General features: G+C 43.6%; 1 protein-coding gene across 2 annotated transcripts; it reads left to right on the top strand.

Annotated features, from left to right (window-relative positions):
- Window positions 1-11,221: 11,221 nt before the first annotated feature.
- Window positions 11,222-51,851, top strand: MLLT1 (MLLT1 super elongation complex subunit). Of its 2 annotated transcripts, none has more exons than XM_083179185.1 (12): window positions 11,222-11,586; window positions 21,041-21,221; window positions 35,578-35,660; window positions 35,751-35,894; window positions 36,387-36,515; window positions 36,625-37,176; window positions 37,496-37,583; window positions 37,770-37,878; window positions 40,949-41,048; window positions 46,884-46,955; window positions 47,204-47,275; window positions 49,391-51,851. In XM_083179185.1, the coding sequence occupies exons 2-12, from the start codon at window positions 21,125-21,127 to the stop codon at window positions 49,517-49,519; spliced, it is 1,575 nt and encodes a 524-aa protein (XP_083035311.1). In that variant the 5' UTR covers window positions 11,222-11,586; window positions 21,041-21,124; the 3' UTR covers window positions 49,520-51,851. The 2 variants fall into 2 exon arrangements, with proteins under 2 accessions (XP_083035311.1, XP_083035310.1); XM_083179184.1 differs by having other exon boundaries at window positions 11,223-11,570.
- The last annotated feature ends 9,097 nt before the right edge of the window (window positions 51,852-60,948 follow it).

Below are 60,948 nucleotides of genomic sequence, written 5' to 3'. Positions count from 1 at the left end.
TGTTACACAGCAATCCTAATTTAATTCCTTGTATACGCAAGTATACCTGGCCAATAAAGCTGATTCTGAGTCTGATTCAATTTCAATCTGCCAGTCCCTCCATTGGTTGCCTGTATTTTACCGTATTCAATATAAAATACTTCTACTCACTCACATATAAAGCTATTAACCATACTGCACCAGCTTATATCTCTTTACTTATCACAATATATCTCCCATCTCGACCACTCCGCTCTGCACAAGATCTGCGTCTCTCTTCTGCACGGACCACGAGCTCCATTCACTATTACAGGACTTTCATTGGGCTGCTCCCATCATATGGAATACCCTTCCACGCACAATAAGACTCTCCGCTAGCCTCCAAACTTTCAAGTGTTCCCTGAAAACTCACCTCTTCAGGCAAGCCTATCATATTTAAGTTCTACAGACATAACACTCTGAGGCACTTATGTATTATATAGCTTCCCTTCTGGACTTGTAACTTGTTGGGACAGCTATGCTATTACTGATGCCTGTCCTTGTGTTTCCCTCCTCTATCCCTATAGATTGTAAGCTTGCAGCAGGGCCCTCCTACCTCCAACTACGTCTGTTACCCAGTTTGCTTTATCACTGTCTACAATTGTAAAGCGCAACGGAATCTGCTGCGCTATATGAGAAACTGTTAATAAATAAATAAATAAATAAATAATAAATGTGTACAGATTTAAATGGATTTCCACATAGAATAAATAGCAGTTAAATATTTAAAGCACAGGATGGCTTGAGGTACTTTAACTCAATTAAATTTTTACTTTTGTATTGTAGCTGAAGGAGCACAGATGCGCTGGATACAAATGATCTAGACAACTTCTCTTTTTAGCTCGAGGCCCTTTCTGCTCATAAGCAATTCACTATACTTGCACAACAACTGGTCACAAGTCAGCTAGAAATAATATCTTATTATCATATTATGAACCCCAGTGGCAAAAAGTAGAAATTACAATGTGTAAGCAATAAGAGCAAGATGTATTGCTCACCTGTTCCAGACTCTGTATAAAACGCAATTAAAGTTTAATTGCGTTTAATACAGAGTCCTCTCAGAACCCAAATTCAAGCCAGGTCAGTGCATCTTATGCTGCTTTCAGACCGCATATCTGGCTTTGACCCTGTATTTGGAAACGTTTCCAAAAACGGGTCTGCCAGATAAAACCCCTTTCACACCGCAGCACTTAAACGGTATATTACCGTTTAAGTGCCGATTTTTTGACACTGGCAGACCCGTTTTTGGAAACTTTCCAAATACAGGGTCAAAGCCAGTGCAGCCTTCAGCCCTCCCCTCCGTGCAGCTCCCCCCCCCTCGCGCGTGTCGACCGAGAGCGTGTCGACGCCCCCCGCGCATGTCGACGCCCCCGTGCATGTCGACGCCCCCGCGTGTCGGCGCCCCCCCCCCCGTGTCGACTTACACCGTGCCGGTACCTCCGTTGTGGATCCCGGCACTGCAGCTCAGTATGCTCGGAAAGCACTTATGAAAAAAGTGTCTTCCAGAAAATGGCTGCCCCATAGGAAACCCAGTTTAAAAAAACTGTCTTTCGTATGGGGGCAGCCATTTTTTGAAAGACACTTTTTTCATAAGTGCTTTCCGAGCATACTGAGCTGCAGTGCCGGGAACCACAACGGAGATACCGGCACGGGGTAAGTCGACACGGGGGGGCCGACACGCGGGGGGGCGTCGACACGCGCGGGGGGCGTCGACACGCGCGCGGGGGGGGCTAAAGTGCTGTGAATACTTAATGAGCGCTCATTAAGTATTCACTGTGCTGAATTTAGGACCCAGCTCATTGGCTGGGTCCTAAATACCGTTTCAGAACCGATTTTGAGCCTAAAATACCGGTTCTGAAACGGGTAGGACCCTGCATTTTAACCGGTTAGAAAAAACGTTTTTTTCTAACCGGTTAAGTGGTCCTGCACCTTTCAGACCGCACACATTACCGTTTAAAAACGGTAAAAAAACGGCAATATACCGTTTTAACAGTGCGGTCTGAAAGGGGCATAAGTAATCAATCTTCTTAGAATTAAAATCTAACGTCGTATACTTTTTGCATAACCAATTTCTTAAGATGGGAACACACTGGAATGATGTCGGGCTGATGATTGTTTCATTCTTCATTAACATCGCTCCAGTGTGTATACACAATCCTCTAAAGCAGGCTTTCCCAACCACGGTCCTCAAGGCACACCAACAGTGCAGGTTTTAATGATATCCAGGCTTGAGCACAGGTGACTTAATTAGTACCTGAGTGATTCAAACCATCTGTGCTGAAGCCTGGATATCACTAAAACCTGCACTGTTGGTGTGCCTTGAGGACCGTGGTTGGGAATGCCTGCTCTAAAGTGTCAGTGCGTTTTTCGATGTCATCTATGGAGCCCTGACATGATTGAAGCGAAGTGTGGATTTCAGCAGCTACTTCATCTTTAAATTGTGTTAGCAGAATTTTCAGTGTACCGATTGTTAAAGCTTCATTATCTGCAATCCCTGTCGTGTTAGAGGACCTGAGCGAGGGAGGCATGGGGAGGTGGAGGGGGGTCTGAACCCGAGGTGGATTTAGTGGCCCCATGAGTATTGGTACACTGGGGTAATGGTTTGAAGAAAGCTACCTGTAAGAGATTTTGTGGACTTTATTCTTCATCTTAGACATAGCGAAATGAGAGCAAAGCAAATAAAATACTATAAGAAACTGAAAATAGTTTGTGAGGGTTCCAATCGAGCTATCACAAAAATACTTCTATGTAAATAAATAGGCCTATGCACAGTCAGGATATTAATTTCGGTTGCAGGGTGGTGATAAGGGGACCATCACGTTAAACAGCTGCACATGCTGACTGGCAAAAAAATTTCCTGAGATTTATGGGGTCCAAGCAGCCTCCCGAATGTATGGGTGCAGAGATTGTGCAACAGCAAGAGTTTAATGCAGACTGCACACTGTAATGAAGCAGCTCCACTAAGGAGAATGCTGGCTGGGAGGATCCAATATGGCTGCCTCAGGCCTTCCAGGGAGAAGGGGAGACAAGGCTGCCAGTGAAAGATGCCCCCTTTGTAAACCCTGAGAAGAGGGTAGGTGACCACTGAGAGCCTGGATGAGGGGTCCGCTTACCTCCACCCACTTTTCAGTGTCTCTGAGCAGCTCAGACGTGCCGCAATTAGCCACGAACTGAGTCCTGAAGCTCAGGAGTTGGCCGCAGTGAGTAACTGAGGCCCAAGGCTTGACACAAGGGGAAGACTGCACCATCCCCCAGCTCCGCAGCTCACTCCTCAACAATCCGAACAGTGAAGGGAGTCTGGTAAGGGCAGCCGCTGGTCCCTATCCAGCGTAAAACTGCCTTTAAAGATTATAGATATAGGAGCTCACTAGAAGCACTGCCTCTCTCCTTCCCAGCTAAGTCATGTTCCCCCATTTACACATGATCTTGACTGACGTGCATTTGATCCGATGTCAGAATGAATGCACGTTAGAAGTGGCATAACTTTAGAGGGTGCAGGGGATGCAGCTGCTATGCGGACCAGTGGGTTGAGGGGCCACAAGGCAATCCCTTGCACCCTCTACATTTTTTTATTTTAATTATATTTTAATTGTATAATTGCTCCTGTAGGCTGAGTTGGAGGACAGCAGTTTACTTACTGTGGTGGATTGGGGGTTGAGAAGGAAGTGGTGCTGGTGGTCCACGTCTGATCAACGCGCACTGATTGCACTGCTGGCACCCCTACTGCAGGCACCTGACAGAGTGCTTCGGCAGGTCAGTTTGCAGGGAACTTGGCACGAGATGAGAGCCGGTCCTGGGGTGTTGGAAGCTGCAGTGGGAGCAAGTTGGGCAAGATACCATACTCCCTGGCTTACCTCTGCAACCACTGCCCCAGTTCTTTTGAATGGACTCTGTCATCTCAATTTTGAGCTCACCTTCCACATCAAGCCAATTTCATTTTACATTTTTTTTCCAGGGCCACTATTAATTCCTAATTAATTCCCAGTCATTGTTGGGTCCGGCCTGTCCATCTCTCTCTCTATATACCCCCTCCCGTCAGTCCATTAATGTCCTCTCCCATCCACTGTTTATCCATGCCCTACCATCCAACAATCTATGACCTCATGTGTGTCAATCTGATCGTCAATGCCGCAAATATCTGTCTATGCCCCATATTGTGCTCTGTCCATCCATCTATCTGCCCATGCCTCCATCCATTCATGCCCCCCCATCTGTTCGTCTATGCCTCCATCCCCATCCTGTGCTGTAATCAAGTAATGACGCTCCTTCTCCCTCTCTCTCTTTTTCCTCTATTTCTATCAACGTGACTCTTTCTCTCATTTCCTCTTTTTCCCTCTCTTTTTCTTTCGAAATCACTCCTCTCTTTCTGTCTCCTGCCCCTAAGGGGCATTATAGTGACATAGGTGGGGGCCATTTCAAAAATATGTTTATGGGGCCCACAAAGTTCTAGTCACACCCCTGCTTATCGCTCAAGTGTGTACAAAGCTTAAAAGAACACACTTTTTTATTCCAAAGGTATCTCATGATGGACTGAAGATATGAATCAATGTTTTCAGAACAGGTGATTGATACGCAGACTACTGCTACTCTCAGGGTTGTCTGGGTCCTTTTGTTGTACAAACTGCTACTGAGCGGGTAAATTTACTTAGATGCCAGTTCTATTGAAGATGAGATATTGTTCATAGCAACATCTATGGGCAACTATTAGGTAGAATCTGATTGTCTGCTATGGGCATCATCCCATCTAAAATAGAACTTCTATCTTATCTATTTATCTATCTGCCCTCCCTTCCCCCCTGACATGTTCATAGGCGTAACTTTAATAAAGGTTCTAAAAATGAAAAGATGTGATGTTGTCCATAGCAACTAATCAGATTATGTCTGTCATTTTCTAGGATGCAATAGAAAAATGATAGAATCTGATTGGTCTAGCTGCTCTTCCGGCAATAAAAACTCTGTCTCATATTGTAGCCCTTTTTTTTAAGTCACACCGCATGAAGGGCCTAATACAGCATGGATTGCTAATTAGATAATTAGGAAAAAGAGCTATTATTGAATGACTGTGCCTGTATAACATTCGCTTTGCCTGTTATAGGTTCCTGTCAAGGTATACCCATCTCTAGTCTAGGTGAAAAACATTTGCACAGACTGTCACTATATCATTCTTAAATACTGACACTAATAGTTGCCTGGATGTCACATTAGCAATGGCTATACCACACACAGCCTGGCAGCCATTGATGATTATGATGATGATGATTACCATGTATGGCTGTGTGTGGTACAAATTTTGTACCACATATAGCCATACATGGTAATCATCATCAATGGCTGCCAGGCTGTGTACTGTACTAGCAGGATGTACAGCATATAAACCATTTCTGGGGGTACAGTGTGTATAACAATTATATGATTTCCTTCCTTTCAAATCAGAGGGGTAACGCTGGCATATCTAAATATATTTTGGTGTAAAAGGTAAAAAAGTTCCCTGACCCCTGGTGCAGGTGTATGGGCTCCTTAACTCTCCCAATCCTCCCTTGAACTACATCTGACATTCACGGCCTCATTGCCACAAGGATCTGTAAAGCTGGATACAAACTTTAGGTAGTGGTTTTGGGTTCCTGCGCACTGTCCCCGGTCTGTCGGGGCTAGCTGCTGCACTTTCCGTATGACCGATCCGGTTTGGGTTATGCAGTATGGTAGATTTTAGTGTAGTGCTCTGCCCCTTTGTGCAATGTGGAGTAATGCAAAAGATAGACAGATGTGGGTGTATAGATAGCTTTTACTATAACAGTGCAATCTTACAAAGGTTTTTAAATAACAGTGATGGGTACAAAACAGGTAGTTACACATACATTAATGGCAAAAGACAGGATTAAACAAATAATAGATTACGCTGGGTCTGTTTTGGGGGGTATAGTTTTGGGGTGCACTACCTGCACCCCTGGTAGTGGTGGGTGTGGGGTTCATGGTACCGTAATATTTGTCCTTACAGGCTAACTACCGGCCCCAGCTGGCCATCCCTGGTATTCAGGAAGTTATGATTTTTCATCTGGAGGCTCTTTTGCATGGCCGCTGTCCTCCATGACTTCCTCCAGTGCCTTTGGTCTTCAGCAGCTCCTCATTGTTTCTCCACCATAGTTGAGCTGACAGTCACTGGCTCGCACTGACTAATATTGGCTGACACAAAGTGGCAGTGTAATGATGCATTGAGCTACAATTGGCTTACTGTGGCAATCCTGAATTTTTACACTACACAGCTGCTTAATCAGAGGCTGTGTCAGTGCATAGGATGCTAGTTTCAATTTCCCAACCCACACAGAAGCCAAAATGGTGGAAATAATGAAAATGCTAGTGAGCGAGAGGCCGCAGCCACATTAGCAATTTCTGCAGAAACAGATACAGATGCAACAGCAGCAAGAATTGTGGCATGAACCTATACTGCTACAATGTCAGCAATGACAAACAGATCATATTTTCATTTTCTGAAGCTTAAACTTCAGAAAATGGCAGATGAAAAAGCCTACTTTGCCACATCCAAGAAAACAGAAAAAAGGGTGAAATGACACAGGAAGTCTGGGTGGAGAAGCTGATGTCATACTTGTCCAGTGAGGCCCAGCGGGTATATATGGACTTTAAGGAGAAGTAGGTCTTGTGTACTCAACTTTAAAGACAGAGATACTGGCTTGTGTATCCACTCCGACCTCAACTGGTTGCCCTTAACAAAATTCTTAGGAAGTCGTTAAAACTGAACCAAGACTTGCCCTATTGGATGGGAGAGCTGCTGGCAATTGGCCACTGCATCAGGGTCTTCAAAAGTGGTTGATGCAGGCAGACTCAAAAACCAAGAGGAAATTGAAAGAGTTGTGAAACATCTAATAGTGCCCCAAGTACATTCCTCACTGATTCTAAAAACAGCACATACCCAGGTTTTATTTATTTATTATTATGTATTTATTAAGTTTCTCATTTAGCGCATACATATTCCGCAGAGCTTTACAGAGAATATTTAAACATTCACATCAGTCCCTACCCCAGTGGAGCTTACAAGCTACCACATGTACATGCACACACATTCATTCTAGGGATAATTTGTTGGGAGCCAATTAGCCTACCAGTATTTTTTTTTCTGGGAGGAAACTGGAGTACCCGGAGGAAACCCACGCAAGTACGGGGAGAATATACAAACTCTGCACAGTTAGAGCCATGGTGGGAATCTAACCCATGAACTCAGTGCTATGAGGCAGTAATGCTAACCATTACACCTTCCGTACTGCCCAATTGGCCATGGGTACACATAGCTGCGAAAAAGTATTTCCAAGCTTGCCAGAGATCCTGCCCTAACTTGACCACATGCTAGCCGGAGGTTGGTTCACTTGAATGCTTACCAATAAAGTTACGCCATTCATGCACAGGCTAATGAGGAATATGTGTCAACTACTAGGGGTAAAATAGATAGACTAGTGGAGGGACAAGCCATTTTGAATTACTGTATAGGAGCCAATCCCAGGGCATGCTGAATATGCTTAAAGAGGGATGGGAACAACAGAGGCCCTAGAGAACCAAACATGTTATAAATTGATTCTGAAATTTATGAGATGTTGAAGAAGATAAGCCTTTTGGTACTCCAACATGTAGAAGAAGCATAAGATCGTCAGAAGAAAAATTATTCAACAATTGCAATAACTCTGTCTTGGGGATAAGGTCTTGGTTCTAGTACTGATCCAAGAGAGTAAACTGTTCACTCATTGGCAGGAGTTTTATACAGTGGTGGAGGCAGTTGACCCTGTGAACTATAAGGTCTGGCAGGCTGGCAGGAGGAAGGAAGAACAGATATATCATGTTAATCTCTTGAAGCCTTTTCATGATGAGGAATCAGTGCCAGGGTTATTGAGTACAGTAGTCCTTGGTTATCGTAGAACCTACCTTGTCCACAGAGTAAAAGCTGCAGGTGGAAGAGATGGTACAACAAAACAATAAATGTGTTCCTTTACCTACCAGGGTGCACAGCTTTGACTGAACATGATATAATCATGCTTCCTAGTGTAGTGTTTAAAAAAAAAGCCCTACCGGATCCCCGATGCCAGATTAAGTGTCGGCAGCAAATATTTAACCCAAAGGGCTACATGCAGATTCCTCCTATGTCTGCAGTCAATGAAAAGACAGCTTTTGAATGATTTTTTCATTACAAGGTCCTACCCTTTGGTTTCCATTGAGCACCAGACACTTTCCAAAGGGTGATGAACAAGGTACAGAAATCCCATGAATGCTATTGACCTGATCGCACGGCAGTGAATTAGCAGTGCTGTGCAATCACCGTGCAAATAGTCCTTCAACCCATATGCTTTATTAGCATGTGATTCTGTAGAGTCAATTTCTATTGAATATAGGATGTTGCCCATAGCATGTCAGGGAGATTGTTAAGGCGACACCTAGAAGCGCGGACATGTACTGCAACATCAGGTGTTTCATAAAATGACTTACATCCAAATGCAGATGAGCCCCAAAAAATTAGTGACATCTATTGTACTTGTTGAAAAAAAAGACACTGAAATGTGTCAGGGCCTGTTCATGTGTTGTGTTTTGCACGTGGTTCCATGCAAGGGGCCACGAGAAACCTTATACTGTATAAAATGCATGTAGTCATAGGGATCATTGGGGCAGATGTATTAAGCCTGGTGAAGAGATAAAGTGGAGAAAAAGTGGAGATAAATGAAAGGAGATAACACACCAGCCAATCAACTGCATTTGAAAATGACAGTTGGGCGTTGATTGGCTGGTGCACTATCTCCCTTAATTTTATCTCCACTTTTTCTCTTCACCAGGCTTAATACATCTGCCCCATTGTGCTTTATAACCAATGCAGGGAAATGCCATGGATGATCCCATGTGAATGTATATACCGTCTTTCCCCGATAATTAGACCTACCCCGATAATAAGCCCTACCCCAGATTTTGGACGCTGGTCCAAAATAAGCCCTCCCCCGAAATTAAGCCCTATCAAATTTCCCATTTATTTTTTGGTACCGGTATTTTGTACCGTAGGTGTACGGTAGGCCCCGCTCAGCCCCGCTGACCCCCGCTGCCCTCCGCTCACCTCCTCTCACGCCTGCAACACCGCAGCTCCCGTTCCCAGGGATGCATTGCGGTAGGCGCGGCGTGACGTCACGCCGCGCACATCACGCTGCGCACATCACCTCTCAGCTCAACGCCGCTCAGCACACACAGCGCCGGCAGGTCCTTTATCCATTACACAAACAGGTACAATGGATGACTGTAATTGTGGACTGGGGCATTTTTATAAAGGCGCAGTGGGGCATTTTTTTAAAGGCACAGTGGGGCATGTTTTAATGGACCTGTCAAGGTCTATTAAAATAAGCCCTCCCCCGAAAATAAGACCTATGGTCTTTTTTGGGTGAAAAAAAAAATAAGACAGTGTCTTATTATCGGGGAAACACGGTAGCTCTGTGGGTTACGTGAAATCAGGGATATTTCTAGACTCTTCGGGGATACAGGGAAATCCCTACTATTTCAGGGAGTCTCCTGCAAAATGCAGGAGCGTAGGCAAATATGTAGTTACTGCAAAACGTTGCACATTTGCAGGAGCACTTTCAAGTGTGCATATAATGTATGGCTCTGCAAGAGTTGGGAGGGTTCTATGATGTGTGAAAACGCAGATCAGTACGCAGATACAAATAGGGTTTTAGCTTTGTGAGTGCACATTTTAAGGTTTGCGAATGTAAACCACGTGTGCATGTTCACAGGTGAGATAATTACTAAATTAAGCCCTTAGTTCGTAGACCCCCTTATCTTCAACTGTGCTCAATCCACAACTGGAACATGCGGCAAAGCTTTCTGCAGCTGCAATCCTGTGCCACAATAGACTTTAAATAGGTGGTAACCAGGGCTGGAGTGGACCAGAGGGGAAACCCCTCTATTAGGGATGGCCATCATTGTGGTTGCCACCGATGGCAATATTACAAACAGTCATCGATGGCAGCATAATACCTAATGAATGACTATCAATGGACTAGGAATCATATAGAACTGGGGGATGATTTGTTCACTAACAGGCCTATACTTAGGACACGCAGGCATGTACTGAGGCTCGAGGAAAATAAATTCCGTACTGAATTAAGAAGAGGATTCTTCACCATTAGAGCAGTAAAATTCTGGAACAACAGTTAATGAATTTAAATCAAAACTGGATGCATTTTTGGCCACTAAGGGAATCCTATAGATATGACTTACTCAAGTCAGTAGTTTCAAGTCAGATAGGTTGAACTCGATGGACTAACGTCTTTTTTTAGCCTTATTTACTATGTTAATGTTTTTGAATATTGATCATCACCTCTTTTCTTTGATTGACTGGCCCATGGACCAATCAGAACGTGGATGCGTGGCTTCACGAGTGTCAAGAGTGGAGCTAAGCTCCGTGTCCCTGCACCTTCGGGAGAAAGAAAAAAAACGACTTGGTTATGCTTTGCCATCGATTGAGAGAGAACATCTGGTTCTTCTCCATTGATGTAAAATAACTATAAAATATTATAATTTATCGATGGTCGATGGCCATCCCAAGACTTTATGCTAGTCCACTTGAATCAGAGGTGGAACTACCATTGATGTAGCACGTGTATTGCATCGGGGTCCCTAGTGTCTAAGGGGCCCACTGCTACTCAGACCAGCAATGAATTTCCCCACGATCAGCGGAGGGGGCCCAAAGTATATTTTTGCACCTTGGACCTGATTCAGACCTGTAGGCTGCAAATATGTAAATGTCAACTACCCTTAATGGCTCAGTTTGACACTGGTGATAACATTGGCACTTTTTTTATCAGATGAATTCTGCTACGACTTTTGCGTTTGACATTGAAAGGGACCACTTCCCAACTGTATGTGTGTACATGTATGTATGTATTTATCTATCTATGTAAAATCATCAAGCCAACAAGATTATTCAGTCATCACTGCTTCTACATACATGAGCTATTAGAATGACTCTGTGAGGAGTATGTCACGACTGCAGAACTACACACAATGAGGACGCCGTCTCCTAGCTGTAACACAATACCCTCGCGTAAGTAATGACTTTATATACGAGAAAAAGCAGGCGGAGCACTGAAGCTGGGAATGCTGGGCCGGAACCTGCCATAACTATGGCAACGACAGGACAGCTGACGATTAGCGAGCCACCATGTCAGTCACACCGGCCCCGCCTATCCTGCAGCTCTGTCCTCCCCACTCTTTCTCTCTCGTCCCTTCCTGACAGGAAGCCCCGCCCCCTGAAACCCTCGGATTGGTCAGATTCGAGGTGGTACATTCCGGTATCCCGGCACTGGGATCTGCAAGCGGAGTGATCCATTAAGGATAGAAGGGGGTTTGGGCCTAAGCTGGGGCTGTGGGGCCTTGCTGGATCTGTGCTTTCCTTCTCTTGTTGTACAGAACAGGGTGCTAGAACGAGAGGACGTAGTAGCGGAGGATGTGGCCGTAGGCGCCGGGAAGACGTCAGGAGGAAAGAAAGACGATCTGAGCACAGAGACATGGACAGTCAGGTACTGAAAGAGAAAGGCAGGTACCGAGTGGTGATAATAGAGACTGGGCGCAAGTAATTGAATATACACAGCACTGATATCCGTATTGAAATTGAGATTTAGACAGTTGCCACGTTAAAAGAAAAGGAAATAACGCCATTCAGTATAGACACTGAGAAACCGATATTGGTGCTGGAAATAATAGCTTACTGACAATGCCCTGTGACCCAGCCTAAACACAGGAATGCAAAGACATTGAGAGAGCTTGAGTTATGCTGTAAAGACAGACAGGAGAGCGTGGGTTATGCAGTGAGGCTGTCAGGCAGAGAATGTGTGGGTATTGTAATGCAGAAATAGTGAATGGAGTATGAGTTGGTCAGGTAAAGGGGGAGGGAGAAAGGCACATAGTTGGTCAGGTAAAGGAAAATAGAGAGTTGGTCAGGCAGAGAAGTGAGAGGAAGAGAGTGGGTCAGGCTGAGGGGGAGAGAGAGAGTGGGTCAGGCTGCGGGGGGGGAGAGAGAGTGTGGGTCAGGCTGCGGGGAGGAGAGAGAGTGGGTCAGGCTGCGGGGGGGAGAGAGAGTGGGTCAGGCTGAGGGGGAGAGAGAGAGAGTGGGTCAGGCTGAGGGGGAGAGAGAGTGAGTGGGTCAGGCTGAGGGGGAGAGAGAGTGAGTGGGTCAGGCTGAGGGGGAGAGAGAGTGAGTGGGTCAGGCTGAGGGGGAGAGAGAGTGAGTGGGTCAGGCTGAGGGGGAGAGAGAGTGAGTGGGTCAGGCTGAGGGGGAGAGAGAGTGAGTGGGTCAGGCTGAGGGGGAGAGAGAGTGAGTGGGTCAGGCTGAGGGGGAGAGAGAGTGAGTGGGTCAGGCTGAGGGGGGGAGAGAGTGAGTGGGTCAGGCTGAGGGGGGGAGAGAGAGAGTGGGTCAGGCTGAGGGGGGGAGAGAGAGAGTGGGTCAGGCTGAGGGACGGAGAGAGAGAGTGGGTCAGGCTGAGGGGGGGAGAGAGAGTGAGTGGGTCAGGCTGAGGGGGAGAGAGAGTGAGTGGGTCAGGCTGAGGGGGAGAGAGAGAGAGAGGGTCAGGCTGAGGGGGAGAGAGAGAGGGTCAGGCTGAGGGGGAGAGAGAGGGTCAGGCTGAGGGGGAGAGAGAGAGAGTGGGTCAGGCTGAGGGGGAGAGAGAGAGAGTGGGTCAGGCTGAGGGGGAGAGAGAGAGAGTGGGTCAGGCTGAGGGGGAGAGAGAGAGAGTGGGTCAGGCTGAGGGGGGGGAGAGAGAGAGTGGGTCAGGCTGAGGGGGGGAGAGAGAGAGAGTGGGTCAGGCTGAGGGGGAGAGAGAGAGAGTGGGTCAGGCTGAGGGGGAGAGAGAGAGAGTGGGTCAGGCTGAGGGGGAGAGAGAGAGAGTGGGTCAGGCTGAGGGGGAGAGAGAGAGTGGGTCAGGCTGAGGGGGAGAGAGAGTGAGTGGTTCAGGCTGAGGGGGAGAGAGAGAGTGGTTCAGGCTGATGGGGAGAGAGAGAGTGGTTCAGGCTGATGGGGAGAGAGAGAGTGGTTCAGGCTGATGGGGAGAGAGAGAGTGGGTCAGGCTGAGGGGGAGGGAGAGAGAGAGAGTGTGGGTCAGGCTGAGGGGGAGAGAGAGAGAGAGTGTGGGTCAGGCTGAGGGGGAGAGAGAGAGAGGGTCAGGCTGAGGGGGAGAGAGAGAGAGAGGGTCAGGCTGAGGGGGGGGGAGAGAGAGAGGGTCAGGCTGAGGGGGAGAGAGAGAGAGAGGGTCAGGCTGAGGGGGAGAGAGAGAGAGAGAGGGTCAGGCTGAGGGGGAGAGAGAGAGAGGGTCAGGCTGAGGGGGGAGAGAGAGTGGGTCAGGCTGAGGGGGGAGAGAGTGGGTCAGGCAGGGGAGGGTTGAGGGGGAGAGAGAGTGGGTCAGGCAGGGGAGGGTTGAGGGGGAGTGGGTCAGGCAGGGGAGGGTTGAGGGGGAGTGGGTCAGGCAGGGGAGGGTTGAGGGGGAGAGGGAGTGGGTCAGGCAGGGGAGGGTTGAGAGGGAGTGGGTCAGGCAGGGGAGGGTTGAGGGAGTGGGTCAGGCAGGGGAGGGTTGAGGGGGAGAGAGAGTGGGTCAGGCAGGGGAGGGTTGAGAGGGAGTGGGTCAGGCAGTGGAGGGTTGAGGGGGAGAGAGAGTGGGTCAGGCAGGGGAGGGTTGAGGGGGAGAGAGAGTGGGGCAGGCAGGGGAGGAGTGAGGGGGAAAGAAAGAGCGGGTCAGGCAGAGGAGGGTTAGAGGGAGTGGGTCAGGCAGATGAGGGCTAGAGAAAGAGCGGGTCAGGCAGGGAAGGGTTGAGGGGGAGAGAGAGAGAGTGGGTCAGGCAGAGGAGTGTTGAGGGGTAGAGAGGGAGAGAGAGTGGGTCAGGCAGAGGAGGGTTGAGGGGTAGAGGGAGAGAGAGTGGGTCAGGCAGAGGAGGGTTGAGGGGTAGAGAGAGAGAGAGTGGGTCAGGCAGAGGAGGGTTGAGGGGGGAGAGAGAGTGGGTCAGGCAGAGGAGGGTTGAGGGGGGAGAGAGTGGGTCAGGCAGAGGAGGGTTGAGGGGGGGAGAGAGTGGGTCAGGCAGGGGAGGGTTGAGGAGGAGAGAGTGAGTGGGTCAGGCAGAGGAGGACTGAGGGGGAGAGAGAGAGAGAGTGGGTTGGCAGGGATGTGAGTTGGTCAGGTAGAGGTGTGACACAGAGAAAGAGTTGATCGGGTAAGAGGAAGAATGAGATGGAGTTGGTTAGGAGGGGCAGGGATAGAGTTGGTCAGGATAGAAATAGAAGGGGTAAGTAAAGCAGGTGAGAAAGGAGTGGGTCATACAAAATAGGGAGAGATAAAAAGTGAAATTTACTAAATTGGGGTTCTATTTCACATGTTGCCATGGGTTCTATTTAGCATCTTCTAGAAGATCATAGATAGTGTCTGGTTACCCATAGCAACATCCCAATCTTAGTAATTTCCCCCAATCAGGTAGTAGAGGGTGGGAGAGTGAATTGGTTAGATTGAATAAACTATTTTAAGTCTGGCAGAAAAAAAGAGTAGATATTGAGTAGATTAGGCAGTAGAGTTTCAGAGGCAATGGGTTAAGGCCCCCATACATTAGGCCGACTTGTCTGAAAGACAAGTCGGACCTAATGTCCTCTGAGCTCTTCCGGCAGCTCCCCGGGAGAGCTCACTACGATTTGGCATTTTTCACATGGGATAAATTGCATGCGATTTATCCCATGTAAATTACCGGGGAGCTGCGGGGAGTCCGAGCTGGATGGGGTCCAGGGCGGGCAGGAGTCTCCACAGTTTCCGGCTGGATGGTCACTGCGGAGACCGTGCGGTCAGCGGCGGCAGTGTTTTGAAAACAATTCAAACTATAGGCTGGCCGCTGAGAGAGGATGCGCTCTCAACCAATCAGCGACCTCGTTGATGATTGGCTGGGAGCGCTCTCTCCCTCAGCCAATCAGCGGCAGGCCTATCGTTTGAATTGTTTTCAAAACACTGCCGCCGCTGACCAGCGCAGTGTTTCTGCAGAGCCGCCCCGGACCCTGCCGCCCACCCCGCCGCCCCACTACAGACTAGGTCCCAAGTCGGGTGGTTGGACGTGCAGCAGGTCCGACCACCCGACGCAGATCCAATGCGCACGGGACCGCGCATCGGATCTGAGGGGGCATCAAAACTAGACGATTTTGGTCCGATTTCGGCCAGATCCGACTGATCTGGCCGAAATCGGACCAAAATCGGCTAGTGTATGGGCAGCTTTAGGCAGGAGAGAGATAATTAAACATAATGAACATGTGAATGGGTCAGGCAGAGGGATAGATTGAATATGTCAGAAGAATAAGTTGGTAAGAAAAGGGAGAGTTTGATTTGGGTAAAAAAATTAGTGAGGGGGTCAGATAGACTAAATTTATTTCTTGGACAAGTAGAGTAAAGAGGCAGTTTGCCATAAAAATGTAGTTGGTCATATAGAAGAGAGAGAGAGTTTGTCAGTTAGGAGCAAGAGTTGGTCATGAGAGAGATATGAAGGAGAGTATGCGTTAATCAAGTGGTAGGAGAGAATGGTTTGGGGCAAGAGGGGATTAATTAGGCAGAAGAGAAAAGGAGTCAGCAGGTCAGGCAGGTAGAGAGGGAGATATTGGATAAAGGCAGTAGAGAAAATAAGTGGAGCTGGTATGTGTGTTATTAGTGGGCGGGCAAATGGACCTTGAATACTGGGATTGCAGGAGAAACAGCGCCTGTGCATCAGGCAGGAGAGAGTGGATTTGGGAAAGAGATTGTTCTGTATACATGTGCAGTCAGGTTAGATGTGCATGTGCTGCATCCACAGCTGAAATAAACTAATGCAGATCATTGGATGGCCACCTAAAGAAGGCTTGCAATGGTTAACAACCATTGAAAACTTGGAATCAAATGTAAAAACAATTTTCATTGAGTAAAGAACATTGATGGTTCCTAACCATTGGCTTCAGATGTTAATCCCTAGTAGTGATTTGGTTATTGTGATAAAAAAAACAACAACAATTGGTAAAGGGTAAACAAGATGGTAAGGCTCACAGCAGGGAGTAAGGTTAGAGAATCATTACCAAGAGCGGTATTAAGAATGAATGAAGTTGCAGAGATTGTACAGAGACACATTACCTGAGGTCAGATGGCAGTTTGAATTAAAAGTATAAAATATTTTTATTTTGAATAAAATAGCATGCAAAGGAGTAATTTGGTCTGTCAAGTGGCCCCTAGTGGTCAGAGGAGGTACTTCACCTCATAGAGGTGACAGTGGCGTAACTACAAATTTTGCGCCCCCCCTGCCAAAAAAATTCTAGCACCCCCCCCCCATACATGATGCTGACACATAGACATATAGCCACTGGCGCACACATGAAAGCTGACACAAATGCTGGCACTAGCACATGGACGTTGATAAGCAAACAGATGTTGACACAGACACAGATGCTGACACTTGGACATTGCTACATGGACAGAGGCTGATGACACACGTATAGACAGATACTAACACACTGCCTGACACGCAGACAGACAGACACACACACACTGGCAGACGCTGGTGCACAGAGTGAAACACGGTTTCTGACACACAGAATGACACAGACACATGGAAGCTGACACACAAATGCTGACGCAGATAGATACTGATGTAGACAGATGGGCGCTGACACAAATGCGGACACAGACACAAAGACAGATGCTGACCCATAGACACTGACAGATGCTGATACATACAAACACACAGACAGGTGATGACACATGGAAAGATGATGACACACAGACACATGCTGACACATGAGACAAACTCTGACACTTACCATTTTGCATGTACACAGGCTGGCCAAAGCTGCCAGAAATATCATTGACAGATGAGAAGAATGCAGGGGGGTCCCTGCGCTTGTGGGAAGACAGTCACCGGGTGCCTCAGCAAAGGGGGGGGGGGGATGTGCAGTGGGCGAGTAACACAGCCGCCAGGGAGGATCACCACCGTCAGGTGCCAGAGCGACGGGTGTTGGGCAGGGAGCGCAGGCACTGGATGTATGTGCGCGTGGGGGGCTGCAGCTTGTATAAACACAGCAGCTGCAAAAACGGAGCAGGAGTCGGACGGACTCAGGGGAGGGTAATGACAGGCGGCAGCCTGAGTGAGGCTGGAGGAGCACAGCTACGGGATGGGGTGGGAGTCAGGAGTTGAGGGAGTGGCATCTCAGGACTGCAGGTACACGGGGGCCCAGCTAAGTGTAAAACTGCAGTACCTAGTAGCTACTAGCACGTGGCGGGTCACAGTGGGAAGCAGTAGCAGCAGAGGTCCAGGACAGCACTAGGGACAGGCAAGTGGCCGGGCCCCTCCCACACTCCCAGTAATGCACTGCAGGCGGGCATCGGCAGTGTCATCAGGGGGTATGTGCAGGGGAGCAATGCGGCAGCATAGTAAGAGGGCCGGAGAGCAGGCACAGCCCCCACAGGGGATATTAAATAATGAGTTTGTTCAGCAAAGTCTTTGGTATTTTTTCACACATGCTCTATTTAACTTTAAAACCTTGTTTTCCAGTAGCTCTGGTTATTTCTAAGCAGAGATAGCTCTTGTCTCTTCCAAACTGTACCATAAAGTTTAAACTTCTTACCCCATTTTTATGTCATGAATGTTGGTGCCAGCTACAGTTATTAATTTACTCCTTGCTTTCTTCTTTTATTATTGTCAGAGATTTTTACACAGCATTTTAACCCTATGCTATGGTAACATTTTTTTACCATAAAGAAGGAAACGTGCGTCAGCTACAGAAGATTTTTGCATTTTGTTTACATTTTTATATAATTCTGCAGAATTATATCACAGTGCAGGGTTTCCTGGCAATCAGCTAGCATATACAGTATGTGAAGGGCTGTTGCCCCTAGTTAAGTCTAAAAGGCAGCTTAAACACAGCACTCAACTTCTTCCTCTTGTGATGAATTGCGCTCACAGCACTCCTGTTCTGCCTCTCACTATGGATGTGCCTATCAGCACTCCTCTTCTGCCTCTTGCGTTGAATTGAGCCTAGCAGCACTCCCCTTCTGCTTCTCACTGTGGATGCACCCAGCAGCAAACCTTTTCTGCCTCTCACTATGGATGCATCCAGCAGCACTCCTCTTCTGTCTCTGCTATGAATGCATCTAGCAGCACTCCTCTTCTGTCTCTGGATATGGATGCATCCAGCAGCACTCTGCTTCGGCCTCTGGGTATGAATGCACCCAGCAACACTCCTCTTCTTCCTCTAGCTATGGATGCATCCAGCAGCACTCCTCCCCTGCCTCTCTCTATGGATGTGCCCATCAGCACTCCTCTTCTGCCTTTCACTATGAATGCGTCCAGCAGCGCTCCTCTTCTGACTGGCTATGGATGCGTCCAGCAGCGCTTATCTTCTTCCTCTAGCTATGAATGCATCCAGCAGCACTCCTCTTATTCCTCTCGCTCTGGATGCACCCAACAGCACTCCTCTTCTGCTTCTGGCTATGAATACGCGCAGCAGCACATATCTTCTGCCTCTGGCTATAGATGCATCCAGCAGCACTCCTCTTCTTCCTCTAGCTATGGATGCATCCAGCAGCAACCCTCTTGTTCCTCTAGCTATGGATTCATCCAGCAGCACTCCTCTTATTCCTCTTGCTATGGATGCACCCAGCAGCACTCCTCTTCTGCTTCTGGCTATGAATGCGCCCAGCAGCACTACTCTTCTTCCTCTAGCTATGGATGCGTCCAGCATCACTCCTTTTTTTCCTCTGGCTATGGATGAATCCAGCAGTACTCCTCTTCTGCTTCTCACTATGGATGCACCCAGCAGCACTCCTTTTCTGCTTCTCACTATGGATGCACCCAGCAGAACTCCTTTTCTGCTTCTCATGATGAATGGCACACAGCAGCTCTCCATTTCTTCCGCTTACAATGAATTGCAACCAGCAGCACTCCTCTTGTGCCTCTCGCTATGGATGTGTCCAGCAGCACTCCTCTTTTGCCTCTCCCAAAGGATGCGTCCAGCATCACTCCACTTCTTCCTCTCACAATGAATTGCAACCAGCAGCACTCCTTTTCTTCCTCTAACAATGAATTGTGCCCAGCAGCATTTCACTTTTGCCTTTTTAAAATATTGTTTAATGGGCAGAAAAAAAGGAAGGCCATCGGTAAAACTTATTTCAGTATTTAAATACACATTGGCAGACTGTCCATGCATTAGAGATGTTAAACATAATCACAAGGACCGTTATTCAGTTGTAGTTGGCAAAATTTGAGCAATGCTGGCATCTTTAGAGGATCTCTTGCACATCTCTCAGAGAGATGTTAGCATTTTCAGCAGATATATAGATTGTAAGCTTGCAAACAGGGCCCTCATACCTTTTGACTGTCTGTAAATACCCAGGTTGTTTTATAATTTTCTACTATTGTAAAGAGCAACAGAATATGGGCCTTATTCTGATTCACTCTGAGGCAAATTCCTTCTCAAATGGACAAAACCATGTGCACTGCAGGTGGGGCAGATATAACATGTGCAGATAGAATTAGATTTGGGTGGGGTTTTTCTTCAAAGTGAGATCTATATTGCAGTGTATAAATAAAGCAGTCAGTATTTTCCCTGCACAGAAACAAAATAACTCAACCAAGTCTAATTCTCTATGCACATGTTACATCTGCCCCACCTGCAGTGCACATGGTTTTGTCCATTTGAGAAGGAATTTGCCTCTGAGAGTGAATCAGAGTAAAGGTGCCCGTACACGGTCCGTTCATTGGATCCGTTCGGCACTTATATAGTACACATCACATCGCATTGCATGCAATGAACAGCTAGTACAAAAAGTAAATGCAGCACATACTTTTTGTACCGTACGATGAGATGCGCGGGAGCGCGCATCTCATAGTACAGAACGGATGGTCCGGGAACGGACCACTTATGGGCACCTTAAGGCTGTATGTGTGCGCTATATAAGAAACTGTTAATTGATAAATATAACTTTTTAACATCAGTCCCTTATGTTATTAACATTTATAATATGAGAAGGTCTGCTGAGGCCACAGAAGAGACAATCCCTTGTTTTTCTTTGGGAACTATGCAGGTCATACTGGGTTGTTGCCCCGCCATGTCAGAAGTGTTTATTAAATTTCCCATTTCCATATGAAAGAAAAGATGTACTGTCTGTAACCTGAATCCAAATCATTTTTGAGAAGTACACCTTCAGATACAGTATGTATGTGAAGCATGTGTTTGTGGCTTCATTGAAGCATGTGTTTGTGGCTTCATTGTTCCCATGTCAGTACTGTATTGTATGGGTCAGTAAGGGCAAGATGTTTGGAGACCATTGCTTTTGCTTATATCGATTGCTTTCTATTAGCTGTCATACCTCAAGGATAGGGCAAGCTGTATGTTCATGTATGTGCTGTTGTTGGTTTTGGGAAAGGGAATTGGCAAGAAATTAAAGTGTATATTAATTTTGTTTAAGCATTTCTAAGGTGACTAGTTACCAGCCCATCAAAATGAGCATACCCGAATGGAGTGCAAAACACTTGAATTCTCCCTATAGAGGAGAGGAGTTAATAGGGTTAGCTAACAAATTCAATATTTAACCAGGTCTGCTCTGACAAATCTTTGTCGGAGCAAATTGAGAGTTACTTGCACATGTCTGATCAGTGCCTCTAGTCAGGTAATTGTGATGGGTGTTCATGTATACACCTACAGTGCTGGCAAGACAAGTACATTCATACTTTATCCTGAAGCATTGATTCTTCTAAAATAACGTTTATTAGGAAACCTGTTTAATGCCAAAAATTCTTATTGGCTTTAAAATGCTGAATAGTATGATTTCAATATGGTCAGACGTGATGGAATATGTATCATTTACTTTGCTTGCATTGATGGTGAATGATGGTTGGTGTTTGGGGCACCTTTCAATCTGGATGTTTCTGTCATACGTGCCAGACCTGTGACTCCAGTTAGCAGACCTGTTGCCCTGCCTTTTCTATTGACCTTTCAATCCATGTGTTTCTGCAGTGTACTGTTCAGGTGAAGCTGGAGCTGGGACATCGCGCCCAGCTGAGGAAGAAACCCACTACTGACGGATTCACTCACGATTGGATGGTGTTTGTTCGTGGTCCTGAGCAGTGTGATATACAACATTTTGTAGAGAAAGTTGTGTTCAGGTTGCATGACAGCTTCCCTAGACCCAAGCGTGGTGAGTGACTGCAAACCCTTTCTTTTTTGCAAATATTGATATTCTTTATATATGTACTACACATACACACTGGGCGACTTTGAGCTGAAAATCGCTCAAAACAGCACGTTTGAGCGGCTTTTGGCTCAAAGCCGCCCAGTGTGTATGCCCCGGTGATGAGCGGTGAGCACTGCAGCGTGCTCCTGCATCATCGCCAGGAAAGCCGCTCATCTGCTGTCCATACACGCTGGGCATAGTCGCCCAGTGTGTTTGGATCTTTAGCTTATTAAAAACCGTTCCTAAAGCTAACTAATATTACCCAATTTCTACACACACATTGAGAAGATACACATGCCTTTTTCCATATTTCATTACATTTACCTGATTTAAAGGACCTTATTCAGGTCCATTCGCAGTGCAGCATGCGTTCGCACGGGGCCAATGTTTTTTTATTAGCGCATGCACATTTTTGCTTGCGGCCACACCAAACAGAATGTAGACGGGGTGTGGGGGGGTGGACCATTAGCATATGGGCGTTCTCATGCTAATGGGCCGATGGTGTGGGCGCGGCCAGCTGACATCACCGGATGTCAGCTGCCTGCCCTCTTCCCTCAGAATGTGCATGCAGACCTAAGGTTAGATCTGTGTGCATGTTCCACATCATTCGATGGTCGGCGACCAACCAATTATGTGGGTGTTCCCCCTCAGGAGGCTGCGAACGGATGTTTATGTAAAACATCCATTCGCAGCCAGGACCAACTTACGCACCTTGCGAATGGTGGGCCGGCATACCACCATTCGTGCGGTGAGATCTGGTTGACTCGCAAAGATGCAAATTCGCATCCGAGCAAATCAACCAGAATAACCCCCATACAGTTGGGAAGTGGCCCCTTTATTGCAAACGCAAAAGTCATAGCAGAATTCATCTGATAAAAAAAGTGCCATTGTTACCACCATCACCGCCCTCTTCCCTCAGGATGTGCATGCAGATGTAAGGTTGCTCTGAGCAATCTTAGATCTGCGTGCACATTCCACACCATTCAATGGTCGGCGACCATTGAATGGTGTGGGTGTTACTCCGCAGGCTGCGAATGGATGTTTATGTAAAACATCCATTCGCAGTCAGTGCGTGCGAACACACTTGGTGAATGGGTGGCCATTCGTAAGGCCAGGTTTTGTGGACTCGCAAGGCTACTAATTCGCAGCCTTATAAATCCAATCAGAATACCCACAAAGTGTGGAGATTTGGCTACTGTCCTGCCCGCAGCTCCCCATCATAATTGTAATACCACTTTTACACCACAACTGCTGGGTCGCACCCGGGCTTTTGGACTCCAAGCGACAGGAAACACTCCAGCCGGGACCCGCGTGATGCTGTCCGACATGCTGGGAAAGCTGCTGGGCTGCCCCCAGTCTCCATGCGCCCCAGCTTCGTTATGTGCGGTGAATGAATGCCGCACACAGGCATCCATTCACCTCCTCCCAGCCTCCGCTGCTGTCTGCATAGTACCCCAGACAGCAGCGTAGGCTGTATGCGGCCCCTGCCCAATCTCTGGACTGACCGCAGGACACTGCGGTCCAGAGGTATGGGCTCCCTTATTGGTGGAAGTAGGTCCCCTGGTCCGATGATTCTGGTTAACCATTGACAAAGCTGGTGATGCCCCGTGTCAGACCATGAACATTTGCAGGACCCGGGTTTATTTTTTGTCTTTGTTTTTTTTTTTAACCCAATTTACAGCAAGCCTCAGCCCGGAGTGGAGCGGCAAAAACCTGGGTTGAGTCTCTGGTGTTAAAGGGGTATAAGCTGGCTCTTATATCCTGGTCACCTTGGGCAGGTGGGGATCCATTGGTAGACCATACCTTACGTAGCACAGTCGGTGTAGTGGTTAGCATCATGAGTTCAAATTTTGATCAAGTGACTGTGTAGTGTTTGAATGTTCTTGTAATGTTTTCATTTTTCTTCTGGGTGCTCTGGTTTCCTCCCACAATCCCAAAACATACTGGTAGGCTTTACACAAACAGAGCACAAATACCACACCAGTAAATATATGTGATACACTCTACAGCATTATTTTTGTCCCCTCTCAAATTTGAGGTGAAATAGATGATTTGTTAAAGGTGCGCAATTAAACACACATGCCATTACAACTGTGTGAACAAAGTAAACCTCCCAAATATACTTAACCTTTGCAGTCCAATTTTTTTTGCAATTCAAACAGTCTGGTTTAAATGTTAAATTGTTATTTATTTATACATTTTTATTAAAAAATGGTCTACATTGAATGTTGAACAATGTTAATGTTCTTAATTTAAAGTGGCTCACCATTGGATCTGCTACTAGCGCTAGGGTTGTTGAACCTGACTTGACGTTGAACTTGAAAGGGTTAAAGCTGGGGTAGCCAACCCTAGTCCTCGAGAGCTGCCAACAGTGCATGTTTTGCAGGTCTCCTCACAGAATCACAAGTGAGCTAATTAGCTCCATCTGTGTATCTTTTAAAATGTGTCAGTGATTAATGAGTGCAGCTGTGCAGCAGCTAGGTTGTCTGGAAAATGTGAACTGTTGGTAGCTCTTGAGGGCTAGGGTTGGCTACCACTGGGTTAACCCCTTCCCGACATTTGACGTACATTTACGTCATGGTCGGGAAGCACTTCCCGACACATGGCGTAAATGTACGTCATGGATTTAAACTGTCACCGCGTCTATAGACGCGGTGACAGTTTCAACATGTCTGCTGTCCCTGACAGCAGACATGTCCGTGCATGCCCAGGGGGGGCTGCGATGCCGCCCCCCCGTCGGCGATCGCTGTGATTGGCTGTTCAGTGTGAACAGCCAATTACAGCGTTTTCCTGTGTCACCGGCGAATAACGTTCGCCGGTGACACGGGATCAGAGGTGATTGGTGCTGTAAAGTACAGCACCAATCACCGCGGGGTGTAAGGGTGACACTGGTGTCACCCCACCTCACCCCGCCCGCCCCCAAAGGCCGTGATTGGTCCGTCGGACCGACGGACCAATCACAGCCAAGGAGGGGGATTTAAACTAACGGTGACTGCACTGCAGACGCCATTCCGGTCTGGAATAGCGTGCAGTGCGGTCACCGTACCCCCCTGCCGCCATACTGACCAGAACCTTGCTCCATACTTGCTCCATACTTACCTGATCGCTGCTTCATCACTGCTTCCTGGATCCTGTTGCTACTTGTGCCTTCCTGTGAAATTGTGCTGCTGCAGTGTACTAGCTAGATAGAGAGATAGATAGAGAGATAGAGAGATAGAGAGAGAGAGATATAGAGAGATAGAGAGAGATAGAGAGAGATAGAGAGAGATAGAGAGAGAGATAGTGTCAGAGAGTGCTATATTTTGTGCTGCTGCAGTGTGATATAGTTATAGATAGAGAGAGAGAGATAGAGAGAGAGAGATAGATAGAGAGGCCTAATGACAGAGTGCTATATTTTGTGCTGCTGCAGTGTGATAGTTATAGAGAGATAGAGAGAGATAGAGAGAGAGAGATAGAGAGAGAGATAGTGTCAGAGAGTGCTATATTTTGTGCTGCTGCAGTGTGATATAGTTATAGATAGAGAGAGAGAGATAGAGAGAGAGAGATAGATAGAGGCCTAGTGACAGAGTGCTATATTTTGTGCTGCTGCAGTGTGATAGTTATAGAGAGATAGAGAGAGATAGAGAGAGAGAGATAGAGAGAGATAGTGACAGATTGTGCTATATATTTTTTATATAACTGACTGCTGCCCCCTCCTTTTGTGCTGATCAGTATAAATTAACTGATCAGCAACTTTTTGGGGGCGCAGGTTTTTTTTTATATATAGATATACCTGTCAGTGCTGCTGCTGCAGTGTCATAGAGTGATAGATAGTGAGAGATAGAGAGATAGAGAGAGATAGTGACAGAGAGTGATAGAGAGTGCTAAATTTTGTGTCTGCTGCCCCCGCCTTTTGTGCTGATCACTATATCTGAGGTGATCAGCAACTTTTTTGGGGGTACAGAGGTTTTTTTTTTTTTATATATACCTGTCAGTTGCACCAAAGGTTGTGCACCTGCTGCACCTCACTGGTAATCAGTGTCGCATCACTGATCACCTTTTTTTTTTGTGTGTGTGCTGTGGGGTCTTTTTTTAATTTTTTTTTTACACACACTGTGATTTTGTGGGTGTCCTGTGGCCGCTGTGCGCTGATCAGTGACGTACATCACTGATCATCTTTTTCGGCACAGGGTTGATCTATTTTATTTTTTTTTTGATCAAATTCCTGTTGCCTTTGAGCGCTGTTCAGTGACAGACGTTACTGACCAACATCTGTGCTCAATTTTTGACGCAGGACCTTTTTTTTTTTTTTTTTTTTAACCCCTTCAATTTTTTATTTTTAACCCCTTCATTTTTTTTTTTTTTTTTATTGGTATAAAGTATTTTTTTTTTTTCTGCACTACATACACACTACATATCCCCCGGGTTGAAATAAAGTTTGTACCCCCCCCCCCTACACTATACACGTGTTGAAACATTTCACTACCAGTAACACAAAAATAAAAATGGCATCCCAAATGTCCTCCCAAATGTCCTCCCAAATGTCATCACAGTCATCCAGAAGAATGTATTCAGCGGAGGAGGCATATGCCCTGCTTGCTTCTGACTCTGACACAGCCAGTGATGCAAGCGGGGAATTTGAAGGATTCGCCTTAAGCTCCTCTTCCTCCTCTGATGATGAGGGACCCCCTCAAAGACGCCCCCGTAGAGCAGCTGAGACCCCCCCCCCAACAATTGATCTCGTATGGACCCCACCACCAGACAATTTTGAGCCCCAGGTTCCTGAGTTTTTGGCCATGCCAGGAATCCAATTTGATTCCACAGGTCTCAGAGAAATTGACTTTTTCAAATTATTTTTCTCTGATGATTTTGTAAATTTAATGGTGGACCAAACTAATTTATATGCCCAGCAGTTTATTGCTCAAAACCCCACGTCATCATTTGCTAGGTGGACCCCTGTAGATGCAGTAGAGATGATGACGTTTTGGGGTCTGGTGTTTCATATGGGCATAGTAAAAAAGCCAGAAATTAGGCAATATTGGAGTACAGATGTTCTGTACAGTACTCCATTTTACCGTATGGCCATGACCCGGACTCGATTTGAGACAATTCTTAAATTTATACATTACACCGATAATGCACAGTGCCCACCCAGAGATGATCCCACCTTTGACCGGCTATTCAAAGTCAGGCCGGTCATTGATCATTTCAGTGCCAAATTTGAAGAGGTGTACATCCCTGAAAAATTTATTTGTATCGACGAGTCCCTTATACATTTTAAAGGAAGGGTTAAATTCCGCCAGTACCTTCCCAGTAAGAGGGCAAGGTATGGCATAAAAATGTATAAACTGTGTGAAAGCACCTCAGGGTACACCCACAGGTTTAGGGTTTATGAAGGGAAGGATTCAAGAATTGAACCGCCAGAATGCCCCCCCTCCCTCGTAGGTGTTAGTGGGAAAATTGTCTGGGATTTAGTGCACCCCTTCCTGGATAAAGGTTATCACCTCTATGTGGATAACTTTTACACCAGCATCCCCCTGTTTAAGGCCCTTGGTTCAAGAGGTACAGCAGCTTGCGGTACTGTGCGCAAGAACCAAAGAGGCCTCCCAAAAACGCACATTGCCCAAGTAATGAGAAGGGGTGAAAGCAGGGGAATATGCAACGAAAATATGTTGTTGGTCAAATATAAGGACAAGAGGGATGTCCTTATACTGACAACAATTCACGGAGACAGTACCACCTCCGTCCCTGTACGAGGTACCAGTACCCACACCTCAAAACCTAATTGTATCCTGGATTACAATAGGTACATGGGCGGAGTGGATCTTTCAGATCAGGTACTGAAGCCGTACAGTGCCCTGCGGAAAACAAAAATCTGGTACAAGAAGGTGGCCGTGTATATCATCCAGATGGCACTGTATAACGCTTACGTGCTATTCCGTTCTACCGGCCAGAGGGGGACATTTATGCACTTTCAAGAGGAAGTCATAAAGGGCCTAATATTTGGGAACCAGCAGGCAGAGGGCCCCAGTACTTCTAGTACTGGCCCCCGTATTGTACCAGGGCAGCATTTTCCTGATGAAATCCCCTCCACTGGAAAAAAGGGCAGGACACAAAAAAGGTGCAAAGTTTGCTATAAAAAGGGAATAAGAAAGCAAACTATTTTCCAGTGTGACACTTGCCCCGACAAACCCGGCCTATGTATAAAGGAGTGTTTTAAAATATACCACACATCTATGGAATATTAGGTTCATAATTTCACCGTGCTTCGGGGGTCTTGCTAATGCCACATAGCACCCACCATTCATTCCACCAGAATCTGAGCCGCAAAATCCAAAAATCACTCCTTCCCTTCTGAGTCCTGCCATGCACCCAACTGGTATTTTTTGGTCACATGTGAGGCATTGCCGTACTCGGGAGAAATTGGGGCACAGATTTTGGGGTGCTTTGTCTCCTTCATTCCTTGTGAAAATGAAAAATTTTGAGCCAGAACTGCATTTTTGTGTAAAAAAATTTAATTTTTCATGTTCACTGCCCACTTGTATCAAAATTGGTGAAACCCCTGGGGGTTTGAAATGTACACTATACCCCTAGATGAATTCCCTGAGGGGTGTAGTTTGCAAAATGGGGTCACTTGTGGGGGGGTTCCACTGTATTGGTGCTTTGGGGGTCTTGCTAATGCGACATAGCACCCACCATCATTCCACCAGAATTTGTGCTGCAAAATCCAAATATCACTCCTTCCCTTCTGAGTCCTGCCACTTTTTGGTCACACATGAGGCATTGCCGTACTCGGGAGAAATTGGGGCACAGATTTTGGGGTGCTTTGTCTCCTTCATTCCTTGTGAAAATGAAAAATTTTGAGCCAGAACTGCATTTTTGTGTAAAAAAATGTAATTTTTCATGTTCACTGCCCACTTGTATCAAAATTGGTGAAACCCCTGGGGGTTTGAAATGTACACTATACCCCTAGATGAATTCCCTGAGGGGTGTAGTTTGCAAAATGGGGTCACTTGTGGGGGGGGTTCCACTGTATTGGTGCTTTGGGGGTCTTGCTAATGCGACATAGCACCCACCATCATTCCACCAGAATTTGTGCTGCAAAATCCAAATATCACTCCTTCCCTTCTGAGTCCTGCCACTTTTTGGTCACACATGAGGCATTGCCGTACTCGGGAGTAATTGGGGCACAGATTTTGGGGTGCTTTGTCTCCTTCATTCCTTGTGAAAATGAAAAATTTTGAGCCAGAACTGCATTTTTGTGTAAAAAAATGTAATTTTTCATTTTCACTGCCCACTTGTATCAAAATTGGTGAAACCCCTGGGGGTTTGAAATGTACACTATACCCCTAGATGAATTCCCTGAGGGGTGTAGTTTGCAAAATGGGGTGACTTGTGGGGGGGTTCCACTGTATTGGTGCAACATAGCACCCACCATTCATTCCACCAGAATCTGTGCTGCAAAATCCAAAAATCACTCCTTCCCTTCTGAGTCCTGCCATGCACCCAACTGGTATTTTTTGGTCACATGTGAGGCATTGCCGTACTCGGGAGAAATTGGGGCACAGATTTTGGGGTGCTTTTTCTCCTTCATACCTTCTGAAAATGAAAAATTTTGAGCCAGAACTGCATTTTTGTGTAAAAAATGTAATTTTTCTTTTTCACTGCCCACTTGTATCAAAATTGGTGAAACCCCTGGGGGTTTTAAATGTACACTATACCCCTAGATGAATTCCCTGAGGGGTGTAGTTTGCAAAATGGGGTCACTTGTGGGGGGGTTCCACTGTATTGGTGCTTGGGGGGTCTTGCTAATGCGACATAGCACCCACCAAAATTCCACCAGAATCTGAGCAGCAAAATCCAAAAATCACTCCTTCCCTTTTGAGTCCTGCCATGCACCCAACTGGTATTTTTTGGTCACATGTGAGGCATTGCCGTACTCGGGAGAAATTGGGGCACAGATTTTGGGGTGCTTTTTCTCCTTCATACCTTCTGAAAATGAAAAATTTTGAGCCAGAACTGCATTTTTGTGTAAAAAATGTAATTTTTCTTTTTCACTGCCCACTTGTATCAAAATTGGTGAAACCCCTGGGGGTTTTAAATGTACACTATACCCCTAGATGAATTCCCTGAGGGGTGTAGTTTGCAAAATGGGGTCACTTGTGGGGGGGTTCCACTGTATTGGTGCTTGGGGGGTCTTGCTAATGCAACATAGCACCCACCAAAATTCCACCAGAATCTGAGCTGCAAAATCCAAAAATCACTCCTTCCCTTCTGAGTCCTGCCATGCACCCAACTGGTATTTTTTGGTCACATGTGAGGCATTGCCGTACTTGGGAGAAATTGGGGCACAGATTTTGGGGTGCTTTTTCTCCTTCATACCTTCTGAAAATGAAAAATTTTGAGCCAGAACTGCATTTTTGTGTAAAAAAATGTAATTTTTCATTTTCACTGCCCACTTGTATCAAAATTGGTGAAACCCCTGGGGGTTTGAAATGTACACTATACCCCTAGATGAATTCCCTGAGGGGTGTACTTTGCAAAATGGGGTGACTTGTGGGGGGGTTCCACTGTATTGGTGCAACATAGCACCCACCATTCATTCCACCAAAATCTGTGCTGCAAAATCCAAAAATCACTCCTTCCGTTCTGAGTCCTGCCATGCACCCAACTGGTATTTTTTGGTCACATGTGAGGCATTGCCGTACTCGGGAGAAATTGGGGCACAGATTTTGGGGTGCTTTTTCTCCTTCATACCTTCTGAAAATGAAAAATTTTGAGCCAGAACTGCATTTTTGTGTAAAAAAATGTAATTTTTCATTTTCACTGCCCACTTGTATCAAAATTGGTGAAACCCCTGGGGGTTTGAAATGTACACTATACCCCTAGATGAATTCCCTGAGGGGTGTAGTTTTCAAAATGGGGTGACTTGTGGGGGGGTTCCACTGTATTGGTGCTTGGGGGGTCTTGCTAATGCGACATAGCACCCACCAAAATTCCACCAGAATCTGAGCTGCAAAATCCAAAAATCACTCCTTCCGTTCTGAGTCCTGCCATGCACCCAACTGGTATTTTTTGGTCACATGTGAGGCATTGCCGTACTCGGGAGAAATTGGGGCACAGATTTTGGGGTGCTTTTTCTCCTTCATACCTTCTGAAAATGAAAAATTTCGAGCCAGAACTGCATTTTTGTGTAAAAAATGTAATTTTTCATTTTCACTGCCCACTTGTATCAAAATTGGTGAAACCCCTGGGGGTTTGAAATGTACACTATACCCCTAGATGAATTCCCTGAGGGGTGTAGTTTGCAAAATGGGGTGACTTGTGGGGGGGTTCCACTGTATTGGTGCTTGGGGGGTCTTGCTAATGCGACATAGCACCCACCAAAATTCCACCAGAATCTGAGCCGCAAAATCCAAAAATCACTCCTTCCGTTCTGAGTCCTGCCATGCACCCAACTGGTATTTTTTGGTCACATGTGAGGCATTTCCGTACTCGGGAGAAATTGGGGCACATATTTTGGGGTGCTTTTTCTCCTTCATACCTTCTGAAAATGAAAAATTTTGAGCCAGAACTGCATTTTTGTGTAAAAAAATGTAATTTTTCATTTTCACTGCCCACTTGTATCAAAATTGGTGAAACCCCTGGGGGTTTGAAATGTACACTATACCCCTAGATGAATTCCCTGAGGGGTGTACTTTGCAAAATGGGGTGACTTGTGGGGGGGTTCCACTGTATTGGTGCAACATAGCACCCACCATTCATTCCACCAGAATCTGTGCTGCAAAATCCAAAAATCACTCCTTCCCTTCTGAGTCCTGCCATGCACCCAACTGGTATTTTTTGGTCACATGTGAGGCATTGCCGTACTCGGGAGAAATTGGGGCACAGATTTTGGGGTGCTTTTTCTCCTTCATACCTTCTGAAAATGAAAAATTTTGAGCCAGAACTGCATTTTTGTGTAAAAAAAATAATTTTTCATTTTCACTGCCCAGTTGTACCACAATTGGTGAAACCCCTGGGGGTTTGAAATGTACACTATACCCCTAGATGAATTCCCTGAGGGGTGTAGTTTGCAAAATGGGGTCACTTGTGGGGGGGTTCCTAACTTTTAGCATCTTATGGTGCCTTGAAACCTACATGGTGCCTAAAAAATAATCTCATAAAAAGGAGGCTCCAAAATCAAGTAGGTGCTCCTTCTATTATGAAGCCTGTGGTTTGGTCACCGTGCACACTAGGGCCACATATAGGATATTTATGAAAACAAAAGAATTGGGGGAATCAATTTTTAGTCACATTTCTCTAGTAAAATGTACTGTGTTCCTTATAAAAATGTATTAAAATTGCAAATCTGCAAAAAGAAATAAATTTTGAAATTTCACCTACACTTTGTTTTAATTCCTGTGAAACACCTAAAGGGTTAACAAACTTCCAAAATGCTGTTTTGAATACTGTGAGGGGTGCAGTTTTTGAAATGGCATCATTTATGGGGGTGTCTCACATACAAGTCCCTCAAAGTCACATCAGAACTGAACTGGTCCCTAAAAAAATCAGTGTTTGAAATTTTCTTGAAAATTTGAGAATTTGCTATTCATATTGTAAGCCTCCTAGTGTCCCAAAAAATTAAAAGGAAGTTGAAATAATGATGTCAACATAAAGTAGACATATGGTCTATGTTAGTTATTCACTATTTTGAGTGGTAAGATTATTTGTCTCACAAGCAGAAAATTTAACATTTTGCAAATCGCTAAATTTTCCATTTTTTCACGATATTTTGGTATTTTTCACAAAAAAACACAGACTGTATCGACCCAAATTTACCACTAATTTGAAGTACAATGTGTCACGAAAAAACAATCTCAAAACCACTGGGATAAGTAAAAGCAAAAAAAAGTTATCCCCACTTAAGTGAGACATGTCAGATTTGAAAAAAAGGGCTCTGTCAGGAACGCAAAAACTGGCTCTGTCAGGAAGGGGTTAAAGGATACAATTTAACAATAAAGAGAGTTGACGCAACAATGAGTGCTCTTGAAGTAACAATGTGCAGAGGTGGTAAATAAAAGTTTATATACTGTATCACCATAAATATCCTAGCATGTCCCTTGAAAGGATCTTTTGATGTCCGCGTAGTATTGCTGCTATTTGGACCCATATCCTGTGGCGGCCCGACTACCTGGCTACAGTTTCCTAGTGTTTACCCCTTTATGGACCAGAGGTTCGATCTTAGGACTCGATGCCATTAACATCTGCTGCTGTGTTGCCTGGGATGGTTTTTTATGGCTTTTCTCTGCTTCTCCCATTTTATAATATGACATCTGTCATGTATTATGGGAGATGATTTTTTAGGTCTGACCTGTGTAACCATCTGCATTTGGACACCAAAGGACAATGTCTAAAGGACATTCCAGAGTTGTGATTACTTCAAGAGCCCTCTCAAATTCGCTCAATATGGGCCAGGGAGTGCACGCTAAATATATAAGGCTTTTTATGAGGTGCTACCCACTACTTAATATGTACATCACAATAAAACAAGACTGTAAGGGGGGTATTCAATGCCGCAGCGAGCGGCCGGCGAGGGGGTTAAACAGCGAGGATTGCTGGAAACCAGCGATCCTCGCTGTTTAACCCCCGCGCCGGCCGCTCGCTCTATTCAACGTTCTGGGGAAATCCTCGCCGTCACAGGACGGCGAGAATTCCCCAAAACAGCGAGACCCGCGGCTGCTGCAGAAAACTCACAGTTTTTAGCCGCGGGTCTCACTGCTTCTGGAGCCGCATCCGCCAATTCCCCCTCGCTCAAAAAACGGAGTGAGGGGGAATTGGCGGATGCGGAGGCTGTGTTGAATGCTGTCAGGGTGAGTGGTGACAGTGAGCAGGAAGCCATGCTCGCTGTCACCACTCGCAAACAGCATTGAATACCTCCTCTCGACTGTTTACCAGGGTGCACTGAGACTCATACTATTTTTATTACAAGTTTATCACTTTATTAGTATGCATTCAGATAGCTCATTGTTTGTTTTGTAAAAAAGGTGAAACGTAAAATAAAGAATAGTGAAAAAATAATAGATAAAAGTTAAAAGTGTAATTATAAAATATCTGAATGCATACTAATAAAGTGTTAAACTTTGAACAAAAATGGTCTGTATGTAATGTGCTGTATTTTTCATGGGTGTGAAACACTCAGAAAAAATGTCTCAGTATCAAATAGAATTAATACTGGTAAAATGTATAGGGCAGATTTTACAGTCATTACAGTTCAGTTTGTAAAGATATCCATGCTAGAGTATATAGACCATTAAATCAAATGAATGTACTAATTAAGTTACATCTGCTCAAGCAAGGGTATCCTTATCACATGGACTGCAATTGCAGAGTTTGGGAAACTGGGTTAGATGTACTATAGCAGCATTTATCTTTACCGAGGCGAAGCTGAAAGCCATATTACAGCTTACCCAGCGAAGTGGGGTAATGAAAAGTCCCGTCTCCAATGATGCAATCCCCATCAAAGTGTATACCTCATAAGCCTAGTGCTGATGATCTATGTCTCAGTGACAGAACAGTCAGTGCTGCTGACCATCATACATTGCCCCTGCTATCAGCATACTATCTTAAAGATGGCAGTGCAAATAATGAGAAGAGCGATGCCAGGGAGCCTGCTTCTTCTCCTTCATACATGAAGGAGAAGTGATATCAGCGCTGATATCACTTCTCTACCACATCAATGCTTCTAAAGGTGTCCATACACTACTGCGAAGTCTTGCAGCAGTGTATGGCCATCCAATCCCCTTTAAAGCCACCCGCGCGGCAGGATTACATGCGATTTTTTTGCATGTGCTGTATCGCATGCGGCCCCATTCCACACCGGCAGGATGGGGTCAGAGTCAGAGGTCGTATGTGCAGGCAGGTCCGACCTCTGACTTCTATCCAATATGCACGAGACCACACATCGGATCCGATGGGATGCCAGACATGCAATTTTGGTCGATTTAACCAGATGTCTCAGCCCTATTTACCCCTCTGATATTAGGGGCTTCTCACTCCATACTAGCTCACCACAACTCTTTTCTTACTCCTACCATGAAGGTATTCTTTACACACATGTGAAGTTGCAACATATTAAATCAAATTCAAACTAGTTACTTTTCCTCCTGACCCTATATCTAAATTTTCAAAGAGAACACCAATATTGTGTCACCATATGCTGAAGATCCTGCCCATAACATTAATTACATTTTTAGAATTGCTTTGATTTAAATGAAAGTTACTCAACTTTAAAATGACACCGAATTCAGCAAGGAGTCTATGAAAAGTGAGTAAGACAGTACTTCCCCTAAATATAACATTTAGGGCTAGATTTATGAAAGCATTGTTTGGATTATTTTCTTCTCATCCTTATGAAAAGTTATACGTAGATTGTCACAAATTCTGCCTTATTCGGGTATTGATTTGCAAACGGCCTCCCACTATTGGACAACTACACATCCCACCATGCCTTGCCATAGTTTGCTTTTTGGCGATACTAAGACTGTTGTAGGGCATGATGGGATGTGTGGTTCTACAACAGCTGGGCTTTATTGCCCACCCCTGGTTAACCATTTTGTGACACAGTGCTGTTGTCTATTTGTTATATCACATGCATTAATAAATAAAATGATGCAGCTAAATATAGTGACATCACTTTTGCCTTTTGTGACCACGTTGCTGCAAACTGTTTATTATTTTCCTTAGAATTCTTTCCATTTAAAATACACATTTGTCAGAACTACTCTGTATATCTAGGAAGAGGATTCACTGATAAAACCATTGATATTGAGATATTTATTAGAATGATTTTTTTATGTTTATTTGCCTGTAATGGATTAATTAATGCCTGTAATGGATTTCCTTGTGGTTAAACCTGAATATCTGGCGTAGAATAAAAGGTTTATGTATGTAGATATAGTAGAGAAAAGTAGGATGTGTTCCAAATATATTGTTTGGTACAGTTTACTCCTCTGATCTTAAGAGCACACATCAGCAGCAGAATTTGGGGATTTTAACTAAGTAAAAGAATGGTACAAAGATGTTGCCCCTCCTTCAGTGTTCACCTTGTTTCCTGTAATCATTACTGGCATAAAGCTTACTAACCACACTAGCATGCTAATCACTCAGCTTGGCCTACCTCTATTGTACAGTACATTTGTACTTTGTCCCTTAGACCCCCTTTTTTATTTTGTTATTGTACTACTGCTGATTGAGATTTAGCAGTGTAGTATATACTTTGTGTAAACCCAATTTTAACTTGAAGCTTCTCGTTGTGGAAATTGCAGACATGCAACACCTTTTTGTGCCTTTTCTCTTGCAGTATGCAAGGAACCCCCATACAAAGTTGAAGAAACTGGATACGCTGGCTTCATATTACCTATTGAAGTCTACTTTAAAAATAAGGTATGTTCAGATTTTGGTTACATTTTGGAGTATCAGTATGCACTTTGCAGCAACATACAAATATGTCCTTCCTTCTGATATTTTGTACAGGAAGAACCTAAGAAAGTTTGTTTCACATACGACTTGTTTCTGAACCTGGAGGGGAATCCACCAGTAAACCATTTACGCTGTGAGAAGCTGACCTTCAATAATCCCACCAAGGAGTTTCGCAGGAAATTGCTCAAAGCAGGAGGGGTGAGCACATGTTGGTTAGAACTATAATTTAGCAGAAGATTCACATCCAGTTTACTACTTCACATCCAGGCACAGAGATAACAAGGCTATATAATGCACCAATACCTAATAGTAAGGAGCTAGTCCATGCCAGAGGGATGTTCTACTGAACCTAGTAAAGATGGCTCACTCATGTTTAGTATCCATATAACAGTAGACTTTGAAGTTAGATTTGTACTAAAGCTTCTAGTTTCAAGGACTTGTAATGTAATATATTTAAAACAATGGACATATATCTGTCTCCCCACTCAGATCTTCAGAGTGGGACTGTTGCTGCATTTTGTAGTTTTAGGTTTGCAGTCATCAGACATGCAAATATTATAGGCACAAAATTATCTAAATTGGTTATCAAAATACACACATACATATGTAAAATATATGTTCTAGACATGCACCTTTTATCTTTCATACATATGTGACCCCTTGTACACTGATTTTTTTTATTTATTTCAGGTGATGGTAATGCCAGAGGGAGCAGAGACTGTATCACGACCAAGCCCCGACTACCCCATGTTACCCACAATCCCCCTCTCTGCTTTCTCAGACCCCAAAAAGGCTAAACAGTCATCACATGGGTCAAAGGTTTGTATTCTACCACATTAAGTTTAAAGTATCTTCTCCCACTATCTCAATAAATCTAAAAAATAGTTTCTTCTATAATGTATATAGTGACATCACCGCCTTTTTACAGGATGGCAACAAGGACAGCAGCAAAACCTCAAAACCCCACAAAGTGACAAAGGAACATAGAGAACGGTTAAGGAAAGATTCAGAAAGTAAAAGCAAAGAAAGTGAAGTAAACAAGCCAGCTAAGGAGCCCACTTCCTCACGAAAACCAGTTGAGAACAAACCACCCAAGGATGAGAAGCCACCTATTAAAGTAGCTTTCAAGGAGCAAAAATTAGCCCTCAAAGAGCCCAAACCAGAGAATATGTCTCCAAAAGGGGGTCCATCTGACAGCAAACCCTCCAGTAAGAGGCCACCGCACACAGACTCTCCCAAATCTAGTAGCAAAAAGCCGAAAAAAGGCAGCTCCAAAGGACTTGTAGTTTCTGGAACTTCCCCTCGTGCTCCTCCTAATGCCAATACCACTATCACTACCACCTCCTCTTACACAGACAAAAAACCAGTGAAGGAAAAACCGGGAAATAAAGTAGATAGACCTAAACCAGATACTGATGTAAAAAAAGCAATAGAGGCCGAGGATTCAAATTCTGATGATGAGGCATCTTCAAAGTCAGAGGTAATGCTTTCTAACGTACCCTCATTGTCCACTTCCTTCCTCATGAGTACAATTTTTTTTAAATTTGCTTTCTAAAAACAAACTTGATGGTAATATGAGTGATTGTCTCAACCACATATCTATGCCAGATGAGATGAGGATTTTCATGCTCTGCTCCATATGCCCGCACATTGTCCACATATGTTCATAATGATGAAATGTCAAAAGTGTAATGCAGATATGTTGAAATGATTGCTGTTCAATCAGCATTGCACCATTACAGCTTGTTCCTCCTTATTCTTGTATCCTTTGTTTTATCATCTTTCATTGCTGTTTCTAGTCTGTTCCGTCAAGTCCATCAAATAGCAGCTCCAGTTCCGACTCCAGCTCCGAGTCAGACTTTGAGCCTTCGCAAAACCACAGTCAAGGTATACACACAGTGCCTTAATTATAATAAAACGTATCAGAATGTTCATTGCTGTATATTAGAGGAAATCTTAGTTAAAATAAATAATTAATTGTATTAATGATATGACTTCATAGGCATAACTAGATATAAGGATTTCTGTGCCATAAAGATTGGTTTGTTGAAGAATTTTCATTACACTTACCAGGTCCTTTGCGGTCCATGGTGGAGGATCTCCAGTCAGAAGAATCAGATGACGACAGCTCTTGTGGAGATGAGGCAGCACTGAAGAATAAGACCGCAGGACGGGATTCTAGGTGAGTGGTATTAATATGGAGGGAGCACCCTGATAATATATTTACTATTTATCAAGAAGTTTGCAGATATGAAGAATCACTGGCAAAAGGTCCCTTACCAAACGTTAAGTTTTTTTAATTTGCAGCATTTATGAACATTCTGCTTTTCCTCTGCTAACTTTCCTGTATTTTAAATGATATACAACTTTATTTACAGGTGTGCTTACTTTACATTCTCAAAGAGAAGACCAACTTCTCCTTTCAATGTTGCTTTGTGTGTATACGTGTGGTTTAGTGGGGTAAAAATAATGGCAGCATGATAGTACTGGAAAATGTTAGATACAAAAGAAGGGTGGTTGGTGGGTGTTGGTGAAGTGGGTAGCCAGTGCTGTATGTCTTATATGTACAGCTGTTCTCCAGTTGTAGAGGATTTATGGGGGTGAAGTCTGTCAGCTTGCTAGTGTTTAAGATAGCAAGTGATATAGAAGTGGCAAAGGTCTGTGTTCTATGCTTTCATACCTTTTATCTTTCAAATTACCATTGTGTACACACATAGTGACTATCCAAGTTGTGTCTGTATTTTATTATCAGAATAGTTTATCTAACTCTAGATATCCTGCAGGCTCACTTTACTGAGTAAGAACTGATGATATGCCCCACTGACTTGGGTAGTGCATCTGTTTACAGTGGACCTTTTTGAGGTTTCACCTTCTGTGCTGCCTGTGTTCTAAGAACACATGCTCCTTGTGCTGGTCATAAACTAGTCCGATTTATCCACTTTTCACCTGATTCCGACAGATCGGGCCAAGAAATTGGGTGAAAAGTGGCCAGATTGGATGTGTTTGACATCCCAATTCGATGCTTGGTCCTGTGCACATCGGATCTGAGTCAGAGGTCGGACCTGCTGCACGTCCGACCTCTGACTCAGACCCCCTCCCGGCAGCGGGGATCTGGGTGGCATGCGATGTATCGCATGTAATCCTGCCTCCCGGGAAGGTCCAGGGTGGCTTAAGGTGGTATTGGCTGGTCAACTTCAAAGATAGTTAGATACCTGAGCATTTAAGCAGATATATAATGCACAAGGCACTTTTGTAAGACGCATTATCCTAAATGTTGCAGAGCCCCATTCATACCTTGGCTTTTTTTTTTTTGTAGTAGTAAAATCTAGCAACATTCAGTCTACCAGAAGTATAACTGGGGAGCCGTTACATCCCAAAATGTACAGCTTGGAGGAAAGAGCAGCAACATTGTGACAATATAGAGAGGGAGTTCCTGGAGCTAAGAGAAGCATTGTCCTGTGAATCAGTACCTAGAGAAGCCAGATCTGATCTTGTGTGGGAGAGACTGCACATTTCATGAAGACGCCCTATATTTATGAAGATCTATATATGAGGATAGGGCATGATTTAGAGATGCACGATAATCCAAGGGCTTACATACATCTCTGATGTCTGTGGCACTGCACAAATGCAGTATGAATACTGTGAGATAACAATGCCCCTTTTGATGGGTGGCAAGGCCAGTGTCTGCATCCTCTGCCTCATAAGCAGGCAGACGGCATGCATTCTGAGTGAGCTTACTCAGATGGCCATGCTGGCATCAGATCTGAGATGCTGGCAGAAGGCTTTTTTTTGTTTGTTAGGCTTTAGCATCTACAATTACTATATATGTAATATTCAGGATTTGCATCGCAAATCAAGAATAATTTAATGTGACAGCATTTTTTTAGATATGTATACAGTATATGGAAGAACTTCTGTCATAGGTTTATTGAGGCATCAAATGCATCAAGTGAGTGATTCTTTATACTGCGTGAATCTTTGGTTCCCCTAATTGCCTATGGATTTCAGAGGTCCCCAACTTCACTCTGTGATGCACATTAAATTCTCATAAAGAAATAGGACATAGAGTTCAATCAGTGGTTTGCAACATTAGTCCCATATGTGATCTTAGTATGTTTTCCACAATGATTATAGGATATAGGTGAGTTTATTGAAGGTCTTAAGGTGCCCATACACGGTACAATAATTGTTTGCGCTATGGACTAGATCGCATTGCATGCAATGCAATCTAGTTCACAAAGTGTGTGCAGCACATATTTTTTGAGCTGTGTGATTGGGATGTGCATGGGAGCGCGCCTCGCACACAATAAATGCACCATGTATGGAGGGAGTTGGGAGTTGCTTTATAGCGTTTTCTTTGAGTTTGTCTGCTTCAATTTAGCTTCAATTTAGCACTATCGATTGTACCTTGCCAATCATCTCAAACAGAAGCATCATTCATGAAGAATACCTATCATATGCCAGTAGTGACCACTAGATGTCATAGTGAACAAATATAGAAAGGAAATGTATCTAATAGGGAAACACTAGCACATTAACAAAGTCAAACTCACTCTTTTTTTTCCATCCATGCAACAGATACATGCATGAATAGTTATAAATAAAAATAAAAAAACAGTTTCATGGATCAAGAGTTTAAGTTGCTTTCTTAATTGTCTTCTTCGGATTATTCCATTGCAGACCCAGATAAGTAATACATGATTACATTCTGTTCATTAAAAACAGTATTTCTAAGTATATAAAATGTATCTATATATCTCTATATATCTTTGAAGTATACATACAGGTTGAGTATCCCTTATCCAAAATGCTCGGGACCAGAAGAATTTTGGATAACGGATTATTCCGTATTTCAGAATATTTTTATATTTCAGTGACATATCTTGAGGTATGTTGCATTTATGTTGTATAAACACATGAAATACACACACATTTATTTTATTTGTGCATAAAACATGGTTTAAAAACATGAAACAAAGTTTGTGTACTATCTCAGGCACTGACTTTGAATGCCAAGCAATCATTTTCTTGCACATATTTAGTGCCAGTTACATATCATGGCCTCAGTAGTGCTGGTACAGATGTCCCCCCAATTTTTTTTTTCACTTTCTGTAATGTATGGTTTTCGGAATAATCTGGATAAGGGATACTCAACCTGTACTATATAGACACCAACAGTAGCTGGTGCATCCCCTTGAGAGCTTATATTGACTTGCTGATCATATTTACTGTTTATTCTGTCGTTACAGGATGAGCCTGAGTGACAGCGACAGTGACAGTAGTGACGACTCGTGCGCTCCCAGCCGTGGCACCACCCCTATACAGAAGATGCCTCCAGCTAATAACAAGGTATAATAGACACCTAATGCCGAGCATTATGTGCACACTGCTGATGAATGATTTCTCAGCTGAAACTCAAGGTTGTGATTACAAATGAAAACAATCAGAAATGAACAGCTTTGTAAGGTTCAATATTTTCTGCATTGTACTGTAGTTGTAAATTGCCATAAGTGGCAGAGTCTGTTTCCATTATGGATCACACCAGAATTTGTTGGGCAGGTAACTGGATAGTCGGTGAAGTTGACATTTTTTGCAACCTGCGCATGCGTCCCACAGAATCTCTGCTGGGGTGCTTAATCCAGGCAAAGATATTCTATGTATTTGGCATCTTATGGGAGTGATGCTTTCTGACTTTAGACTCTTAATTGCGTACATTGGTAACCATACTCCGACAGAGATTCTGCACCTAGCATGGTTCTTGTGCAAGAACATATGGAGCTTCCGATGGTTGCAGCTGCTCGGAATGACCCTCCCAGACCTTCTGCATTCAGACGCACAGAGAAAAACCTGATACCAATATTGGCATAAGGTCACAGACATGACTATGGCAAAAGCCGCTAATGCAGTTGTAGCATCATCGGGCTCTGACCCATAGGCCAGCACAAGCTGCTACTGACTGAAGATAATCATTTTTGGCCAAATAGGCCAATTGAGTTAAATTGTAAACCTTTTCCATGTATGGGGCCAGATTTATAACCAGGTTTTATAGGAATAGAAGGCAATGCGATTATTCTGATGCAATGCTATAATATAATATAATGCTATAATATACATTCATTCCTAGCAGAGGCTTTTTTAGTAGATACAGTGTATAAAGGGTAGGACCGGGATGAGCCATAATAGACCTGAGAGTACGGCTAATTTACAGTGCTGCCATATTTGCTCATATCTTCCAAAGTTATTTGTGTTTGGCTGAGGTGTTTCCCGGCAGCCAAATATGGACTTTTGATAGAACATTTGATAGAACTCTATGGCCATACAGGGCTGAGTTCTTTTGCTGGTGTATTTATTCGTTCAGCCAAATTAGGCTGTTTGTAAATTTGCCGGGCACCGCACCCATTCAATCTTCGTAGATTTCCCCCACATTGTACAGATATATAAAGATGACTATTTCTACTGTAAAAGCAGCTATGAAGTACAGATAAGCTTATCCAGTCATTTCATTTACTGGAATAGACAATTACTGCTGAAAGACGAATTCTTCGACTAATTTATCATACATTACAGGTCCATTTCTACCAGCTGCGGAAACTTAAGCTGGGTACACATCTATGCAATTATTAGGCCAATCAATGGATCTCTATCAATTGTGTTGTCAATTGCATATGTGTGTATGCAAGAGCTTCAAATGCTCCTGCAATGGTGGGATCAGGGGATCATGATTTCTTTAGTCTTGCATAAAAACCGTGATGTCCGACCATCCGATTTAAGAAAGCATACACTTATCTAAAAATAGCTCTATTTGTACAACGTGAGAACCGATCTAATAATTGGTCAGAGTGTTGGTCAGGTCTGCAGTGCCATTTTCAAAGTGTATATCCCTCATAGACTAAAACAGTGAAAACAGTGAAGCGTTTAATAAAACTAAGTTGTAAATTATCTTATGGGTTTTATCTCATTGTTCACATTGAATTTGTTTAAACAGTATGTAAAGGAACAGTTATTCTAAAAGCATAGTGCCTTCATGAAAATGGCAACCAATAGTATTCTCAAATCTATGTAAACGTTTCATGAACCTGGCAATTATCTGGGTGTTCAGTTACCCAGATATTTACATCTTTACTTCAGGCATGGGTCATAGTGCCGACCGAATGAAGGTCGACATGGGCTTAGATCGACATGTCATTAGGTCGACAGTCAAAAGGTCGACTTGTGGTTTTTCACTTTATTTGACCTGAATGTCGACCCAGTCATCATGGATAGCGTATCGGTGCATGCTTTCGGCACACTATTTTATTCTCCCAACACGCCCTAGTGGGTGGTAGGGCATGAAATACCGGCTGTTGGCCTTCAGTGGTCGACCCGATGCATGTCGACCTTAGTGCTAGCGACCTAATGACCGTAAACCCTTTACTTCAGCGTAATGCAGTCATCAAAATTGCTGTTTGTCTAGTGCAGCTGATGGCTATAGTATGACCAGTGTATTTTCAACCACAAACCTCCTAGTTCACCCAGTAGTATGGTTACATGGGGTTGAGGAATTTATATTATAATATGAAATCCAAACATCCAGAGGTGTAGCAACCTCCAATATCCAGAGTGGACCACCACGCCAGTGTAAATGCTATATAAATTGTATAAACCACTCACGATACAGCAATGATCAGCACAGTTCAGCCAAAGTAAGACATCATGTCAGCATCAGACAGCTGCTGAAGACCGCTAGGAATCCATATCATATCTGCAAATTATACAGTGGAGTGCTATATATATATATATATATATATATATATATATATATATATATATATATATATATATATATATATATATATATATATATATATATATATATATATATTCATTCAATTATACAGCCACTGGAGTGCTGCCCACTTAGCTTCTATACGTTTGGGATCCTGTTGTGGTATCCTAGGGCTGTGGTTCCCAACCCTGGTCCTCAAGTACCCCCAACAGTACACGTTTTCCAGGTCACCCAGCAGGTGCACAGATTATTCAGGCACATTTTAAAAGATCCACAGGTGAGGCTTATTATTTCACTGATTCTGTGTGGAGACCTGGAAAACATGCACTGTTGGGGGTACTTGAGGACCAGGGTTGGGAACCACTGTCCTAGGGCAGGTAATGCACCTGAGTGCCATTACTAAACTAATTGAGCATCTACCACTATCCATATATCTTAGGGAAGGATGGGCGATGGGAAGTGAGCACTGGCTCCTACAGACTGATCAATAGATCTATATACTATTCGAAGCAAAAGCTTTGAAAGCTAGTCCGCTATCTTCTGTATTTGTGTATGTGTGAGAAAGAGATGTTGTGTCACTCTCTGCTAGCCGATGGCACGGTTTCGGAGACTCACGGATGATAGATAGATGTTTTGTAAGTCTGATGTCCTTTCACTCATAAGGGAAAGCTGCCATAACTGCTATAGAGAGTGACAATATTTAAAACCTATGAATTTCTTTGATTTCACATTTTAATAATGCTGGTCTAATTTCGGATATGTTCAGGTCCATTCATCAGAAGTCTGTCATTTTCTAATCTAAACCAGGGTTGCCTACCTGACCCTCTCCTTCAGGGAGAAAATGCTCTGTTCCTGGACTTCCCTGGTAATGTATGATTGCCGTCACCTGTGGGGAGCTAGGTAATAGATAAGAAATGTGTATCACCACAGGTGATGGCAATCATACATTACCAGGGAAGCCCAGGAACAGAGCATCTTCTCCCTCAAGAACAGGGTCAGGTAGACAACCCCGATCTAAACCTTGCCAACTGCTCAGTATACTGTATACCAAAGTAATTACTACTTGGCCTTTTGTGTTTACCATGCCAAGAAGTCTAAACAGATGAGAAGAGGCCAAAAATGTTATGTATGCATTGTTCATCATAACCCTGATATTCTATTTCAATCAAGTTTACTGGCATTACATTCTCAGCAAGATAGCAGCCAAATCCCATGTTTACTACCCAATACTTGGGCAAATGTATTAAACCTTAACAAGAGATAAATGCAAGGGTTATAAAGAGAGATAAACGTCCATCCTATCACCTCCTAACTGCCTTGTTACAGGCTGTGTTTGAAAAATGTCAGTTAGGAGGTGATTGGCTGAACGTTTATCTCTCTTTATCACCCTTGCATTTATCTGTTGTTAAGGATTAATACATCTGCCCCACTGTTCTATATGGCTATAATCCAAGTTTCAAGGTGACATTTTTAGGGCCCTGTGGTGTATATGAATTTAACATTCCATGCTTTTATTTTCTAAAGAGCAAGTCTGTTTCCCACACTTGTCTCACTCCCATAAAGAAGCAGTTTTAGCCCTGGATATAACATACCTCCCAACATGACCCTCTCCAGGAGGGACGCAATGCTCTGTTACTGGACTTCCCTCTTAATTTATGATTGCCATCACCTGCTTTGAACAGTTTAATTGAGAAGAAAGGCGTTTCACCACAGGTGATGGCAATTCTAAATTGAGATGGAAGTCCAGGAATTGTGTCCCTCCTGGAGAGGGTCATGTTGGGAGGTATGATATAATGTTTCTGACATAAGGTAGATAGTTTGAGTATCTTTGGGGGAAATTTACAGATGGGAGTTCTATTTCAAATGGGATGTTGCTATAGGCAACCAATCAGACTGTACTATCTATTATCTCTAGAAGGTGCTAAATAAATAAGTAGATTCTGATTGGTTTCCCTTAGCAATATCCCATGTGGAATAGAACTCCATTCTTCTAGTGTGTACACATGGGGCAATATGGCTTCCGATGTTGCCGATATAGTGAACATCGGAAGCCATATCGCATGCTTTTTTAGATGTGCAGATCTGCACTATATAGTCTAAATTGTCCCTCTGCATGCATGCTGTGCGATGCGAGTCCCGATACGATCTGATCGTATCGGGATTCGCATCTCACGGCATATCCTGCCGTGTGTACACACCTTTTACAGGTGTTTTGGTTATATATTTAACACATTCTTTAAACTTTGATTCCAGTTTTCTGACAGTAATACAACTGTGTTTTCATTGTTTGAACTGACAATACATACATGAATATTAACACATTCACTTAAGGTATTAGTGCAATAACTTCATTGCTTAAAAAGAGAAATTTTAATTTTTTACATTTTTTTCTTTTTTATGAAATGGTGATGCATTATTTAGTCTTGTTTTGACAATGAGTATTGCTCTGTTCAGGCATGATCAGCTGCCAGAGCTCAAATGGGACTTTCACATTGCGTCCATTACATTGCGTCCATGAGTAAACCATACACCTAATTAATTATAAATTAAAAGGTGTTCCATATGGAAGGAGCACCTGATTGGTAGGTGACATATTGCTCAATTCAATTCAGCACCATTTTAATTGTCTTCAGTTCATCAGCTCTAGGGCAAATCACAAATACAGTAAGGTAGAATATTAAGGTAACTGTAAGGGCATCCCTTCCCTGACCAATACAGTAAGGTAGAATATTAAGGTAACTGTAAGGGCATCCCTCCCTGAGTAAGGTAACTGTAAGGGCATCCCTTCCCTGACTGTTACTCGGGATGGCTGAGTGAGTATGACAGTACATTTCCCCTATGCGTATAGGCAGGTAGTAAGCTGAAATGTTCGCTACTGCTGGTAATTTAGCATAAACTACATGCCGCAATAGTGAACACTCACGAGAGTGTCTGTAACTGCATCTCTTTTGCCATTTTAGCTTGTACAGTGTGTGAGAACAGTGCAGCCCTGGGGCAGACATCTTCTGGCTCTCCATCTATTGTTAGCTCGCCGGCTAGCATGGCGCTCTGGACAGCCACATGTTGCCTAAGCTTGGTTAAGTCATAGTTTTCTTTTTGGAACTCTGTTTTTGGCTTCCTACCCTCTGTTACTATCACACTGGAAATCCCATAACGTGGCTGCTATATGTGTTATGATTTCAAATATATTTTGAATCATTTCTTTATTTTAGTGTAACTCAGTTTCTTGTCCAATTCACTCTAGATTGCAAGACCTCATGAGCAAGGCAATTTCTACCATTTGTATTTGCTTGTCACTGTGTGCTGTTTTCTGATTAGCTGTCCAATTTACTGACACACCTGGTGATCTATAAATACATGTTAATACTTTCCCACCTTTTGCTCTGTTTTGCTGTCTCCATAACTCTTCCTGTATATAGAATACTGGGCGGCGAAGTCCTGAGACGTGCAGCAAGTCGGAGAAGATGCTAAAGAAAGTGGTGTATGACAAGGTAACTTCCTTCACCCATGTAAGGGTCATTCAGGCATCTTCTCTCTGGGAGGTTCTAAAGGGGGCATGCACATGGGGCGAATTAAGCCCCATTTCTAAGAGATCTGACTAGATGACTTAGAAATGCAGTACGGATCGCTCTGTCCGTAAGGTCCTCAGAGAGGAGTGGTTCTGCACGTCACCATCAAACCCCCCCCCCCCCCTGTGTATGGGCCGTTACACTAACCTTTTGTCCCCCTTCCCTTTTAGGCATACACAGATGAGTTGGTTGATCTGCACAGAAGACTTATGGCTCTGCGAGAGAGAAATGTCCTTCAGCAGGTGGGTCTATACGGCTGTATAAAATTGTAGGAAAGACTCCCACTCTATTTCTTCTAACCCATCACTGTCTGAGAATACATATCTTTGCCTGTTGAATATGTTAGACAGGGTTGAGCACAAAATCCCGACTTCGGTTTTTCTTGCCCGTTGAGTTTTCGCTAATACCTGGGGGTAGTTGTATGAAGCATTGATAAAAGAGAAGTGAGCCAGAGGAGAAGTGGCCCATGACAACCAATCGGGTGCTCTGCATAATTTTATATTATTTATTTATTAACAGTTTCTTATATAGCGCGCACATATTACTCAGCGCTTTACAGAGCATAATCGTGAGCAAAAACACATACCGAATTACAGTACAAGACAGTTTAGGACAAGTACATGGTTAATATGGATAGTTGCATCAGGGGACAGGACACTGCCGCAATCATCAGGGTGGCAGTGGTTTATATATTCTAAGAAAGGCACATGAGGAGAGAGGGCCCTGCTCGTGAGAGCTTACATTCTAAAAGGAGCGGATTAGACAGACAGGGGTGACACAGAAGGGAAAGAAGTGGAATTATGCAAATGATAGATATTGCTTCTGTTCTGATTGGTTGCCATGGGCCACTTCTGGGAAAAGAAGAAAGTGGTGGAGCGCCTAACACTATAAAATATCACACATGGATCAACTGGGTATCACATAAATTTTAAAAGGATATTTAATAAACAGTAAATACTCACAGTAAAAAGCACTAATATAAAACAATAGTTAAATATCTGCGGACACTGGAATTGGGAAACTTCCACTTGTTCCTAGTTATGCTCCCTTTGAATGATTGAAGACATATTACCCCTTTGATTTGTAATCCGTTTGGCTGGTAACAGGGTGTCCAATATACTGCTGAAGTCCCTTGAAATTTGCTTATCCTTTTTTCACCAGGATATTCATGGATTCCACAGGTTCTGTGGTTTGCAGCTTGCATTTCACTTGATTAAATGGGCCACTTCTCCCTTATCACTGCTTCATACATCTACCTCTAGATATCAGTCTATGAGGTAAATTTACTAAGATGGGAGATGGGATTCTATTAAAGATGGAGGGTGACATTCTATGGAGTGAGATAATCTGACTTTGGCGATTTTTTTCGCAAAAACGGCCGAAATCGCATTTTTTTCCATTTTCGCATATTTAATGAGCTGCGAAAATGTGAAAAAAGTGCGATTTTGGCCAACAAGTTGGACACACTGGAAATGCGATGGCTGCTTTTCGCAGCACATCGCATCCAGATGTTTTCACATTAAAAAGTATACAAATCGCATATTTAATGGTATACAAGTTAAAGTGTGTCTATAATTCGCCCAAAAATCAGACCAGGTTCTGATGGGCGAATTAGCCAGAACCCTGCACAGATCGCAATGATCTGTGCAGGGTTCTGGTGTAAAAAAAGTTTAAACCGTTAAATAAAAATAAAAAACCAGCGCGGGGTCCCCCGCCAGAGCATAACCAGTCCCGGGCTCATTGAGCCGGTGCTGATGACATAAAATCAGGGTCCCCGACAAATAGGGGTCCCCTTGATTTAATGAAACCAGCACCAGGCTCAAGGTCCGGCGCTGGTTCCCGAAATACGGGGGACAAAATGACTAGGGGTCCCCCGTTTTTTTTTTATTTTAAATTGCGATTTCCTGCAAACGTGCGATTTTCAGACCTGAAAATCGCACATTTTCAGGACTAAAGAAATCGCACCAAATCGCACCTATTCGCACTATTTGCCCCGTTTTTCGCATCTCATTAAATTTGCTAAAAACGGGCCAATCTTGCGATTTTCAAAAGTGCGATATGGTGCGATTATAAAAACATGCGCATTTATCTCAATCCATAGAATGTCACCCGGAGTGTTGCTCATAGCAATCTATCTGATTATACTTAGTTATTTAGCACCTTCTAGAAGATAATAGATATATATCTGATTGGTTGCTATGGGCAACATCACATTTTAGTAAATTGACCACTATTGCTACTATATCAGGTTACAAAATATACACATGCTTGTTATACTTAACAATTGTTAAATACGGTTTTATTAATTGGCTTGTATTGTCTCTGCATCTGACTGTGTCTACACCTCTATTTTCAAGATTGTCAACCTCATAGAAGAAACAGGACACTTTAATGTCACCAACACAACTTTTGACTTTGACCTCTTCTCATTGGATGAGACAACTGTCCGTAAACTGCAGAGTTACTTGGAATCTGGAGCAACATGACCCCCAAGTAGACTGGGAACTAAGGAGAGAGAAGAGTGTTGTGGGGCAGTGAACACCCTAATTCCTTAAACTTTTCCTGGTCCGTGCAATCACCATTGGGATTGACCAGTGCTCCCAGCAAATAGGATCCTTCTAACTGAGCCATCTAGGCTAATCCTTCATGGGGGATATCACTCCAGCGTACAAGATTTTATTGTGTGACTTTTTTTTTTATTTTTACCCTTTTAGAGCATAAGGTTTAGCAGGAATTTTAGTACATTTTTCTTTCAAAATACAGTAAAAAAAATCACACTGCAGATGATGCAATTTTTAGCGATAGAAGTCTGTGGGCTAGAAGAATGTAAGCATGAATTAGAAGTATATGAACGATTCTTAGGCAGTGCAGACACCTGGTCAGACAGTAATATATATTTGCATACATACATACAGTAACCAACCTGTTTTGATAAAGGTAACTCTCATTAGGGCTCTATTTATACAGTCATTTTTTTTATTTCTGTATTTTGAGACAAGTGTGCTCTAACCCCAAAGGATTTCCTGCAAAAGTTATGAGACCATACAGAAGAGGTATCCGGTGGGAGTTATTCCAACCGCGCACTGTAATAATAACCTGCTCTCTTTCTCTCTCTATGTTAGGCAGAGAGGTTCTTGTATTTATGGTGAGCAAGGAGAGCACTGGCTCCACTCTGCTTCGGAAGCATTACAGAACATTGGATCTGTAAGCTGTATATTATATATATATTATATATATGTATGTATGTATTTTATGTATAAGATGGCCTGGAGAGGCAGACTATTACTCCTTTTTTCTTACTTTCTTGTTTTCTTTTTTTTTTTTTTTGACGGGTAAGAATGGAACAAGGATTTGCTTTGAATCATCTTGTAATTTTACAATTTTTATTTTATTGAACAAGAGATTCAAAACTGTACCAGTTAAGGAGACGGTGGGGGTTGTATGTTTTTAATAATAATGTAATTTGTAAACCTCATTACATTCTGATACGTGCTTCGAACTGTATTGGCTTTCTGAATAGCAGAAGGGTGTACTGGTACAAGTATGTAAGGACGGAAGAGGAGTATTTATATAGGACACTGCTGACTGTATAGGTTCTAGCAGGAAACCTCCAGAATTCACAGCTTCAAGGGTTATATTGTGCGGTTTCTAAATAAGCGCAAAGGTAAAACGGACTGCCAATTGTAACTGCTCAGACACTAGTCAGCACTACAGCTTGCTTCACTCTAAGTGAACAATGCAGATCCCTGTGTTGGCTATGGATGGACATCATCTGTGTTCAGGAATATTTCTTCCTACCGCAGTAAACTTTCTGAATTTGGACAGAAAATGTTTTGCCGGTAGGATATAATTATAGGTTTTATTAAACGACCTTTCCCTGAAATGTAAAACACTAATGTTTATTTTTTTATACTTTTTTTGTTACACTCCTTTTTCATACGGTACCCATTCTTGACCAACGCTGGGTCCCTTTTAGGACCAAAATTTAAAAAGTATGTATTTAAGTGATCAAACCCACTTTTGGTCACTTCTTTTTTTTTTTATCCGCTTTTGCAAATCATATTTGTCATTCATAATGATTATGGACAAATTTTAGCTATTTCCCCATCATGTTTGTTGACCAGGACTTTCTTTCCTTTTTTAAAATGGCAACACTACAGCAGTTTCATCTTATATTTTTTCTCAAGCACTCTCCGATTCCCCCGCCCCTAGGAGGATAGAACTGCACTCATATACTGTATTTGTAAGGACAGATGTTTAAAGTTTGGGTCTTCCACACAGTATTTGATTCCCTCCATTTAATATCAGTATTTTGTTGTTGATTGCAAAATGATTTCATTTTCCCACTGGGAGTTGGGAGCTTGGAATAAGGATCTATTTCTTCCTTGGGAAAGGTTACCTTAAAGGTATTATTTTAACACCGTTATATGATCAAGGGATTGGGAAATCATTGTTAATGGGACAACTTTGTGTCAACCACTTTCATGCCAGACTGGATATGAATTTCTACAGCTACCAGCTGCAGACTTCATGGTATTGGGCTCATGTGATGCACATTTAGCATTTCCTATTGGTTGGCGAGTTATGAACATACATTTTTAAATGAGACTAAGACCTCTATAATCAAACTGTTTTATTGTCCAAGAAGTATTTATTAATGTATCAAGCAAAGTGAATTTGGTTTTGAACCAAGCCTGATGGTTGGAAACTGTATTGCTAAAGATGCATAGATATTTGGTCTTGTATTATTTTTATTTTAATATTGGGAATCTTGCAAGAGTTTTTATAGGAAAAAATGAAATAAAGATCAAGAAAATCCTTTCTGTTGCAGTGGACTTTTATTCTGTTCTGTAAAATCACTACTTTTTTAAGCACAGATAATAAAAAAATATGTACTAATGCAACTTTTTTTTCTTTAATCACATACATTTTTCCATGCTAAATAGAAATGGAACAATCATTTGCACATGGAAATACATAGAGGTTGAGTAATCCAAATACACGTTATCTAAATTATTCCAAAAACCATACATTCCAGAAAGTGAAAAAAAAAAAAAATGTAGCTAAAAACACTACTGAGGACATGATGTGTAACTGGCACTAAATATGTGCAAGAAAATCATTGCTTAGCGCAGTGGTTCCCAAACTGTATGCCGTGGCTCCCTGGGGTGCCTTGGGACACTTGCAGGGGTGCCATGGGTTGGTGGCCTAGGTCCAATTGAAATGATTCATGATCAATTATTTATGGACAAAACCAGTGTTGGTGGCTGCCAATCATAAAATATATGTACAAACAGAAGCAAATCCTGCCTTTTAACACATAAATGAACCTAAGAAGCACATATAAACACAATCCTATTTAATTTTATATTTATTATATATTTATTTTTTATTCGAAAAACATTGGGAACCCCTGGCTTAGCATTCAAATTCAGTACCTGAGATAGTACGCAAACTTTGGCCCTTGTTCAGATCTGATCGCAGTACAAATTTGTTCTCAAAATGGGCAAAACCATGTGCACTGCAGGTGGGGCAGATGTAACATGTGCAGAGAGAGTTAGATTTGTGTGAGTTATTTTGTTTCTATGCAGGGTAAATACTGGCTGCTTTATTTTTACACTGCAAATTAGATTTCAGTTTCAACACACCCCATCCAAATTTAACTCTCTCTGCACATGTTACATCTGCCCCACCTGCAGTGCACATGGTTTTTCCCATTTTGAGAACAAATTTGGGTACTTGTGTAGTTTTAAGGCGGCCAATATATCAGATGCGATCCTGTGCGATTTTTTTTTTTTTTTTTTTTTTACCTGTTCATAAACCCTTTATCCACTACGCATGGAGTTGAATTTATATAGTGTGACGAGCACACACGGTTTGCTGCGCTCACCACACTATATGCGTAGTGGATAGTAGGGTTATGAACAGGTAAAACATCGCTTTGGATCGCATCCGATATATCAGGCACCGTGAAACTACAAGAGTTCCCAAATTTGTACTGCGATCAGATCTGAATAATAGCCTTTGTTTCTTGTTTTGAAACCTTGTTTCATGCACAAATAAAATATATGTAGTGTATTCCATGTGTTTGTACAACATAAATGCAAGATACATCACTGAAATATAAAAATATTCTGAAATTTGGAATAATCTGATATCCAAAATTCTTCTGGTACCGAGCATTTTGGATAAGCTATACTCAACCTGTACACATATATCAATCAAGTGCAATGAAACATTGTGAGGGAAAAACAGGAGTTCTACCATAGAAAAAAATATTTTTCATGGAAAAAACATAGTTTCAGAAAAAACAGTCACGTATCTGGGATTTTGCTTCGCCTGACTGAGGCAGGTGAAACAAAACCCAGATATGCTGCGGCTTGTGTCTGCTTATCTGGGAAAATGGGGATAGCCCTGGTGAAGCAATTACCTGTGAACAGTGATTGTGGGTAAGTGGATACACACTTGGGTAGATTTTAATAAAGTTTATAAAATTAAAAAAAAAACTGGTGGTGGCCTTAGCAACCAATCAAATATTACCTGCCATTTCTAAAAAAAATGCTTGATATGGGTAACACAACCATTTCTCTGTTTTTAGAAGCTTTAGTAAATCTAACCCACTACCTTTATACAGTAAAAGGCATAAAGTGAGTGATAAATGGACAAATGATAATAAAAAAAAATTTAATTGATTTTTTTTAATGTAACAAACAAATCGCCCAAGTGGGCAGACACATCAATATATACTTGGTATAAGTCTAAAGTACAAGCAGGTCTTTATAATATGTACACAGTATTGAACAGAGTTCCTGTAAAGGTTCTGAAAATGGAAGTGCCGGAAGGTGCCATTCGGGCAGCTGACAATTATAGAAGAGTAGGAGGAGTGTGTGGGTGACCGTCTTAGAATAGTGTAATATACAAAGTCGCTCAGCATAAATAGTTATCGGAATTAACATATACCAAGCAGGATGTGATAACCGTATAGGATACGAACAGTGACATTTCCAGCTTAAAATAAAATACACTCACAAACAAACCTCCCCTTAGCACCCCATCCCTGTTTAACCTACCCCAACACAGGCATACCTGGATCCCATAACGTCTTATCCCCCCTATCCCAACACAAACCCACTAACTATCTAGACACCCCCCCCCCTAATTACCCAATAATGGGGACAAAATACTAATGGCTCCAGACCTGATGATCTGGCTCTCCCACCAGCGATGTGTAGAGTAGAACAACATCTTGTATTGGAGTCATTCAAATAGGCAGGTTGCATAATACACATAACCAGACAATGATATTCACTTAAAACAGGATGGATAAAGTACAGCGACATAATACATGAAAAAAAAATTAACAAAAGCATTTGGAAAAGAATCCTCGGTACTTCTTTACTTTCACGGCGCCACTCTAGATAGGACAGATAGGATACTAGATAGGATACGATTTGTATGCGATTTGACATAAGATATCGCATAAGATATAGGATAGGACAGATAGGATACTAGATAGGATACGATTTGTATGCGATTTGACATAAGATATCGCATAAGATATAGGATAAGATTTACTATCCATTTCATTACCCCACTATCCACTAGGGCGTGGAGTTGATTTTATATAGCGTGGCGAGCGCAGCGAGCGGACCCGGATGTTGTTTGAAAGCAAGTCCCCAATATCGCATGCCATTTGCATGCAATTCCATAATATACATTCCATGTCCCCTCGCGGGGCTCGGTGGCTCGCTGCGCTCGCCACGCTATATAAAATCAACTCCACGCCCTAGTAGATAGTGGGGTAATGAAATGGATAGTAAATCTTATCCTATATCTTATGCGATATCTTATGTCAAATCGCATACAAATCGTATCCTATCTAGTATCCTATCTGTCCTATCTAGTGGCGCCGTGAAAGTAAAGAAGTACCGAATCCTCTCAATAGTTGACTATAATATAATATCAGTGCAGCATCAGTCTGACCATCCGTGAACGTGGCTATATGAGATAACCAGAGTTTCAGTCCCATCCCCGTACCCTCCAGAATAGATAGAATCTGACTGGATGCCATTGGCAACATTCCATCTATCATCTTCTAGAACAGGTATGTCCAAACTGTGGCCCTCCAGCTGTTGTTAAACCACACATCCCAGCATGCATTGCCATAGTTTTAGTATTCCCTAATAGCAAAATTGTGGCAAGGCATGATGGGAATTGTAATTTCACAACAGCTGGAGGGCCATAGTTTGGACATGCCTGTTCTAGAAGATGCTAAATAAATAATGAATCTAGTTGCTATAAAACGTTTGTCTTAAATCTTCGCTCTCCGTCTTAATAAAGTGATTCTTGAGATGATTCATTCTGACCAAACTGGCTTTATGCCTGAGAGATCGACCGCTACAAACCTCCAGCTCTGCTATACTTATTTGCAGGTTGCTGGTAAAGGACTCAATGACCCTTTGGTTGTATAGTGCGGAGTAGAATGGCATTTTTTATGGGAGCTCTTTAGATTTGGTGTTGTGCCTGGGCTTTTCACTTAGGTCCATCTTCTTAAATATTGTCCTGCCAGGACCTCCGTCAATCGTTTTGACGGAAGTCCTGGCAGATTGATTCCTACACTCAGGAGGGAACCAGACAAGGGTGTGCAATATCCCCTTTATTATTTGCCACTGACTTGTTCTATTTGAGATTCCTCTTACATTCCGAACTCTTGGTCTCAGGATGTGAAGAGAGTGTAGCTCTCTATGATGACATGTTATTGTTTCGGTCTTGCACAGAGAGCTCCCTTTCTGCTCTATCGGTGGTGGTGAAACTGTTTATCCGGTACTTGTGTAGTTTCACGGCGCCACTGTTTACTGTTCTATGTTTACTTCACCAGCAGTCTGTTTACATTAACTCAGCAGTCTGTTTACATTTACTTTGAAAAACTTGGCAGCTTTCCAGCTAGCGCGCGCGCTCAGTCAGTGTGTAGTTAAAGTATGAAACTTGGCAGTTTTTCAGCGTTCTATACTGTACTAATGCAGCCCACACACGTGCCGATGCGATGCTGTACGATGGGGTGCGCGCTCCCGCGGCACCTCATCGTACAGTACAAAAAGTATGTGCTGCACATACTTTTTGTACTAGCTTTTTCTAGCACAGCATCGCATCGCATGCACATCGTATGCACAAGGCATACGATGCGATGCTGTGTGTGCTAGTTAAGCCCACAACGCACGCTGGAATCGGTGCGTGTGTGGGCTGCATAAGGTAGTGCACGCTCACTGTAATAAGCTACGTTACCACGTTATCTGTGAAATAGCGTTTTTTTTTTGCGTTGTACAAACTGCGTCTGTACCCACTAACAGCGTCTCGTTGGCCGCAACAAGAGGTTATGTCCCAGTAACAGTAGTACTCAGAAATAGCATCTATTTCACCTGAGTCACAAACAGAGCACAGTTCATTGTGGTACCATTAACAAAGGGGTGTCAACCTGTTCATGATGACACCTGTCGACTTAACAGCTGTTGTCCTTGTTTACTCCACGCCATCCCGAAGCGTGGCGAGTCCCACGAGGGGACACGGTACGCGTCCGACCGACCTTTTCATACCCCCACTATCCACATTGACGTGGAGTTGATTTTATATCGTGTGGCGAGCCACCGAGCCCGAAGCGTGGCGACGCGGAATACATGTGAAGTAATCCTCGTCTGCTCACCTCGCTGCGCTCGCCACACTATATATTTATTTATTTACAGTTTCTTATATAGCGCAGCAGATTCCGTTGCGCTTTACAATAGTAGACCGTGATAAAACAAACTGGGTAACAACAGACAGATTTGGGGGTTAGAGGGCCCTGCTGCAAGCTTACAATCTATAGGGATATTGGAGGGAAATACAAGGACAGGCACCAGTAATAGCATAGCAGTCCCACCAAGTTACAAGTCCAGAAGGGAAGCTATATAATACATAAGTGCCTCAGAGGGTTATGCGTGTAGAACTTAAATATGATAGGCTTGCCTGAAGAGGTGAGTTTTCAGGGAACACTTGAAAGTTTGAATGCTAGCGGAGAGTCTTATTGTGTGTGGAAGGGCATTCCATAGGATGGGAGCAGCCCGATGAAAGTCCTGTAATAGTGAATGGGAGCTAGTGATCCGTTCAGAAGAGAGACGCAAATCTTGTGCAGAGCGGAGTGGTCGAGATGGGAGATATTTTGTAATAAGTAGAGAGATATATGCTGGTGCAGTATGGTTAATAGCTTTATATGCTAGTAGAAGTGTTTTATATTGAATACAGTAAGATACAGGTAACCAATGGAGGGACTGGCAGAGCGGATCAGCAGATGATGAGCGTCTTGCAAGGAAGATCAGCCTAGCAGCAGCATTTAAAATGGATTGTGGTGGTGAGAGTCTGTTCTTGGGTAGACCAGTTAGGAGACTATTGCAATAATCAATGCGGGATATAATGAGTGCATGGATTTAGTAGATTTAGTAGTGTCTTGTGTGAGATACGGTCGTATTTTGGATATGTTTTTTAGATGCATGTATCATGATTTGGAGACAGATTGAATGTGGGGAAGAAAGGACAGGTCAGAGTCGAGGATGACCCCTAAGCATGAGCTTGTGGGGTAGGGTCGATTGTCGAGTTGTCAACAGAGATGGAGATATCGGGATGGTAACTGTTCTTAGTTGGCGGGAATATAAGTAATTCTGTTTTGGAAATATTGAGTTTGAGTTGGTGAGAAGACATCCAAAATGAGATGGCAGAGAGACATTCAGAGACTCGGCCCAAAACCACTGGTGACAACTCTGGGGTTGATAGATAGATCTGAGTATTATCTGCATATAAGTGATACTGAAATCCGAAAGAGCTGATTAGTTTGCCAAGTGAGGAGGTATAGATTGAGAAAAGCAGAGGACCTAAAACTGAGCCTTGCGGAACTCCGACTGACAGAGGTAGTGAAGAGGAAGTAGAGTCAGAGAAGCGAACAGTGAAAGCGATCAGATAGGTAAGATGTGAACCAGGAAATGGCTGTATCATTAAGACCTAGGGAGTGTAGTGTTTGTAAAAGGAGAGTGCGATCTACAGTGTCAAACGCAGCAGAAAAATCTAGAAGAATAAGCAGTGAGTAATGGCCTTTAGACTTAGCAGTTACCAGATCATTCACCACTTTAGTCAGTGCTGTCTCAGTGGAGTGTTGAGAGCGAAAGCCTGACTGAAGTGGGTCTAATAGGGTGTTAGAGTTAAGAAAGTTTGTGAGGCGAGAGTAGACAAGTCTCTAAAGTAGCGTGGAGAGGCATGGGAGCTGAGAGAAAGGATGATAGTTAGAGAGAGTTAGGGTCAGAATTGTGTTTTTTCAGAATGAGAGTAATCACTGCATGTTTGAGCAGAGATGGAAAAGTACCATTAGCAAGAGAGAGATTGCAGATTTTAGTTAAGGTTGGAATATGCACAGGAGATAGATTTTTAATGACTTGTGCAGGTATAGGATCAAGAGGAGAGGTATTAGAGTAGGAGGATAAGAAGAGTGCGGATACTTCCTTTTCATTTGTGGGCTCAAACGAAGAGAAAGTGCCAGAGGGTTCAGGTGGGGAAGAAAGCGGGTTAGAGCATACCATTTCATCTCGGATGTTATCAATCTTGTCCTTAAAGTAGGAGGCAAGTTCTTGTGCACTGATGGTAGCTGGTGGGGGAGGAGGGGGAGGGTACCGAAGTGACTTACAGGTGTTAAAAAGTCACTTAGGGTTGGTGGCATGAGAAGAGATGAGAGATTGGTAGTATGTTTGTTTGGCTGTGTCCAAAGCATTGCAGTAGGAGTGGTAGCTAGTCTTATATGTGAGGAAATCAGTCATATTACGAGATTTACGCCATTGGCGTTCTACTTTACGTGACTGATTTCGTAGTTGTCTTGTTGTTTTGGAGTGCCACGGTTGGCATCTAAGCCTACGTGGGGTATAATGGGTAGCTGGAGCCACTTCATCAAGGGCTGTTTCAAGAGTCAGGTAGAGGTGGGAAACAGCAGAGTCAGGAGAGGTAAATGTAGTGTGAGCTGTTGTTGGAGGGAGGTGGAAAGTTGTGGAAAATTAATAGCATTAGTATTTCTGCGGGTTAGAGCAGGCATGCATGATTTCTGTGTCAGTGAGCTTGAGGTAATGGAGGAGAGTGAGAGGGTAATGAGATTGTGATCAGAGAGAGGGAAGGGAGTGTTAGTAAAATCAGAGACTGAGCACAGCCTGGTGAAAACAAGGTCAAGGCAGTGACCTTCCTCATGAGTAGAGGAGTCGGACCACTGGGAGAGGCCAAGAGAGTAGGTTAGAGAGAGGAGTTTGGAGGCATGCAGAGATGGTGGACTGTCAATAGCAATGTTGAAGTCACTCAGGATGATAGTGGAGATGTCAGAGGATAAGAAATGGGGAGCCAGGCAGAGAAATCTTCCAGAAATTTAGATTTGGGAAGCCCAGGTGGGCGATAGATAGCAGCAACATGCATAGAGAAAGGGGAAAACCCCTAATGGAGTGTACTTCAAATTATGTTAATGTGACTGAAGGAACTAGTGGTAGAACTGAGTATGTGAAGGCTTGTGACAGTAATATACCAACTCCACCTCCTTTACAGTTACCAGGCCTATATAAAAATCAACTATATAAAATCAACTCCACGCCGACGTGGATAGTGGGGGTATGAAAAGGTTGGTTGGACGCGTACCGCGTCCCCTCGCAGGGCTCGGCACGCTTCGGGATGGCGTGGAAAGTGTGTTTGTGACTGGGACGCAACTGTGACTGGGACTCAAATTCTGACTGTGGCAAACTAGACGCAGTTTGCGAGTACAGCCGCTGTTTGTGACTGTGTCGCTACTGCAGCGCAAAACAACCCCGCTATTTCACCGATATCGTAGCTTAGTACAGTTACACAGATTAAGCACAGAGTGAGCGCATGCTAGCCTAGGGGTGGTACAAACCAGAACAATTAGGGCTCAATTCCATCAATCTGGATCCAATTCTAACCGATTGGATGCAGATTGTATGTAGATTGGGCATGCTTAGATCCAATTCCAATCCGGCTGCAGGTAGGATCTGTAAAAGATCCATTCAACTGGATACAGACTCAGATTGGATTGGGATCAGATTGGATGCAGATCGTGTGCTCCAACAGATCGTGCGACCATCACACAATCTGCTAACAATCTACTAACAATCAGGATCGTTCTGGTGTGTACCCCGCCTTAGTACAGTGTAGGAGTCTGGAAACCAGCAATCACAGACTCAGGAAGTGGACTCTGGCAGGCTGCCAATTTTCGAAGAAACTGTAAACACAGCTGTCTGGATTAATAAACAAACAGTGGCGCCGTGAAACTACACAAGTACCGTTTGTCCATTTTTCAGGTGTTCACATTAGTTGAAATAATCGGTACTTGTTTCCTAGAAGGGCGCCCATCGCGGGCATTTCATGTACATCGCATGCCATTATAATGGCATGCGATGCGACCGATGCGATGGCCGCGATTTTACATAGAAATGCATGGTAAAATGTAAATCACGTCGGTCGCATCGCATGCGGCCAAAAAATCGCATGCGATGCGACCGACGCGATTACCGATTTTACATAGGGAACAATGTTAAATGGCCCACAGACCCCAAATAGCCACCCTGAAGTGTGAAATGCCCCCCCCCAATTGTTAACGCCACCCCACGATCAACGTCAACCCGAAGCGTGGCGAGCGGCGGCGGTACGCGTCCTCCGACCTTTTCATACCCCCACTATCCACGTCGGCGTGGAGTTGAGAATAGAAAGTGTGGCGAGCGCAGCGAGCCACCGAGCCCGAAGCGTGGCGAGCGGACGCGGAATACATGTTAAGTAATCCGTGTCCGCTCGCCACGCTTCGGGAGCGTGTTCCGCGTCCCCTCGCTGGGATCGCTGCGCTCGCCACACTTTCTAT

Source organism: Crinia signifera, chromosome 1, assembly GCF_055691185.1.
Source record: "Crinia signifera chromosome 1, ASM5569118v1, whole genome shotgun sequence".
Lineage (NCBI taxonomy): Eukaryota > Metazoa > Chordata > Amphibia > Anura > Myobatrachidae > Crinia > Crinia signifera.
Note: the sequence above shows the minus strand (reverse complement) of the source record. Positions and strands in the feature narration are given on the sequence as shown.

What these genes read in the sequence shown, in the direction of transcription:
- MLLT1 (XM_083179184.1), top strand. An exon ending in AGTCATCACATGGGTCAAAG is followed by an intron (nt 36,516 to 36,624) that starts GTTTGTATTCTA and finishes GCCTTTTTACAG; the next exon opens with GATGGCAACAAGGACAGCAG. An exon ending in AGGCATCTTCAAAGTCAGAG is followed by an intron (nt 37,177 to 37,495) that starts GTAATGCTTTCT and finishes TGCTGTTTCTAG; the next exon opens with TCTGTTCCGTCAAGTCCATC.